The sequence below is a fragment of the Panthera tigris genome, chromosome D1, assembly GCF_018350195.1.
Source record: "Panthera tigris isolate Pti1 chromosome D1, P.tigris_Pti1_mat1.1, whole genome shotgun sequence".
Lineage (NCBI taxonomy): Eukaryota > Metazoa > Chordata > Mammalia > Carnivora > Felidae > Panthera > Panthera tigris.
The window spans coordinates 108,664,718-108,733,973 of NC_056669.1; the positions used below are offsets into that span (position 1 = coordinate 108,664,718).

A 69,256-nucleotide genomic window follows, 5' to 3' on the forward strand; every position below is an offset into this window, starting at 1 on the left:
CTGGGCTTGGGGATGCATTATGAGAACCTCACGTCAAAATAAAGTATTAATCTCAGTCCCTTGGTAGTTGGAAAACAATGTTCCTGAACCCTGCACTCCTAGATATTTTATCTTCTAAAGCACCCAAGGGGTCTGGAGGATCTGCTGGATGCTTGGGGGTGAGGGGGAGATTTGAGGGCACTTGGCCTTGTCAAAGAATAATGGGAGTATTCCCAGGAGCTATCAGAGGCTGGCTGCTGAGCTTCTGGAACAGCCCTGGCTGGTGGGAGGCTTTCTGAGCCCGGGCCAGGTGGCGGACCCGTCGCCGCTGCTGTAGCCAGTAGAGCATCTCCACCTTGTCATGCTTCATCTTGTCCAAGTACCGCCGCCCCTTAAAGGTCACTGGCTCACCAAAAACTAACTCAATCTCCTCCAGGAGGGAAGCCAGAGGGGTCTGCACTAGACTGATCTTTCTGTGTAGGTGGCTGCGGAACCGATTCTCCTCCAGGAAGCGACTCAGGTCCATGTCAGTCTTTTGGAAGAAGCGGTTGGGGTCAGAGGCTTGTCGCTCAAACCATTCCAGTTTCCCCATCAACATTTCCCGCAGCTGAATGGGTTTCAGGGCTTGCTCCCAGGCACTCACCAACGAAGGCAGCTGCCTCAGACGAGCGTTGGAGCTGTACTTGATGGCCATGTCCAGCCGATCCTTGTCCGGGACCTCAAGCATGGACCACAGCCGCTCCAGATGCTTCTGCAGATTCAGGATTTTGTAGGGTTCTCCCAGGGGGCCGCTCCTCTTAGTTCCTAGCCTGTGCCCCAGCACGGTGTTCCAGTCCCACTCTCCTGGCACAAAGTCTGGTTCTTCATCTTCCTGCAAGGGAGGTGGGCGCCGAATCTTTATGGACTCTCTGACAGGGGCCTTGACCTCCACAGGAACATCCTCTTCATACATTTGGAAGATGACGTGGAGGAAATCCGTCTCCTGGCTGGTGAGGTACTTGAAGTAGTCACTCACAGACAAGGTGGTTTTCCACCAGTTCACCCGTGAGGCTTTGTTTGACCACTTCTCCCAGCCTTTGCTTGCTTGCAGTGATGTGAGGGAGGATATCTTATCAGAGGTGGACTGTAACATGTTTGCTCTCTGGGAATAAAGTCCAGCTAACTTGGGATTGATGATGCGATACTGTTTTTCTTGATGTAGAAAGGCCGAGGACAGATACGTTGACCAGTCTTTATTGGCTGCAGGCTCAATGAGGGGTCCCTGGTCAAAAGAGAAGTGGTCAAGAGAGACACGGCTCATCAACTCCTTGTAGACCTCCCTGATGTTATTGCCAACAAAGCAACCAACATCCATTTCCTCAATAAGTTTGGGTTCTAGTTCACCAGCCAGGTGGTTGTATAGAACTCCGGCCCTGTCAATGTGGAAGGAGTCCAAAAAGTTTCTCTCAGAGACCTGCACAGCAGCTGCTTGGACCACAACCTGATTTCCTAGCTTCAAAGTAACAGTCACCGGCTGTGGTTGAAATGGAAGGGATTTGGGGCACTGGAGGCCGCACTGCCCAGTGGCTTCTTCCTCTTCGAGGCCCTTCGACATTCTCTGCAGCTCCTCCAGGCGATGCGCTGCAGCTGGGCGGCGGGTCAGGGCCCCTGCGAGTGGGGGCAGGCCTGTGTCCAGTGATGAGTAGTGAGTCCTCTCCAATTTCATGTTATTTATCATCTGCTTCAGGTCCTCAGCCACCGTGTCCCCTGCCAGCTCTGGTTTGCTCTCTGGAGCCAGGACCAACGGGGTTAAGGGGCGAGGGGGGAGTGGAGGGACGCCCAATTCATCTGCTAGCTTCCAGCCCTCCCGCAGAGAGGGCATGGACTGGCCCCTCTGGAACTGGGAGCAGAGGGGCAAGTGGGAGGTAGGGGGAGCCCCGCTGGTGGGAGTCACAGAGTACCTGGGCGGTGACACAATCTGTGCGGAACTGAAGTCGCTTTCTCTCTTCTTCTGCACGGAGGACAGCCATTGGAGAGGCTTCTTCTTCTTCAGTTGCGGGATGGACTTCAGTTCCTTCAGTGGATCCAGTTCAGGCTCACTGAGAAACTCCCGCGGGCGGCTGAGTTGGATGAGATAGTTCAGGTTGAGGGGGCAGCACGGTACTTGGGCGAAGCCGGAGCTGTGAAGCAATGGGCTAGGGAAAAGCTTGAAAGCCCCAGTAGAGCCTGCAGGGCGCAGCTTGTGCATGCCGCGGTGGGCCTGCTCTATCTTCAGCAGGGTGAGGAAGTCGGCGAGCAAGCAATGATAGACCTCAGGGCTGGTAAGAAAGATTGTGCAGTCCTTGGCGAGCCTGGCGGTCAAACGGGTGAGCGTGGCGGATTCAGTGAAGACACTTGCGGGGGTCGACAGGGTGTTCAGCAGGTGCAGGTAGTGTAGGAAAAGCTGCTCACTGCTGAGCAGCACGTAGACCTGGAGTCGCTTTCGCAGTCTCTGGTTGTTCAAGTGGTTCAGACTAGGTTCGGTGGGAGGCTCCTGCCAGCTGCACTTGAGCTCGTCCAGGATGACCTGAGTGAAACGGAGACGACCTTCGGTAGGCACGCGCACCGCCAGCCCACTATTGGCCAGCCTCTCGGCCACCTGGCGGCACAGAGACTCCGCCGTCAGCCGTGAGACCGGCAAGGGCAGCAGCATGGGCACCTCCGGCGGAAGGCGCTTCTGAGATTCTGAGCATGTCGCCTTGCGGGGGAAGAGCGACAGCGGACACAGCAACCGGTGGTAAAACCGCTGGAGCTCGGGGTCCGGCTTATAGGGCTCCATTTTAGCGCTGGCGGCACAGGTGGTCTGGCCAGAAGAGCGCCGGAGGATACTAAGGCAACCAGGGGTCACTAAGGCAACCAGGGGGTCGGATGGCCCGAGTGCGCCTGCGCAGCCGGTGAGTGCCAAAGCTAGACGTGCGGGAGGGGTGTTACGTGCGCGCGCACCAGGAGGCGGGGCAAAATGTGACTTCCGAGGCCCCGCCTCTCCGCGACGCAGTTGGAGGTTTGCATCCGAGACCTCGAGCAGTTCGGGTCTTCTGGCAGGTGACTGGGTCCGGGATGGCTTCGGACTCCGGGGACCGCGGGACCGCCTGCACGGTGAGGGTCGAGGCCTCGTGTGGGAGCCTCTCTGGGCAGAGAGCCTCGGACCCCGGGGTTAACGCAGGAAGAAGGGAAAGAGTAGGCACCTGGGGCGGGGCCTGGGACCTCCCCGGAAAACCGCTTCGAGACTTGCGGGGCTCTTGGCGTTGACGTTGGAGGGTTGGGGTGTTGGTCCCGGAACGATCATGACTGATAATGAGGGCGCTTGAGGAGGGGTCACGTGAAGACGTTTTCCTAGGCCTTCGGGGCGGCCACAGGGGAGGTAATGAAGCAGGGTCACGCAGAAGGGGTCCCCAGCTCTCATCTGCGCGTCCCTGACGCCCTTGCAGCTGGAGTTCGCGGTGCAGATGACTTGTGAGAGCTGCGTGGACGCGGTGCGCACGTCCCTACAAGGGGTGGCAGGTAAGAGCCAGAAAAACTGCGGACAGTCTTGAGGCCTCTGGAAGGAGCCGGCAAGTCTCTTGGACCAACCCTACTCCCATTTACAGGTGTAGAAATTGAGACCCAGAGACAGGAAGGAATGTTCTCAGAGTCATACGGAGATGCAGAGGCAGAGCCTAGAGTGCAGATCTCAAGCCTGCCCTGCCAGAGCCCTCTACCGGCCCTGACACACTGGTATTGTGCATCTCAGGTGCCCAGGGAATGAGGAGCTAGGCAGAGGATAGATAGCCCCACCTACAGAGGGCGTTCCCTGGATACGGCGGCGGCTCTTGCTTGCCCAACAGCATAATCTTGACAACGCAAACAGCAGCCTTGGCCGTGTTCCATCCCAGGCAGCTCCTGATTCTTATAAGCCAGTTAGCTGGTCTGGAGGTGACCTTGCACAACAGAAATATCTGAGAGGGCAAAGGCACTGGGAACTGCCTTCCTTTGATTCTGTTAAATGTTCATCCAGTCGTTCAGCAGGTATGGACCAGACACCGGGGGCTTTTCAGGGAGAAGTGTTCACAAATGTTTCAGACACAGTCTGCCCTCAGGTAATGATAAGCATGGAAGCCTTGCTCATGGAAGAGCAGTTCTGAGAGGAGATGAATGAGATGGGTTCTGAAGCTAGGGCAGTGATGGCACTTAGCCTGTATAGGGCAGCAGTAGTGGGTAAGGGTATGTGCTCTCGAGTCAGAATGTTTGTGGTCAGATCTCCTCTTTGCCACTGAACGGCACTTAGACTTCATGCATGTTACTACTTGGGCCTGTTTCTTCAGCATTTAAATGGCCATAAGCTACTCTTCAGGACTGTCATGAAGAATAAGTTAGTTAATACATGTAAAGCACTTTAGAAAAATCTTTGGCATGTAGTGAGAGCTCACTAAATCTTGGAAATTATGAGAGGAAGGGCTTACAGGTGGCAATCTGATTGGGCAGAGGCATTCGGGGACAGATATTGAAGCAGAGGGAGAGAGAGAGAGAGAGAGAGAGAGAGAGAGATTTGCCCTCTCTGGGAGGCCTGGGGCTTTGGAGAAGAGGGTTCTGCTCTTCTCGTAAATAAGTGGGAGAAGCTCCAAGCCCAAGGCTCACTTCCTTGAACCCTTGTAACACGTCCTAGAGTTCCCTGTGGTCTTATGTTTTCTTTCTTACTAGGCTTTGAGCTAAACAAGGGCTGGCCTGGCCTCACTCTGCACCAGCTGCACTGAATCTTGCTCAGCTGGGGAGCCAGCCTTCTTGGTTCAGACCAAGGTCAAGAGTTGAGGAAGTGCATAGTTACAGGGAGCTTCCCACCGGGGCCCTCCCACTTGAGAAGCAGAGAATCAGCTCTTAGGAGACCCCAGAAGAGGAACCCACTTGCATGGAAGCCAGTCCATCAGAAAGTCTTGTCTGCTGTATATCTAAAATATATTCAGAAGTTAGCCTCTCTTTTTCCATACATTGGCCTTCACACCAATCCAGGTCACCTTAGCTCTCCCTGAACCACACAAGAACCTCATCTTTGTGCTCCCTGTTGCCTCTGTAGCCCCCTCCAATAGCTTTTCCATACAAAAGCCAAGGTGATTTTTAAAATTGTGACTTAGATGATATCACTGCCCAACTTAAAATCCTCCAGAAGTAATAATGTTTGAGAGCGTCCCATGGGCCAAGCACTGCTCATTTAGGCCTTTAATATTTCTCTGAAGAAGGTAGTAGTATCTCCATTTGCAGATGAACAAACCGAATAGAAAACTCGACAGAAAGGTTGAGTAACTTGGCTAAGGCCACACATCTAGTATGTGGCAGACTCAGAATTTCAACTCCAGAGGCCACATTCTTTTTTTTTTTTTTAACGTTTGTTTATTTTTGAGACAGAGACAGAGCATGAACAGGGGAGGGGCAGAGAGAGAGGGAGACACGGAATCCGAAACAGGCTCCAGGCTCTGAGCTGTCAGCACAGAGCCCGACGTGGGGCTCGAACTCACGGACCGTGAGATCATGACCTGAGCCGAAGGCAGACGCTTAACCCACTGAGCCATCCAGGCGCCCCCAGAGTCCACATTCTTAACCACTATACACTGTGGCTTCTCCCAGTGGCCTCCCGTTGCATTAAAATTAAAATCCAGATTCTTTCCTTTTGGGCCTTGCTTGACTGGTCTCCACTTACAGCTTCATATCTAACTATTCACTTACTTACTTAATTTATTTATTAGAGACAGAGAATATGCATGAGCAGGGAAGGACCAGAGGGAGAGAGAGAATCTTAAGCAGGTTCCATGCCCAGTGCGGAGCCCAAAGCAGGACTAAATCTCATGACCCTGAGATCATGACCTGAGCCAAAATCAAGAATTGGATGCTTAACCAACTGAGCCACCCTGGCACCCTGTATCTGTTTACTCTCAGCTCTAGCCACATTGGCCTTCCTCTCTTCTTAGAACATGTCAGTGTTGTTCCTGCCTCAAGGTCTTTGCCGGCGTTGTTCCCTCTGTTGGAATACTCTTACCTGACTACATTCAGGCCTTCACTTAGAGGTTCAAGGAGACCTTCCTTGACCAGTCTAAGTGGCTTGCCCCGCATTTGTTCCCTATCACCTGTTTTCATTGATCACGCTTTTCACTATCTGAAACTCTGTTGTGTGTGTATTGGGCATTTGTGGCCCTGCACTGGAACACGTGCCATTTCATGGGTCAGAGATGTGACCTGACTTGTTCCCTGTTTATTTGCACTGCCTGGAACATGGCACGTGGCAGGTGCTTAGTGTATGCTGGTCAGTTAAGGCAAATAAAAAAGTTTCTCACCCTGTGTGCTTATCTGAGCCCCAGGAGCCTCAGAACATCAGCCTTAGGGGGCTCAACCTTACTTTCTGTGGGGCAAGGGGACCAAACATCAGCTTTGGGGCTGGACAGGCTGCCTTCCAAGCCAGTGGTGACCCCCTCCTGGCCTCGTCTCCTCACCTGCCAGATGAGGACAGTATCATCATCCTGATGTGTGTCAGACAGAGCACAGCTCTTGGCATACCCTGGAGTCAGACCACAAGAGTTCCCCCATTACCCTCCCTGTACCCCCTTTGCAGCCATTGGCATCCAAAGGCATCTCTAAGTGGACCCAGAGTGCCCAACGCTTCACAGCTACCTGGTGGCTCAGGATAAAATTTTGTTTGAAGTGAGGGCCAGTTTGGTAATTGGAGGATTTTCTTCTCACAGAGTCACCCTGTACTTGCAGGAGAGGGGATGCATATGTTACGTCTGATGTCTTACAAATTCTGCCCCTCCCCCGCTCCCCCAACAGTGTCGCTGCTGCTGCAGGGGATCCGAAGACACAAGCCTGTGAGAGAGATTCCTGTCTCTTAGGTGCTACCTCTCCCTGATGGCATTTCCCAGTTTTGCCCCCTGGGCTGTTATTCCCATCTCTGCCTGATGGTTAATCCACAGGGAGTCTGGCTTCGGAGTCTGGCTTCTCCCACAGCCTGTGAGCTCCCTGAGGACAAGGACCAGCGCTCTTCCTGACCCTGGCCTCCTCCGTGCCTAGCACACATTTGTTGAAAGAATATGGAGGAGGGAAACCAAAGATGAAGGGAAAACCAGTAGTCCGTGTAGCTTTCAGTTCACAGGGCACCAGCTCAAAAGGGTGAAATGGCTTATTTAACCTTTGTTCTCTGGATGGCCCACGGCTCCCCTGGGCTTTACCCTGCAGAGCAATGGACACATTTACTAAGTTGAAAGCAGAATGGTGGAAGTCCTGCAGGTGAAAGCTGCATTATAGTTCCCAACCCATCACCCGTGTGCTGGCTAAGGGTTTGAGAGCTCTCTGAAAAGGCTTGGGAGGGCCAAATATCTGAATGAAAGAGAAGCCCCTTCTCTTCCTTCTTTGAGTCGGCTCAGTGGCCCTCAAAGCTAGGCGTGGGTCAATCATCCCGCAGTCTGTGTGTACATAGGGTCACTTCAGGGATTTGGAGGGCACCTGAGACACACTGACTTTGGAGGCTGACCCCTGTGGACCACACAGAGCTCCTGCACTCACAGGGGACTGTAAGCAGTGCAGCGTGAGTTACTTGGGGGAAAAGGGAGCTCCTACAGGAGGACAGAGGAGGGGCTGCTTCTCAGGGTGAGCGGAGTGTCTGGGCAGGTTTCCAGAGCTAGGCTGCCTGAGATGAATTCCAGTTCCCTGATTTACTACACCGTGCATTTGAGCAAGGTTCTTAAGTCTCTGCAGTTTTCTCATCTGTAAAACAGGGATGTTAATACCCACCTCACAGGGTGACTTGAGTATCAAATGAGCTAATATGGGTAGAGTATAAAAAGCCCACAGTACATGTGTGGAAATGTTAGCTCTCATGATGATGGTGATAGCACCCCCCCCCCTTTTATTTATTTTATTTTATTTTATTTTATTTTATTTTATTTTATTTTATTTTAGGGAGGGAGCACATGTGCATGCAGTAGGGAGGGGCAGAGGGAGAGAAAGAGAGAGAATCTCAAGCAGGCTCCACTCTCAGCACAGAGCCCAATGCAGGGCTCAATCTCTTGACCCTGGGATCATGACCTGATCCAAAATCAAGAGTTGGACACTCAACCGACTGAGCCACCCAGGTGCCCCAGCCCCCCGCCCTTTTAAATTAATTTACTTTGAGAGAGAGGGAGAGAACAGGAGCAGGGGCAGAGTGAGAAGGAGAGAGAGAGAGAACCCCAAGCAGGCTCCATGCTGTCAGTGTGGAGCCTGACATGGGGCTCGATGTCACAAAATGTGAGATTTTGAGCTGAGCCCACACCAAGAGTCTGACATTTAACCACCCAGCCCCCCCTTTTAGGTGTGTGTGACAGTTTTGTTGATATGTAATTCAGATATCCTAAAATACACCCATTTTAAGTATACAATTCAGTGGTTTTTAATATGATCAGGGTTGTGCAGCCATCACCACTATCAATTGTACATTTCATCCCCTCATGAAGGAATTGTACACTTTGGCGATCACCCTCCTAATCTCCCACCCCCCAATCTGTTGTCTCTATAGGTTTTCCTATTTTGGACGTTTTGTCCATAATGGCATCATCTAATGTGTGGTCTTCTGTGACTGGTTCTCACTTAACATGATATTTTCTAGGTGCATCCCTGTGGTAACATTATCAGCTCTTTGATTCCTTTTTATCTCTTTATGGTTGAGAAATATTCCATTGTATTGATGCACATTTCCTTTTTTTTTTTTTTTTTAATGTTTGTTTAGTTTTGAGATAGTACCAGCGGAGGAGGGACGGGGTTGGGGGGGGGGGGGTGGGACAGCGGATCCGAAGCAGGCTCCACGCTGACAGAAGTGAGCCTGATGTGGGGCTCGAACCCATGAACCATGAGATCATGACCTGAGCCTAAGTTGGACGCTCAATCGGCCGAGCCACACGGGCGCCCCTGGATACACATTCATCAGTTGATGGGCATGTGGGTTGTTTTCTCCTCTGGGCTATCATAAATAATGAAATACTGATGGCCCACTTTTATGAAAACATCTTAAGTAATTACCTGTGTTTCTTAAGTTACAAATAACTCCTGGCTTATAACAGGGACACACAATAACCCTGGAGGTCGCGTGGCATTATCCCCACTTTATTTATAAAGACACAGACTCAGAGAGGTCGAGGGCCTTTAACAGCCAGCAGGCAGCTTCCCAGCTTGCCTCCAGCTGTGGGGAGGTTGGTGAAGATGAGGATGGGGTGTCAGCCCTCTGCTGCCCGTGCCCCCCCTCTCCCCACAGGTGTCCAGAGTGTGGAGGTTCAGTTGGAGAACCAGATGGTCCTGGTGCAGACCACCCTGCCCAGCCAGGAGGTGCAGGCCCTTTTAGAAGGCACAGGGCGGCAGGCGGTGCTCAAGGGCATGGGCAGCGGCCTATTGCGTGAGTAGCCGCTACAGCCCTGGCCTTGGCTTCTCTGGGAGGGAGGGGGCTGGTACACATCTAAACGGTAGGATTTGGGGGTTGGGGGTTGAGGTGGCCTTGGGGAAGGCATGAGAGTTATGCGGGGCTCTCTCCTTGCCCTTTTTGAGCTGATGAAGGTGTGGGGCTGAGGTGGCGAGCCAGCCCAGGTGTCTTGATACCTTGCAGAGAATCTGGGGGCAGCAGTTGCCATTCTGGAGGGGCCTGGCCCTGTGCAAGGGGTGGTGCGCTTCCTACAGCTGACCCCTGAGCGCTGCCTCATCGAGGGGACCATTGATGGCCTGGAGCCTGGGCCGCACGGACTCCACGTCCATCAGTTTGGGGACCTCACAGGGAACTGCAGCAGGTAAGTTATCTGTAACTTCCCCGGTGGCATCTTCATTCCCCCAGTTGTGCACCCACTCCGTGCAGAGGCTGTGTTCGGCCGTCTACACAGGCTTTCACACTTGTTCCTCACAAGTACTGTAAGGCATATACACACACACCCAGTCTACAGATGAGGAAACTGAGGCTCAGTCAAAGGCCCCAGGGCACGTACATGGTAGGGTGGGATTTGAACCTTGATATTCCTGCTCGTAGCCACCTTACTGCCTCTGAGAAGGAAGTAACTCCTACTAGACACAGAAAGGCAGGTCTTCATGTCATGGTGTTTGTCATGCTGTGATGCCATTAGTTGCTTACTCATCTGTGTCTCCCCCAAAAGTTTATTGAGGGCAGAACCCACATCTGATTCTTCTCAGTGCCCTCAACCCAGAGCCTGGTACGGAGTAAGTCTGTTTGCTGAGTGAGTGGGTGAAATAAATAGAGAGGATGTCCTGCGAGCCACTGTTTTGCTGCCCTCCTGCTTACCTTTTGTTCTTAGCTGTGGAGACCACTTTAACCCTGATGGAGCATCTCATGGGGGCCCCGAGGACTCTGACCGGGTAAGTGTCCATCTGGGTGAAGTTTAGGCTGCAGGGGGGGCCCGAGGCCTCAGGCAGGGCAGGTTGCTCCTGGGGCGTTAGCAGACAATTCCATTTTGGTGGGGTCCCCTCATTTTATTTTGTTCCAATTTAGAAACATTGACCCTCCCTGTGGTTGAGGCCTGACCCCAAGAGCTCACAGTCTGGTGAGGGAGACCCTTGAGGACCCCATGGTTGCAGAGCAGTGAGATGACCCTTGCAGGAGTCTGCGGGAGGCCCCGGGAGCCCAGGGCAAGCACCCGATCCGGCCTGAACCCAAGGACATGGGCAGTAGGAGAAAGCTTTCTGGAGAACTGAAGGTGTGGAAGTTGAAGATTTTGCCTGAACTAAAAAGGCCATTTCTGATGGTGCAACTCCCAGCTTGGAGTTTTGTTTTTCACCAGAGAATTGTTTCCCGTCGGCAGTGAGTTCTATGCTGCCTTGGTTTTTGCTTATCTGAGTATTGCTTGTTCTGTTAGTTATTCCACAGTTTCCTGTAAGTTAACTCAGGTTTTTCCTTAGGTAAATTGGGTTATTTTTTAATTTTTTATTATTTTTTAATTTTTGTTAATGTTTATTCAGTTTTGAGAGACAGAGGCAGAGCATGAGCGGGGAAGGGGCAGAGAGAGAGGGAGACACAGAATCTGAAGCAGGCTCCAGGCTCTGAACTGTCGGCACAGAGCCTGACGTGGGGCTCGAACTCACGGACCGTGAGATCATGACCTGAGCCGAAGCCGGACGCTCAACCGACTGAGCCACCCAGGCGCCCCAGATTGGGTTATTTTTAATGCTATAATCTATCATGGAAGGTTTCAAACATTCCAAAGGAGAGAAACTTGTCCTAAACTCCCGTGTCCCTATCACCCAGTTTCAACAGTGACTAATTCATGGCCAGTGTTTTTTTTTTTTTTTAATGTTTATTTTTGAGAGACAGAGACAGAGCATGAGTCGGGGAGGGGCAGAGAGCAAGGGAAACACAGAATCTGAAGCAGGCTCCAGGCTCCAGGTTGTCAGCACAGAGCCCGACATGGGGCTTGAACTCACAAACGGTGTGATCATGACCTGAGCCGAAGTCGGACGCTTAACCGACTGAGCCACCCAGGTGCCCCATGGCCAGTCATTTTTCATCTACACCTCCAGCCTTTCTCCACCATTATTTTGAAGCAAATCAAGACATCGTTTCATGTAATTAAGGTCGGTTTATTTTTAACAAGAAACCTAATACTGCCACAGAGAATGGAAAACCAGTACTTGTAGCCATAAGAGCAGGGTCATTGCAAAAATGACCATTGGAGGCCAACTAAACGTTAGTGCAGTCCTGCTGGGTTCTGGCCTGCAAGGTCTGAGAACTGAGGAAGGCCTGCTTTTTCTCCTTTATGTGGAGATTAGTGAATGTTAGAGAAGGTGTTGAAGACTGAATTAAACCTTTGTCCTGGGTGTCATCCAGGATGATTGCCCTCACTCAGGGATTTAATGTTTCCTAACACCCGGTCACATCTCCTTCACTTCTGGGGTATGTGTTCCCTCTGTACTCGGAGATTCAGTACCAGGGCAGGCTCTGGGGCCTGGTCCCTCTCCCGGGACCTGGCAGCCCCTCTTTACACCCTCCCAGGACTCACAGGCTTCCTGGATTTGTAATTTCTATCTGATGAAGGTTTGTAGCCTTCTGGCACAGGACAAATGAAGCTATGGTACATGTTTCTTAACTCATGTACCTGATTTCTTGGACTTTTGACAGCTCCCTCACATTTCCAATGGTCAAAAGTTTGACTCCTTTCCCCTCCCACCCTGGGAAGCCAGAGAAGGGTTTCTGTCGGGTCCACTGTGTGGTGCTGTGTTTGTGTCCCGTGTAGCAGTGATCTATCACTGTGAATCAAATCATTCCCAACTTGGGGGTTTAAAACAACAAGCATTCATCTCCATTTCTCCGGAGCAGGAACATGGGTGCAGCTTAGCTGGGGGCCTCTGGCTTGGGGTGACTATAATCAAGGTGTTGGCTGGGGCTGCAATCATCGCAAGGCTCATGTCACTGTTGACAGGCCTTGGGTCCTCCCTGGCTGTTGGCCAGAGACATCAGTCCTTTGCCACGTGGGCCTCTTCCTAGGGCAGCTCACAACACGGCAGCTGGGCTTCCCCCAGAGCGAGTACGCAAGAGAGGGCATCCAAGACGGAACCATTCTATCTTTGTAACCTAGCCTCGTAAGTGATGCTAGGTCTAGCACGTGCACAGTGGAAGAACACAGAGGGACGTCAGTACAGGGAAGGTGCATCTTAGAGCACCTCGAGCCTTGCAAGGTGATGCGCAAGAATTAAGCAGGTGAAGAACAGAGAGTGGGAATGTCAGGCACAGATGGGTGGGGGTGGGGGTGGGGGCGACTCCATAGACAGAGGCCCTGCGGCATGAACCAACAGGGAGCAGTTGGGAACTGGCAGCCCTATGTCTTTAGGGAGTGGAGACCGGAAGGGTGAGAGACCAGCTTGCAGCCTTGCTGTAGCCCAGGCCCCCTCAGGGCGGGGGATGAGAAGGGGCTGGGGCCAGCTGCTCTACTGTCCACAGGTCCTTGATAGAGATAAAGACTTGAGCAAGAGCTGGGCTGCCAAGGCTGCCATGGTGACTGACAAGTTCCTTTTGGATTTCTGCATCTGCTTTTGCCCAGCTGCAAGTGAATTCAGTGAGGGGGTTTACACCAGAGCCTGGCTGTCCCTTTGCACCTCTCCTAACTGGTCCCCAAGCTGCCTTCCCTTCTCTTGCCTCCCCCCAATCCTTCCTCTTCATGCGCTGTGCTAGAGGTTGCCCCAAAGCACAGAGTAACCATGCCATGCCCCTGCCCAAAGCCCTTCTTGGCTCCCCAGCTCCTAAGGGCATAGACCCTGGCCAGCTGCTTGGTGTGACATTCAAGGCCCTGCGGCCCAGTTCTACTTGCCCAAGTGCAGGGGCAGGAGTGGACCGTGCTGCTGGGTCATGCCTCTTGAGCCGTATTGCTAGGCTGCTTGCTCTCTCAGCCCAATCCTGAAGATGCTCGTCAAGGCTCAGTATCACCTCCCCTTCCTTGATCTTTCTGCCATAAAGGCCCCCACCGCAGGATAACAAAAAGTGCCAGGTGTAAGCAGCAGATGTCTCTCTGGAAAACAAGATAAAGCAGAAGTGGCACTTCTTGCTGCTTGTCACCCCCGTCCCCCAGTGACCTGCTCTGTGACCATTCTTCACAGCAAAGCCACGTGCACCAGCCCGCACAGGCACAGGCACTTGCTTCTGCCTAAAGCGTCCGATTGGGCACAATTTATCTGTACAGACGTGGGCTTCCGTGACTTACCAGTAAGGTCCAGTCACCTGCAAACCTACTCACTGCCGTACTAACTCTGTGTTTCATAATCGCTAGTCTGTTCGACGTCTGTCTCCCCACCATGCTTCGAGCTCCTTGAGGGTGAGGACTGCATGTGCACGCTACAGCATGCCAGCAAAGTGTGTCTGATGGAGGAAGTGCTTGGTATATGTGTTAGGACATTTTTTATTACCTTCAAAGGGAAAAGGTAGGCAGAGCCAACTTCTGGGGGAGGGCGGGATAGGCTCCTTGCTCCCTGTGTTTCTTCTCTGTGTTCCTGGAGGCTGGGAGTCAGGGACCAGTGCTGGCTGCTTCCTGTGGTCAGAAAGCCAAACCTGGCCAACTTAAGCCCAGGGGCATTGCATGCAGACCGCCAAGGGCTTAGAGTCAACAAGAGGCTGGAGAACGGGGCTTGTAAAGAAGAAGGAACCAGGCTGGCTTTTGAGGCTGGGTTGCAGGGAGGGTGACAACCTTGTAGGAGAAACAGTCTGGTCCAGTGGGCATGACTTCCTAGGAAGGGGGTCACTGGCCGGGATTTCAGTCCCAGGGAGGGAGCATCTAGTTGCCATCCTGTGTCCTGGGCCATTCCTTATCTTACCAGACTGCACCCAGAGGAGGGCACTGATACTTTTGGGGAAGGGGAATCAGATACTGGGAAGCCAGAAGCTGGCGGCTGTGCCCCATGTGCCCCTCTCCTCACCCCTGTATGTCACCGCAGCACCGAGGAGACCTGGGGAATGTCTGCGCTGACACTGATGGCCGAGCTGTCTTCAGGATAGAGGATAAGCAGCTGAAGGTGAGGTGGAAAAGGGGGTGGGGACCTTTCCTAACAGGTCCACTGTCTGAGGCTGTTATCTGCCCTCAAAGGTGTGGGATGTGATTGGCCGAAGCCTGGTCATCGATGAGGGAGAAGACGACCTGGGCCGGGGTGGCCATCCCTTATCCAAGGCCACAGGGAACTCAGGAGAGAGGTGAGTGATGCCACCCCCGGCAGGAGGCTGTGCTGTGCCAGCGGTGCACGGGCAGCCCTGGAGGAGCCAGACCAGTTTGCAGCACCCGCTCCTGACCACACATTCTTCCTCAGGTTGGCCTGTGGCATCATTGCACGCTCCGCTGGCCTTTTCCAGAACCCCAAGCAGATCTGCTCCTGCGACGGCCTCACCATCTGGGAGGAGCGACACCGGCCCATCGCTGGTGAGGGACGGAAGGAGCCGGCCAAGTCCCTTGCCCACCTCTGAGCACGGCCTCAGCCTCGGACGTGTGACTGTTCTCCCAGCTGAGCACCTCCACTTGCAGAGAGTGGGCAGGGAGGCCCTGCTTGCCCAGTCCCAGGAGAACTCGGGTACAGGGTGTGGGGTTGCTGTGATGGCCCCTTGGCAAATTAAAGTTTTATTTTCATACAGAACGTTGGCTTTTGTCCGTGTCCCAACAACGTCCCTTTATGGCCTTGGTGAACATAGTTCCCCTACCTGTCTCCTCCCTTTGAGGACCACCTCCTAGCTTCGGAGCCAAGCAAAACTGGATTCCGATCCACACACTTCCCGAGGGCTGCGTCCTCCTCCTCAGGGTCAGTGCTGGGCCCCAGCACTCCTATTTCTGTCAGGGCAGATCCTGCTTTAGTTCCTCCCTGTGGATGGACCTGTAACATAGGAATACGGGGGCTGCAGGCGGCCCTCTTCTCCCCGCCTTGTCAACTGAGTATCAGAAAAAGACTGTCTGCTGAGGAGAGGGATGAGGCAGACGCACAGGGAGAACCTGAGAGTTGTTGGATAATGCCAGAGGCTCCAGGGTCCCCACTCTGGGCCTTTCCTGTGGCCAGCTACTTCCTGACCGGGGGGGGGGGGGGGGGGGCGGTCAAGAGACACTCCTGGATTTTCCCCATGCAGCGCCCCCTCCCCCCTTTTGAAATTAATCTGGCTTGAGTTGATTTCTTTACTCACAAGTAAAAGACTCTTAATTAATAAAGTGCTTGGCGCAGAACGTGGCACATGGGAGGTCAAGGGAGCAGTGGCTGTGCATCTGAGGCCAAACGGGGCCCCTGGAAGCTGCCCAGCCAAGCCCCTCCTCTCACAGGGATGGCCAATATCCAAGGACTAATGTGTGGGGCCAGGGTTTCTGGGCCTCCCCACTTACCGTTTTGCCCCCCTACCCTTCCCCCCACTGGACCTTGTCATGCTTGCTCATCCATGACACAACTGGGGGTTTTTTGACACAGTGGACTGTCAGAATACAAACTTTGCCCCTTACCCTGCCTGCTTGGAACCGGGCAGGCGGTTTTACAGTTAGCTGGCCTTGGCTGAGATGTGCCTGGCTCTGCTCCCACTACCCCCGGCCTTGCCTGTTGCTCGGTCACGGCTGCTGGCTTTGCCTCCAGCCCCGGCCCTTGAACCCTGCTCTTTCTTGCCCTATGCTGCCAAACCTATGCTTGTTGCTTTCCAGCTCCCTTGATTCCTGGGAACCACCCTTTCAAGCATGGGGCCCGGGCTGTCTCCCCTATTCTCCCTCCAGAGCATTGCAAGAGCTGCTCCTGGATGCTGCCCACAGCCAGCCCCTGGCCTCCTCCCACCTCCCTTCTGGAGTGACAGCTGGAGTTAACCCTTTTATGACTAAACCTCTTAGCAAACTGAAGGGAGCAACACCCCCATTAGCTTTTCTCTCTTCTAAACCTTTTTCCCCCCATCTTCTAAACTCTTAAACATGTAGTGTTCAAACTTTGGTTTAAAACAGAACACTCTTCAAACATCTTGAAGGCCCAACGGTGACGCATATGTAGAAGAGCGGCCAAAGATGCTTAGCCCAGACTATAGGCCTTCCCAAAAGTCCTGGGGCTCCTGGGAGAACAGTGTGAAAATCTTTGCCAAATTCCATCATTTTTGTGTGAGCTCTCAATCTCTGCTATGTCCATAAACCATTTGTACTGTCATTTACCAGATACTTTTTAAAAGTTTTATTCAGGGGCCCCTGGGTGGCTCAGTCGGTTGAGCGTCTGACATCGGCTCAGGTCACAATCTCATGGTCCGTGAGTTCGAGCCTCGCGTCGGGCTCTGTGCTGATGGCTCAGAGCCTGGAGCCTGCTTCGGATTCTGTGTCTCCCTCTCTCTCTCTGCTCCTCCCCCGTTCATGCTCTGTCTGCCTTGAAAATAAATGAACATTTAAAAATAAATAAATAAATAAATAAATAAAAATAAAATAAGAGTTTTATTCACTTTTAAACTTCATTAAAAACGTAATCATATTAGGTAATACCCATATAGTCATTTATTAAGTCCTAGGCTCTTTTCTAAACATTTTACATGCAATACTTCACTTAATCCTCAAGATAATAACTGCACGGCAGCTTCTGTTATTATCCCACATTACAGATGAGGAAACTGAAGCACAGAGTGGCTATGTAACTTGTGTAAGGTCACACAGTAATGTGGCAGAGTCTAGGTTCAGACTTGTGGTCTGGCTCCAAGTCTATACTCTTAACCACTCTATTCGTGCTCTTGTAAAGTATGGAAAGTAAGATACATTTGTCATAAATAGAAGTTTGCTAGAAAAAGAGCATACATAGCAATTAAAATAAAAATTGTTCATCCACGAACTGCACCAACATTGTGTATAACTCCAGTGGCTTTGCACTGCATTTCAGGGAACCCAGACACTTTTTTTTTAAATATCTATTTATTTTGAGAGAGAGAGAACACAAGGAGGTGGAGGGGCAGAGAGAGAGGCAAAGAGAGAATCCCAAACAGGCAGTGCAGAGCCCAATGTGGGACTCAAACCCACCAACTGTGAGGTCATGTCCTGAGCTGAAATCAAGTGCTGGATGCCACCCAGGTGCTCCGAACCCAGACACTTCCTTTTGCCTCCTGTTTTGTCAGCCACCATTTTATTATTTTTTCTTCTGCCACAACTTTTTTTCAGTGGCGCCCAGCACCCAACCTCATTAGCCATGTCTTAGGGACCTCTTGTCTCTCCCTCCCTCTTCTCTCTGGGTTTTCCCCTCTGACAATTCCATTCATTCTGGGATTCCACACTGTGGGTTTGGAGAGCTGTGAACATTGAAGGAAACTTCTGTTTTCCCAAGTATGAGAACTTCTCCCCAGCTGAATCCCAGCCCAGGGTCCCCATTGGAGTCCCTCCTCGGAGCAGTGGCAGACCTCTTCTTGAGGACTCCTGGCTGCAGGTGGTGGTCCTTGGAAGAGATGGGGCTGTTTCCCAAGGCAAGTGCAACTCTGGCTTCTGAAAATCCTTTTCCCTGTTCCTCTTGTCTGTCTTCTCTGACTTTTCCACAACCGGTGGCTCTCAGGTGAGGGCTCTTGTGGTCCTTGGACCAGCAGCATGAGCATCCCCTGGAAAGGTTTGAAATGCAAATTTCAGGGCTTCACTCCAGACTTACTGAATCAGAAACTGTGGGTGAAGCCTGGAGATCTGTTATATTTTATTGTATTTTATTTGTAATTCTTTTTTTTTTAATTTTTTAAATGTTTATTTATTTTTGAGAGAAAGAGCGCGAGCAGAGGAGGGGCGGAGAGAGAGAGGGAGATGCAGAATCCAAAGCAGGCTCCAGGCTCTGAGCTGTCAGCACAGAGCCTGATGTGGGGCTGGAACTCCTGAGCCAGATCATGACCTGAGCTGAAGTTGGATGCTTAACCAGGCGCCCCCTGGAGATCTGTTTTTTTTTTTTTTTTTTTAATTTTTTTTTTAATGTTTATTTATTTTTTGAGACCGAGAGAGACAGAGCATGAGCAGGGAAGGGGCAGAGAGAGAGGGAGACACAGAATCGGAAGCAGGCTCCAGGCTCTGAGCTGTCAGCACAGAGCCTGACGTGGGGCTTGAACTCACTGACCGTGAGAACATGACCTGAGCCGAAGTCAGCCACTTAACCGGCTGAGCCACCCACGCGCCCCTCTAGTCTCCTCTTTTAAAAAATGGTTGGCTTAGGGCTCTCAGAGCAGTATGTCAGCCTGCTGTTCTCTATCATGATGTAGGAGCAGAGTCCAGGATCATCCTCCAGCCCCCACATACTTCTCAAATTTAAATACATATATGATATCTACTTCCAAGGACTCGGTGTAGCTTAGCCAGAGATAAAGAGGAGATTATACCTAAATACCTAGGTGAGGGAAGCACCATAACAGACAGTGCTCAGCTTTAAGGTGAAGAGGAAAGAACTCAGGGTTCCCAGGGCCTCATTGCCTGCTAATAGCACTAACAATTCTGGTACGAAAGAACTGTCGCTGGGTTTTTGATGCACATTAGTGGTATTGGGCACTGAAAAGACGATTAGTGGTTACTTTCTAGAAATAAATTACTGTGGGGACACTTGGGTGGCTGAGTCAGTTGAGCGTCCGACTCTTGACTTCGGTTCAGGTCATGATCTCATGGTCCTTGAGTTCAAGCCCTGCATCTACGCTGACAATGTGGAACCTGCTGGGGATTCTCTCACTCTGCCCCTCTCCCACTTGTGCTCCTTCTCTTTTTCTCTCTCTCTCTAAAGAAATAAAAACTTAAAAAAAAATCATTGTGATTGGCTGACAATGCTCCCTAATGTTACCATCCCTAGCCTAATCCCTGGAAGCCGTAAATGTGAACTTACATGAGAAAAGAGTCTTTGCAGATGTGATTAAGTTAAAGATTCTGAGGGGCACCTGGGTGGCTCAGTCGGTTGAGTGCCTGACTTTGGCTCAGGTCATGATCTCATGGTCCATGAGTTCGAACCCTGCATCAGGCTCTGTGCTGACAGCTCAGAGCCTGGAGACTGCTTCCAATTCCGTGTCCCCCTCTCTCTTTGCTCCTCCCCCACTCGTGCTCTGTCTCTCCCAAAAATGAATAAACATTAAAAAAATTTTTTTTAATAAAAAAAAAGATTCTGAGATGCTTTAACAGCCACAAGAAACTGATGCAGTTAGGATTCAATTTTATTAAAGTAACACATTTAAAACTTAGTTTTCCTTAAGGCTTTAAGTTCAAATTATAAAACTTACTATTCTATTTATAAATCGAGTAAAATAAAAACTACTCTCTTTACCTTTTTTTTTTTTTTTTTGACAAAACTCAGGTTGGATACATTGGGCTCCCTTACATAATCATATCCATTTGCAACATAAGTTCCCTCAAAGTTTTAAAATTGTATTTGTGGGGAGCAGTGCCTGGGTGTCTCAGTCGGTTAAATATCCGAGTTCGGTTTGGGTCATCATCTCATCGTTTCTGTGCTGACAGCACAGAGCCTGCTTGGGATTCTCTCCCTCCCTTTCCCTGTGACCATTTTCCCACTTTATCTCTCCCCACCCCACCCCCATTTCCCACACTCTATCTAAAAAAAAAAATTAAAAATAAATAAAATTGTATTTGCACATCTAATTCTCTTAAATATCCAAGGATGCCTGGACTGAAGGTAAACTACCCAACGTGCTTCTCTCTTAAATTGATAAATACAGTGAAACCAGGCTGCTACAATTTACAAACTTAAAAAAATATTATGTATTTTAGCTAAAAATCCCAACCCCCAAATCAGTTTTTAAAAACATTTTCTTCTGAAATTGTTTTAGATTAACAAAAAAGTTGCAGTGGGATGAATCTGGAAAATATTTTATGCTAAGAAGCTGGCACAAGAGCCATATGTTTGTGTGGTTCTATTTGAAATGTCTGAAAGAGGCAAATCCAAAGTCAGAGGGGTCTGTGGTCACCAGGGTCTAGGGAGCAGGGGACAGACAGAGAGCTAACGAGCACAGAGTTGCGTTTTGGGGGTGATTAAAATGTCCTGGAATTAGATGATGGTGATGGTTACCCAACCTTGTGAATATACTAAGAACCACTGAATTGTACACTAAAAGGGTGAATTTTATGGCATATGAATTATATCTCAATGTTTAACAATCATTTACTTAAGAAAGAACAGTAGAGAGTTCATGTTGCCTTCTCCCAGCTCCCTCTCATGTTAGTTTGTGCACATATAGTACAGTTTCAAACCCAGTTAATTAACGCTGAGACAAGACTAGCAACTGAACCGTAGGTAGGTCTTGATTCGGGTTTTGCCAGTTTTACTGCTAATGATCACTTTCTGTCTTGGGATCAAATCCTGGATGGCACATTGCTGGTAGCTGTCCTGTCTCCCTGGTCTCCGATCTGTAACAGTTTCTCAGACTCTCCTGGTGTTTGCTTTCTTGGCTTGATACTCCTGATGGGTACTGGTCAGGTATTTTGTAGCTTATCCTTTGGTTGGGTTTGTGTGCATTTTCTTGTGATTAGGTTGAGGGTACGTCTTTTTGGTTCCAATACCACAGAAGTGAAGTTGTGCCTTTCTCAGTATATCATGTTGACATATCTTATTACTGCTGCGGTTTAATGGGATCACTTGGTTAGGGTGGGGTCTCTTGCATTTCTCCAACAGAACCTTAAAATTTTCTCCTTTGCAATTAGTAAATCTTTTGTGGGGAGCTACTTGGAGACTATATAAATATCCCATTTCTCATCAGACTTTTGCCTACTGGTTTTAGCATCTAAAATCCTTTTTTTTTTTTAATTGTGGCAAAACATACATAACCTAAAATTTACCGTTTTAACCATTTTTAAGTGTACATTTTTGTGACTTACAAACATTCGCATTGTCATGTAACCAACGTCACTATTCAACTCCAGAGCTTTTTTGTCTCCCTAAACCGAATCTCTCACCATTAAACACCAACGTCCTCCTCCCCCAACACCTGGCAGCCACCTTCTGTCTCTATGGATTTGACTACTCCAGGGACCTCATGTAAGTGGAATCATACAATATTTGTGCTTCTGTGATTGGATCATGAAGTCAATTCCTTTTTTTTAATTAAAAATTTTTTTAATGTTTATTTTTGAGAGAGAGCAAGAAAGAGCGCATGGGTGAGCAGGGGAGGGGCAGAGAGAAAGGGAGACACAGAATCCAAAGCTCCAGGGTCTGAGCTGTCAGCACAGAGCCTGATGCGGGGCTCGAACCCATGTACATTGAGATCATGACCTGAGCCGAAGTTGGACATATCCGAAGATATGACACTGAGCCACTCAGGTGCCCCTAATTTTTTTTTAATGTTTATTTATTTTTAAGAGAGAGAGAGACAGAGTGGGAGCAGGGGGGAGGGGCAAAGAGAGAGGGGGACACAATCTGAAGCAGGCTCCAGGCTCTGAGCTGTCAGGACAAAGCCTGATGTGGGGCTGGAACTTACGGACTGTGAGATCATGACCTGAGCTGAAGCCAGACGCTTAACCGACTGAGCCACCCAGGCGCCCCTCAATTTCTTAATTACACCTTTTAAATTAGAAAACCAAGACTGACCTGTCAGATTCTCTAGTATGGTCAACATTTCTTTACCATGACACACACTGTAAATACCAAATATATTCAGATTTCTCCAAATACGACAAAAATCTACTTGCGAGCTTAAAAGTATTACTATGTGTTTCATTTACTTCATCATGTTTATTTTTAAATCTAGATCTTCTCAGTATTGAGATAGATTATCCACTAAAGGGACACTTTGTCAGCTGAAAAGAATTTGGGGTTAGAATCCCCAGGACCAGGACTGCTTGCCTCCGGGGCCACACGTGTCAAGGGCGATTTTTCCTTTAAATTGGGTCTTTCTTAAATTGTTGCTGTGGTAGTGTGCTTGGACGGCTCAGTGGGTTAAACAGCTGACTTTGGCTAGGTCATGATTTCGAGGCTCACAAGTTCAAGCCCTGTGTTGGTTTCTGTGCTGACAGTTCAGAGCCTGGAGCCTGCTTCAGATTCTGTGTCTCCCTCGCTCTTTCTGCCTCTACCCTGCCCATGCGCGCTCTCTCTCTCTCTCTCAATCAAAAAAATAGATATTTTGGGGCGCCTGGGTGGCTCAGTCGGTTAAGCAGCCGACTTCGGCTCAGGTCATGATTTCGCGGTCCATGAGTTCAAGCCTCGCATCGGGCTCTGTGCGGACAGCTCAGAGCCTGGAGCCTGTTTCAGATTCTATGTCTCCCTCTCTCTGACCCTGCCCCGTTCATGCTCTGTCTCTCTCTGTCTCAAAAATAAATAAACGTTAAAAATAAATAAATAAATATTTTTTTAAAAAAGTTTTTTTTTTCATTGTTGCTGTGTTAACAGGGAACTCTCAGGCCAAACCCTACAAATGGCTTTACAAACTGTGGTTCCTAAATTCAGATTAGGCCTGTAAGGTATGTCTTCACAATCTCTTGAATTTATTACCTGAGTTAGGCAATGAAAATTGTGTAAACTGCCCCCCTGCCCCCGCACACTTGTAGTGTTCTTCTCCTCTTCTCTATTTAATTAAATTAAACCTGAGTAATCTATCAGAAGTTGGCCTTTCTTTCTTTCTTTTTTTGGCCATAATCAAAGACATTCTAAGGACAGATTTTTTTTTTTTTCTGGCTCTGAGAATGTACATAGAAGCATCTTTACATAATGAATGAATTCCTTGATGGGTGTCATCAACACTATGTATGGCCATGTTTACTAATCATTCTTATTCATGCATATATCCAGGAAAACATAATAGTGATGAGCTGGGCTTTGGGTCCAGATCCCAGGTCTACTACTTTCTAGCTCTGTGACTTTGGGGAATGCCTCTCAGTCTTCCCTGTGAAATGAGGATTACGACAAGCCAATCTCACAGGCCTATTGTGATAATCAAATAAGATTGCCTGTGCAAAGAATAGCATCTGGTAAATTTAGTAAATGTCCAGTGTGAACTGTTATTATCATTCACTCACTCAGTTCATTCTTTCATCAGGGAATTAAGGAAGAAACTGTGACCATCTTAGGAAGTTTCTGCTGCTGCTTAGCCACATGAGGAGGTAGAATCTGTATAAATATAATGTTAAGTAAGAACTTTCCCCCATATTTCTGACCACTTTGTTTCTGTGCTTTGTAGGTCAGCAGAATATAAATGTTGTCCAGTCTTACCTTATTTGATAACAAACTTAGTAGAGTACTTTAAAAATTAATTCAAGGGGCGCCTGGGTGGCTCAGTCGATTGAGCGTCCGACTTTGACTCAGGTCATGATCTCGTGGTCTGTGAGTTCAAGCCCCGCATCAGGCTCTGTGCTGACAGCTCAGAGCCTGGAGCCTGCATCGGATTCTGCGTCTCCCTCTCTCTCTCTGCCCCTCCCCCGCTCATGCTCTGTCTCTCTCTGTGTCAAAAATAAACATTAAAAAATTAAAAAAAAAAAAAAGGTGGGCCACAGGTGCTTCACCCCAGCTTTAAAAAAAAAAAATTAATTCAAAGTTTTTTCAAATACCCATTGTGTCCTGTAGATTTTCTTTTATTTTCACTAAAGATACTTTAAATTCTATATTTACTTTTACTTAAGTAATATGTGCACATAAAAGTCAAGCCTAGTTCTATTAGGTTTTAGCTTTCAACTCCCTTGGCCATTTCTTCTGGGATTTACCTTCATATTTTTAGGCGACGTGACTGTGTTGCTATTTCTTTTTATATTTTAAGTTTATTTATTTTTAAGGCAGAGAGAGTGTGAGTGGGGCAGGGGCAGAGAGAGAGGGGGACAGAGGATCTAAAGCAGGCTCTGAGCTGACAGCAGAGAGCCCAATGTGGGGCTTGAACTCAAGAACCCTGAGATCACGACCTGAGCAGAAGGCAGACGCTTAACTGACTGAGCCACCCAGGTGCCCCTGGATTGCTATTTCTCGTTTGCAATCTTGATATTGTCTCTTAAATTCTATATTAAGGTGAATTCTGCAAGGAAACAAGAGTTCTGACCAGTAGTGGCCAGAGCAATAAAGATGTGATATTATCTCTTAAAATAAGCAGACTAGGGGCGCCTGGGTGGCGCAGTCGGTTAAGCGTCCGACTTCAGCCAGGTCACGATCTCGCGGTCCGTGAGTTCGAGCCCCGCGTCAGGCTCTGGGCTGATGGCTCGGAGCCTGGAGCCTGTTTCCGATTCTGTGTCTCCCTCTCTCTCTGCCCCTCCCCCGTTCATGCTCTGTCTTTCTCTGTCCCAAAAATAAATAAAAAACGTTGAAAAAAAAAAAAATTTAAATAAAAAAAAAAAAAAAAATAAGCAGACTAAAGGTTTCTTGTTCATGTGAGCCCAGTGGCTCACGGTGTCAGAACACTACATCACCCTGAACTGTGGTTTCTCTTAGCACCCCTCTCCTCTTTTGGTTGCACAGTTAAGCCTCTTTTCCTCACATGCTAACACATAACAAGGTCAGGGCAGACAGCAGGAAGGAAGAAGGTTGAAAAGGGAAAAGCTCTCGCCCTTTATCAGGGAGGAACAAATACAGAACAAAATCACGTAGGTCCATGCTGCAAAAATACCTTCATCCATGTTGTTAAGAAAACATACTTTATGACTGTTAGCTTCCCGTGGCTGTTGTAACAAATGACAACAGAACTTCATTGTCTTACAGTTCTAGAGATCAGAAGTTCAAAATTAGTACCACTGACTGAAATCAGAGTGACATTTGGGCCATACTCTCTCCAGGGCTTCTAGGGGAATATTCATTCCTTGCCTCTTCCAATTTAGAGTGATGGCTGGCATTCCCTGGCTTGTGGCCACACCACTCCAATCTTCAGATCTCTCCCTGCTGTGTCTTCCCCACACTGTCTCCTCTGTTTATCTGTGCCAAATCTCCCTCGGCCTCCCTCTTATAAGGATACATGTGCTTGTATTTAGGATTTACTCGAATAATCCAGTATAATCTCTTCATCTCAAGATCCTTAACTTGACCTGCAAAGACCCCTTTTCCAAATAAGGTAACATTTCCAGATGCCAGGGATTAGGACCTGATACCTTTGGCCTATTACAATGACCTATTAAACCAAAGAACTTGGGCTGTTCTAATTAAGGCAAAGGTCATAAGTAAATTTGACTAGGCTCTCTTCTCTAGTTCACAGGACAGAATTTCTAACATTTCCTTCCATTCATGGTAAAGAGATAAGGACTTTTCCTATCATATTGCTTTATTACAGAAATGAATCTTTACCCAAACTTAGTTCTTTTGAGACTTTTGAGAGTTTGTGAGGGAGGGTTTTCAGGTTGTGACAATGCTGAATGAGGGCAGGAGGACTCCTGGCATTTTTGGGGGGAAGGCTAGGGATCCTTGCCAACCTACAGTGTGCAGGATAGTCTGGCAAAATGAAGAGCTAACTGTCCTATAACCTGCACAACTTTCAAAAGTCCTACCAGATGTCCTTGTAGGTGAAAACATGTTTATAATTAGAACATAATTTATTTAACTTATTTATTAATTATGGCACTTATAAACAAAGTATTTTTGGTGCAGTTTTAATCCACACTGAGTGCAGAGCCCGATGCAGGGCTCGATCCCATGACCATGAGATCACAATTTGAGCCCATATCAGGAGTTGGATTCTTAACTGACCGAGCCACCAGGTGCTGTGGTGCAGTTTTTTAAAAAAATTTTTTCTCATTTATTCATTTTTGAGAGACAGAGAAAGACAGAGTGTGAGTGGGGGCAGGGCAGAGAGAGAGAGAGAGGGAAACACAGAATCCAAAGCAGGCTCCAGGATCTGAGCGGTCAGCACAGAGCCTGATGCGGGGCTTGAATTCACAAACCGCGAGATCATGACTTGAGCTGAAGTCAGACGCTTAACCGACGGAGCCACCCAGGGGCCCCGAATATTAATAATTTTTATATATTGATTACATGAGATTTTAGATCTATTAGGTTAAAATATATTGGGTTTTTTGGTGTTTTTTTATGATTTTCTTTGTTTTAAGTTTATTTATTTATTTTGATAGAGAGAGTACAATGGGGAAGGGGCAGAGAGCGGGAGAGACAGAATCCCAAGCAGGCTCCATGCTGTCAGCTCAGAGCCCGATGAGGGGCTTGAACCCACAAATCATGAGATCAAGACCTGAGACGAGATCAAGAGTCGGATGCTTAACCAACTGAGTCACCCAGGTGCCCCTAAAATATATTGTTAAAATTAATTTTGTTTCTTATTACTTTTTAAGGTGGCTAGCAGAAAAATGAAAAGCTTGTATGGGTTTTACATTATATTTTTGTTTCACACTGTTTTGACCGTAAACCCTACCAGCATTATAGGAGAAAACATGGGACTGCCCCCCCCATGATACCGTTAAAAAGGCTGTGCTGGTTGGGTGGCCATGGGTCTGCTGATACCCAGTCTGGGAATATTGCCAGCAGTTAGGATTTGCAAGGATACCAGAGAGGTATCAAAATGGTGTCCCACTTTCCTTCCTTAAGATGTACTTTTTAAAAAAATTGTAAAAGAATTAGATGCTCACTGTTGAAAGTCTAATGACGTAGAAAAGTATAAAAAAATTAACTCCCATCTCATCCTCTTCAGGTAACCGATGCTATTTCTCTGTGCTGAAAAAAACATATGCACCTATATATGGAGGATTTTTTTCCCCTATAGCGTAGAAAGATGTAACATTGTACACTTGTATTTGTCCCTCTTATGGTCCTCCTTCCATATCAATAAATTCTGAACTACTTATAGTAGCAATATAATATTGCATTTTATGGCAATAACCAATTCCCTTATTTACAAACATTCAGGTTGCTTCCATTGCTTGCTACAAACAATGGTACAATAGATAAATTTATACCAATATTCTTATTGATAAGTTTGTTGTAGGGTAGATTTCCAAAGTGGGATACTCTGTTAAAGAATCACCACATTGACAGTTTTGACACTGCCAGAATAGTTCCCAAGAAGAACATAGAGGTTACACTATCATCAGCAATATGTGTGTGCTTTCCTCACACCCTTACCAGCAACAGATCTAAACCCTCTTTTTTTCTTTAAGTTTTTCAAATCTGAGGATGAAAAATGTTCTCATTTTCCTTTTCTTTTTTTTTGAAGTTTATTTTTATTTATTTTGAGACAGAGATAGAGAGCAAGCCTGGAAGGGTAGAGAGAAAGGGAGACAGAATCCCAAGCAGGCTCTGCACTATCAGTGCAGAGCCCAAAGTGGGGCTTGAACTCACGAACCATGAGATCATGACTTGAGCTGAAATCAAGAGTCAAATGTGGGGTGCCTGGGTGGCTCAGCTGGTTAAGCATCTGACTTTGGATCAGGTCATGATTTCACAGTTTGTGAGTTCAAGCCCTGTTGATGGGGTCTGTGCTGACAGCCCAGAGCCTGCTTTGGATTCTGCATGCCCCTCTCCCGCTTGCACTCTGTCCCTTTCTCCCTTTAAAAAGGGGTGGGGGGAAGAGTCAGATGCTCAATTGACTTGAGCCATCCAGGTGCCCCCAAAACATTCTCATTTCCTTGGCTACCAATGAAGGTTTTTTTTTTTTAAGTTTATTTATCTTGGGGGTGCAGAGGGGCAGAGAGAGAGAGAGAGAGAGAGAGAGAGAGAGAGAGAGAGAGAGAATCCTAAGCAGGCTCCATGTTGCGTGGAGCCTGACATGGGGCTTAAACTCATGAACTGTGAGATCATGACCTGAGCAGAAATCAAGAGTCAGATGCTGGGGTGCCTGGGTGGCTCAGTCGGTTGGGTGGCTGACTACAGCTCAGGTCATGATCTCGTGGTCTGTGAGTTCAAGCCCTGCATCGGGCTCTGTGCTGACAGCTCAGAGCCTGGAGCCTGCTTCCGATTCTGTGTCTCCCTCTCTCTCTGCTCCTTCCCTGCTTGCTCTCTCTCTCTCTCAAAAATAACAAACATTACAAAAAAAAAAAAAAAAAAGAGTTGGATGCTTAACCAGTTAGCTGAATGAGCCACCCAGGTGCCCTTAAAGTTTCTTGTTTATTAGCTATTTGCACTTCCTTTCCTACAAAATTGCCAGTTCACCTCTTTGGCCCATTTATTATTCTCTCTCTCTTTTTTAAAAACTAATTTATAGTTCTTTGTACAGTATAGATATTAACTGTTTAAACTCCCAAATCTATATCTTGGGCTCAGACCTCTACCTTGAACTTCACAAACCTATCTAATTGCCCATTGGCATCTCCACTTGGGTGACTTAGAGGCATCTCAAAGTTATCATGTCCCGAACTGAATTTCTGGTCTTTCCAGAAAATGTTTCTTCCACAATGTCCCCATCTCAGTAAATGGCAATTCCATGCTTCCAAGCTGCTCAGCGTCATCTGTGAGTCCTCTTTTTCTCACAACTCATATCCATTTGTGTATCGTGTTAGTTCTACTGTCCATGTACATCTAAATCTGTCCACTTCCTCTGAATTCTGCTGGGGCCACCCTGATCCATGTCACAACCATCTTTCTCCTGGATTCTAGCAATAGTGTTCTGAACAAACAGCTGTTTTCCATTGGTTTTTGCTCATTTCAATAGCAGCCTGAATGATACTTTAAAAACTATGGAAGATAAGCCATATCGGATGAACCCCTCTGCCCTCTGCCCTCCATAGACGTCCTTCCCTGCCCCCCAGCACAAAAAGGTGGTTTTGTTAAAGCACAGAAACAGAGCCCATGGGCAGAAAGAGCTGCACCAGGGTTGCAACTGGTGATATCTACTTTCACATTGGGAAGGGGTTAGGGGGTAGCATAAATCTCTAAGGAATTTTGGAAGCAAGGTTTCCAGGACCTTGAGGGGGCTAGCTACTGTTAGGAAAATGTCATTTATTACTGTTTAGAAAAAACTCAGTAATGAACCCCTTCAGATGTTTATCAGTGGGCCATAAGCTTGGACTGTGATGACTAACATATATCTCGGTCGGGGGGGGGGGTGGGGGGAGCGGGGAGAGATAAAGAAGATTCCAAAGGAATTTCTGTATGTTAAAGTAGACTTACAGGATCATGTGTCCTCCACAGACTTTCAGCCTCAGGAGTAAAATCTAGGTTTGTTTTTATTTATTTTTATTTATTTATTTTTAATCATGAATGGATGTTATACTTTGTCAAATGCTTTTTCTGCATCTATTGAAATGATCATACAGTTCTTACCCTTTCTTTTATTGCTGTAATATATCACATTGATTGATTTGCAAATATTGAACCACTCTTGCAACCCAGGAGTAGAAAACCCAGAAATAAATCCATAATTAATCTTTGACAAAGCAGGAAAGAATACCCAATGGGAAAAACTCTCTTCAGCAAACGGTACTGAGAAAATTGGACAGCAACATGCACAAGAATGAAACTGGACCATTTCCTTATACCACACACAAAAAATAAATTCAAAATGGATTAAAGACCTTAATGTGAGACTTGAAATCATAAAAATCTCAGAAGAGAGCACAGGCAATAACTTCTCTGACATCAGCCAGAGCAACTTTTTATATATAGGAACCCTGAAGCAGGGGATACAAAAGAAGAAATAAACTATCAGGACTACATCGAAATAAAAAGCTTCTGCACAGCAAAGGAAACTATCAAAACTAAAAGGCAATCTATGGAATGGGAGAAGATATTTGCAAATGACATATCCAATAAAGAGTTAGTATCCAAAATATATAAAGAACATATACAACTCAACACCCAAAGAACAACCCAATTAAAAAATGGGCAGGAGATATGAACAGACATTTCTCCATAAAAGACCTACAGATGGCTAACAGATACATGAAAAGATGCTCATCATCATTTATCATCAGAGAAATGCAAATCGAAACCACCATGAAACACCACTCCACACTTGTCAAAATGGCTAAAATCAACAACACAAGAAACAACAGGTGTTGGCGAGGATGCAGAGAAAGGGGAACCCTTTTGCACCGTTGGTCGTGCTGCAAAATGGTGCAGCCACTGTGGAAAACAGTGTGGAGGTTCGTCAAAAAGTTTAAAATAGAACTACCCTAATGATCTAGCAATCACACTACTGGGTATTTGCCCCCAAAATACAAAGCACTAGTTCAAAGGGATACATGCACCCTTACGTTTGTAGCAGCATTATTTACAACAGCCAAGATATGGAAGCAGCCCAAGTGTCCGTTGATTGATGAATGGTTAAAGAAGCTGTGGTATACATATACAAAAGAATATTATTCAGCTATAAAAAGTAATGAAATCTTGTCACTTGCAACAACATAGATAGGATCTAGAGAGTATAATGCTAAGCAGAATAAGCCAGTCAGAAGAAGAGGAATACTGTATGATTTCACTCATGTGTGGAATTGAAGGAATAAAACAAAAGAGCAAAGGGAAAAAAGAGGGCGAGACAAACCAAGAAACAGACTCTTAACTATAGAGAACAAACTGATAGTTGCCAGAGGGGTGGCGGGTGGAGGGATGGGTTAAATATGTGATGGGGATTGAGGAGGGCACTTGTCCTGATGGGCACCTGGTGAGGTATGGAATTGTTGAATACTTAAAAAATAAAAATCAAAAAGAGTGAAAGCCAGTCATTTCACTGGCCCACAGGGTGCCGCTACCTCCCCCTACATCCTTATGCTGTTATAGCCTCCGGCCATAATGTTAGTCCTTGAACAAGCAGACAAACTCTTGCCCCAGGACTTTTTGACCTGTACTTTCTGGCTGGAATGGTTCCCCTATGGGAGAGCTTACTTGCTTTGTTGCTTCAAATCTTTAGCACTATCAGGCTATAAGTCTGACTTGTTTATTATATTTCTTCCCACCATAGTATAAGCTCCAAGGTTAGAATTTTTGTCACTTTTTGTTCACTGCTATATCCTTGGTGCTGCCCATTTGGTAGGTGCTCAAAAAATTTGTAGCATGAACATGTAGGTAAATATTTTCCTGAGTTTGGCACACGGATTTGTTTTTCTCTTCTGCTATGCAAAATACTTTTTTTTGCATACATCTGTTGGTTTTGAATTTTCTGTTTTCTATAAAGGTTCAACTTTTGTCCCCTCAGGGACCATTCTTTTGACCCAATATCGTTTCCCTAAACTTTTTATTGTGGATAATTTCAAGCGCACACCAAGGGAGTTACAACTCATTATTCCTCTTTTGAAAATTCCACAAAGGCCTCTGCCAAACTCTGATTTGTCACTCTCCATCTACTTCTAGGACCTCAGCAACATCAGGGAATGTGTTTCCAAAGAATGAATTAATAGCACGAGGGTCCTCCGGGGCAAATGCCTCTCAGGCCCCCTCAGACAGCCCAGCAGTCTCGGAGGGGACAGTTAGCTGACTGAAGGCGGCTGTCCTGGTTTCTTCCGCCAGGCCCGACCCTCTCGTGGACAAGCTCGTTGCCACCTCCAGGCGCGGGTTTGGCCTAGGCAGTCAGAATGGGAGGAGCTCTGACTTCCGGCTGAACAAAGTTTTTCCTTGGGTCCGCCGATCCCTGCCCCACCCGGGCCAGAGGCCGTCTCACCGAGTAGGCCTCTAGGCCGCCGACGTTCCCCGCGCGCGTTCCCCCTTCTCCAACCCTTCTTTTCCCCCCTCCCCCCGGCAGTGGCGGTTGGTCGCGCGCCGCCGTCCCTTTCCCGCCCCCTCGGCTAACAAGCGGGCTCCAGACCCTCTGGGATTGGCTGCGCCTGAGCGCATCTTCTTTCAGCTTCTCTGATTGGCTGCGGGTCGCGCGGGATGCGGGCCCCGATTGGCTTGGTCAGAGCGCCTGCGCGGCGGGGTTCTCGGTCGCCAGCCATTCCTGGGGAGGACTGCCGGCCGGTCGGACGTCTTGCCTGTCGCTGGAGGAGAGGTCCCGGCTCCCCGGGAAGGCGGCTGCGGCGGCAAAATGAAGATATTCGTGGGAAACGTCGATGGGGCAGATACAACGCCAGAGGAGCTAGCAGCCCTCTTCGCGCCCTACGGCACGGTCATGAGCTGCGCCGTCATGAAACAGTTCGCCTTCGTGCACATGCGCGAGAATGCAGGCGCGCTGCGCGCCATCGAGGCCCTGCACGGCCACGAGCTGCGGCCTGGGCGCGCGCTCGTGGTGGAGATGTCGCGCCCACGGCCTCTTAACACTTGGAAGATTTTCGTGGGCAATGTGTCGGCTGCGTGCACGAGCCAGGAATTGCGCAGCCTCTTCGAGCGCCGCGGACGCGTCATCGAGTGTGACGTGGTGAAAGGTAACGCGGAGGCGCGCGGGGGCGGGGGCGCGGGCGCGCTCTGGGCACTCTGCTTGTTAGCCACGCCCCTTTCCCGGGGGTCGGTCACCGCGCGGTTGGGGAGGGTGGGGAAGTCGCGGGAGCGAGGCCGGAGGTGTTGGGGGCGCGATGGGTAGAGCCACCCTCCTTCCCTGCGGTCCAGGCACCATTCTCCAGATAGGAGGAAGTGGCTCTGGGTGGGTTCGGCGGCCACTGTGAGCCGAGCTACGGGGCCGGGGACGCGCCTGAGAGACTTGCGAGTATACCGGGGGCGCGCCTTCCACTGGTCTCCTGGGCCTGGCACCGAGCGGAAATTGGGAAGTGACGGGCACAAGCCGGATCATGGAGCGGGGAAGATTTCGCCACTTCCCCACTTCCTCTCCAGACGTCGGTCAGAGCAAGGGAAGAGGGAAAAGGTGGGGGCTGACGCCCCAAGGCCACCCTCGTGTTCCCTGCCGATGAATGCTCCCGAGCGGAAGGTAACGGGGCCCTTGGACGTTTCTCGGGCTGGGATTTTTTAGCATTGTGTGGCATGGGTCTACTCATGGGTATATAGTTACTCGTGGGTACAGGAGGGACCCCTTCCGAACCACTTTGGCCTTTCAACATTGTTAGGTGGGTTAGGCGTGGCAACGCTGTATTCCAAGTCCCTCAAACTTGGGTTTGTTTTTTTTTTTTTCCTTGGGATCGATTTTGTATGTATATATCTATATCTATATATGTATGTCTATATATTTATATTCTACTATAGATATAGATATATATAAACTGAAAACCCCGATCTTTTGAATGGGGAAGGAGGCTTGTTTTATGAAGGCCTCTTCTCTTTAGCCTTTACTTGCCAAGCCCATGCCCTCAGGGCAGTGTTCTTTTATAACTTGGTGATTTTGCAAAGGGGCATATACTCTGTGGCTGAGGGGGACGTGGAGAGGGGTGTGTGAGAGGTCTTCGTTAAACATTGGCTAAACAAATTTACTTGTTCATCGGCTTTGCTGGAGTAGTCTAATTCTTAGGGCAGATCCCCAGTTTGCCTTTTCTTTGAGGAAAATGTATCACTGTAATCTAGGTCTGGCTTCCTTTTTGGGACCCAGTTGACTTTTTTTGTAGTCTAGGTTCCTATCCTGTAAGTTCTTTTTCTTTTATGTTGGCAAGGTTTGGTGGGATCGTCCTTGTGTATGTGGCCAGTCTCTGTTCCTCTTGTGAACAGATCAGAATTAACTTTGCCCTGCCATCTTCAAGGATGCAACCTGGGGGAGTATCTGATGCCCTACTCCTGGTGTTGAATTCATACCTACCCATACTCTGAAAAGTTTTGGGGATAGGAACTAAATGGGTGCAGGTGCCTTTTTCCACCAAGACACTTCATTTGCTGTCCTAATAAGGCATATTTTGGGGGCCATTCCTTGTCCTTTCTGCAGCTGGGGAAGCGTAAAGGGTTGTAGTCTCCACTACTAAGAGCAGTTCTTGTTCTGCATTAATATTGCATTCTATTTTCCTCAACTCAGGTTATGCCAGTCCACGACTCTCCGGAATCGGGCTTTCCTGCTGGGTGCTCTTAAGGCAGGCTGTATGGTGCATTGATTTTTGCTTTGTTTAAAGAGTAGGAAGGACTCCAGATTGGGCATCTGGCCAGGAAACCAGTGGGGGTACATGATCCTGATGACAGTTCTGTGTTAATTGACCTACCACATGTCTTTTGCGGTTCTTAGGCAAGATGGCTACTAGATTGGGAGTCTAGAAACTAACATCTGAGGGGGACAGTCTCCATGGAACTCATTGGTCAAGAAACTTGCTTTCAGGTGGTAGAGGAAACTAAAAATTTGCCCGGATTCGCTCTGGACTGATACCAAGTGACAGTGGCGGGGAGGGTGAAGTGTATAACTGCATGTGGTTTGTAGAACTCTTGGCTGACTCCGAGAGAGTGAAAGTTTTGTCTATTTTGTCCTTTTGTAAACACCCAGAAATGTGTTAAACTTCCTCAGTAGTGGTTAGTTGTTATTTGTGGTTATCCTGGTAAGTAACAGAGCTTCTGCTATACTTTGATGTGAGAGACTTTGGGAAAGATTTGACTGTCTTGTCCTCCACTGATGCTTTTCTATTTCTCTGGGGTGAAAGAAAGTGTGGCTTTTAAGTTGGGAATGTAGCAGAAGAGACTGGCTCTGGCTCTATAAAAACGCATTTCTTGGGTTGGGAATGGGCATTCGATGATCGAGTCCTCTGGTGTTGGCTGTCAGGTCTTTGAAAAGCACAGAAGCTTAAGGTTGCATAAGACAACCAGTTCTATTTCATTTCATAGGGGAAAAACATAGTTGCTTGGTTACCCCTGAAGCTTCTATGTGATTTGATTTATGAAGCAAAAATCTCCGTGGCAACAGTGGATTGTAACCACTCTCCACAGCTATTGGGTGTTCAAAGATGAAGTATGAGAGTTGCTGACAGCTTTAGGAACCATTTAGGCTTCAGGGGAGGTGTGAAAGGCAGAAGAGGAAACTGTTTCCTTTTTTTTTTTTTCTTGGTGGGTGGCCATTTTTTCCTCCTATACACAAATCTGGAGTGTAAAGTTAGAGGTTTTTAATTCTTCTCAGGATAGGAAAACTCCTTTTTCTGCCCAAATCAAGAGATGGATGCTTAACTGACTGAGACACTGAGGCGCCACTCTGGATTCTCTTAACTTTGGTTCTAGAGGAATTGTGATGCCACCAGACCAATAGGTGATCTCTGTAAAACATTGCTTGCTCTAGTGCCTTTAAATGCAGTGGATTTCCCTCACAGGTTACTGTTTCTTAAACTAGCTTTCCAAGCAGAGTTCTCTAGGTTTCTGGTTTTTCATCGTCCTAGGAGTAATTGGATTCCTGGGCATCTTTGATAGGGTTAGGTGTTGATTTTGGCTTCTGGCTGTAACAGGGTTAACCCTGATACAATTGAGTCAGCTGGATCACTAAGTCACACTTCTCTTTAATGTCAGGATTAGGAACATTTTGATGTAAATTGGTTATAATTGTATCTGAGGGCTTTTAAAAAAATCAGTTTCTAGAACTCCTCTGGGTGGTAAATTGAAATTGTACATGTGAAATCTCAGTTCTCAAATTTCAACTTGGTTGGTTTCTTAATAAAACCTGGCTAAGGTAGGGAGTAGACAGTGGGATGTCCTGTTGCTCTTGTAAACCTTTTGAAGTTGTTGTTGTTTTTGTTGGGTGTTTTTTTTCCCCTAGTTTGTTCTGGTCTCAGGAATTTGTGGATAGTTTAGCCAGGACTATAATATCATTCATTAATAGTCTCTCACACTGCCTGGAGGTTTTTTTTCCATTTCCCTTAATCTGCCTATAAGCTCCCACTTTTTGTTTGTCCTTGCATTCTCTGGAGGGTCAGCTCAGTCTCTGCTTTTAAAGACATCACTGACCACCAGTATCTATTTTTCATTCCCTCTACCCAAAGTGGAGATGAGAGATCATAAGACAGTTCTAGTACTCGGTGGCTAGGCTGAAAGGAACACTTTTGCCTTAATTGGCAGGTAAGGAATCAGGTTCTAACCATGGGGGTGTGAGGACTGAGAGTTGTGATAGTTGATTTTGTTTTTTTAATCCTCTCTGGCAGGTTCCAAGTTTGCATGTATAAATGGTATGGTAGCTTTTGTTTTTTATTATTAGAGATAAAAGATAATATTCTGTAGGGAGTGAAGCCTGTGGTTATTCCTAGGCCTGAATAATCGTCATAATTCTTTGTTATCATATAGCTATTTATATTTTACAAGGCGCTTTTATCTTCTTATTTGAATCTCCTAACTTGGAGGTGGGTAGGGCAGATATCTGGATCTGTAATTGAGGCTTTTAAGTGCCTAACCAAGGATTCCTTGTGCATACCATACTTCTGATTTATGCCTTGTTGATTATTTTTTCATTTCTATGAGAAGCAGGTTGGTGGCATTGCCTCACAAGAAGAAAAATGACTTGCTTTCTGGGAGCAGCCAGAGAGGGCATCCCAGTATGAATCTAGAAATTAGGATGCTTGTTTAGAGGTCGTTTAAGAGGATTTGTTATCTGCAGGAATGGAACCTGGTGATTTCATCTAGGTAGTTTTTCATTTCCTAAATTTGATGTGAGATGGTATCTTGGTACTTGGTACTTAAGTAGCCATGGATCCAGATGGGTTTAAGTGCATGGCCTTATTTGCCATGAGCATGGTCTTATCATTGTTTTTCAGATCTTGCTTGCACCATTGTGATATGTGATTTTGGACATGAATAAGAATTTCTTCCCACTCCCCTTTCTAAAATTTTCTCCTGTGTGGTAGATGAGTAGGACTTTGAGATCAACATCCTATCTTAAGCTTATATCCCACCACAGTTCATTCAAATCCTGAATGAGGACTTCAGGGGTAACCTATTTAGCAGAGCCTGCAAGCTGCACTTACTGCAATTTCTCACCTTGAAGCTTAAGAAACAAGATCTTTCCTGTAAACTGTTCTGTGAACAGGAGCCCAAGGGGGTAAGGTATACGTCTGTACTTTGAAGAGGAACCAGTAGAGGATATAATGTAGCCTGGGGGATAGAGGCTTGGGCCTGATCTCAGCCAAGAGGCTCGGTTTCCATTCCCACGCCTCATTGGCTTACATGAGTTCCAGCTTCTCCTTTTGTAAGTTTGAATTTCTTGTTGTGTTAATATGGTCTTGCTTTATATATTGACTTCTCAGGGATAGACTGGTGTAGTGAAAGGGCAAGGAAGAGCTAGGATTCTGTTCCTGGGTTCAAGACATTTTGATTTAGAGCAAGCCGTACAAAATTCTCTGAGCACATTTGTCCACCTGTAAGATGGAGATAATGATGCTTTGCTCTGCGTACCTCACAGGATTGTTGTGAGGCCCAAATGAAGGCCAATGCATGGAAGTACTTTGAGAACAGAAGTACTCTGAAAAAAAAAAATTGGAGAACGTTCATGAACTGTGCACTGCACTTTAATTTTCTTGATTTAGTTGGACCCTGGGCTGAGATACGGGTCATGCCAAGACATAAGTGGTCATTTCCAGTATTTCAGAGTTAAGCTTCAAAGGTGAGCAGTAGTGTTTGGTGACCTTGGGTTAGAGAATGCTAAATAATTGAGTGATCCAGGAACCCTTTCTGTGTTTTGTCTGGTGGTTTATTTACACTCATGAGAGCTGTGAAGATTTTTATCCTGTGTTGCAGTTCATCTTTGCTCTTCTCTCACCAGAGAGTTGAGTTGAGTTGAGTTGAGTTGAGTGATGTGGCGGGGGAAAGGGGAGAATAGGGAGAACACGTAGGGAAAGGTGACCGCTTGAGACAGAAGCTTTGTTATGTGGGAACCATGTTTTATGACCTACTCCTGGAGAGGAGGGTTTGGAGGCCTGGAGGTAGCTGGCAACAGCTGGGTGCTGTTGTGTGTCCAGTTTGGGACCCATCAGGTAGCATGCCCTGCCCCCCTAATCGCTAACCCTCTGTCTGCTGCTTTATCAGACTACGCGTTTGTTCACATGGAGAAGGAAGCAGATGCCAAAGCCGCCATCGCGCAGCTCAACGGCAAAGAAGTGAAGGGCAAGCGCATCAACGTGGAACTCTCAACCAAGGGTCAGAAGAAGGGGCCCGGCCTGGCTATCCAGTCTGGGGACAAGACCAAGAAACCAGGGGCTGGGGATACGGCATTCCCTGGAACTGGTGGCTTCTCTGCCACCTTCGACTACCAGCAGGCTTTTGGCAACAGCACTGGTGGCTTTGATGGGCAAGCCCGTCAGCCCACACCACCCTTCTTTGGTCGCGACCGCAGCCCCCTGCGCCGTTCACCTCCCCGAGCCTCCTATGTGGCTCCTCTGACGGCCCAGCCAGCCACCTACCGGGCCCAGCCCTCAGTGTCGTTGGGAGCTGCCTACAGGGCCCAGCCTTCTGCCTCTTTGGGTGTCGGCTATCGGACTCAGCCCATGACAGCCCAGGCAGCCTCTTACCGCGCTCAGCCCTCTGTCTCCCTTGGGGCCCCATACAGGGGCCAGCTGGCTAGTCCTAGCTCCCAGTCTGCTGCAGCTTCCTCGCTTGGCCCATATGGTGGAGCTCAGCCCTCGGCCTCAGCCCTCTCCTCCTATGGGGGTCAGCCAGCTGCGGCTTCCTCGCTCAACTCCTATGGGGCTCAGGGTTCCTCCCTTGCCTCCTATGGTAACCAGCCATCCTCTTATGGCGCGCAGGCTGCCTCCTCCTATGGGGTTCGTGCGGCTGCCTCCTCTTACAACACCCAGGGAGCAGCTTCCTCCCTAGGCTCCTATGGGGCCCAGGCAGCCTCCTATGGAGCCCAGTCTGCAGCCTCCTCACTTGCTTATGGGGCCCAGGCAGCTTCTTACAATGCCCAGCCCTCGGCCTCTTACAATGCCCAGTCTGCCCCGTATGCTGCACAGCAGGCTGCTTCCTACTCTTCCCAGCCGGCTGCCTATGTGGCACAGCCAGCTACAGCTGCTGCCTATGCCAGCCAACCAGCTGCCTATGCTGCACAAGCCACTACCCCAATGGCTGGCTCCTATGGGGCCCAGCCGGTTGTTCAGACCCAGCTGAATAGTTATGGGGCTCAAGCATCGATGGGCCTGTCAGGCTCCTATGGGGCTCAGTCAGCTGCTGCGGCCACTGGCTCCTATGGTGCTGCAGCTGCCTATGGGGCCCAGCCTTCTGCCACCCTGGCAGCTCCGTACCGCGCTCAGTCGTCAGCCTCATTGGCTGCTTCCTATGCTGCCCAGCAGCATCCCCAGGCTGCTGCCTCCTACCGTGGCCAGCCGGGCAATGCCTACGATGGGGCAGGTCAGCCGTCTGCAGCCTACCTGTCCATGTCCCAGGGGGCCGTTGCCAACGCCAACAGCACCCCGCCGCCCTATGAGCGTACCCGTCTCTCCCCACCCCGGGCCAGCTACGACGATCCCTACAAAAAGGCTGTCGCCATGTCGAAAAGGTACTGTATGCCCCCCCGCCTCTGCCCCCAGCTGGGGCTTAGGGCAAGGGGCTGAGGTTGGCATGGGAGGGAAACTGGAGCCATTGGCCCCTCCTTTGGTCTTCTCTCATCTACTCCCATGGGATGTCCAAAGGCCGAGGGGGGTGATGTCTGTAAACTTTTTTGATCACCAGGGTTCAGGTGGAGCATTAGTGCTCAGCCTGGGGTGGTACCAGCTAGTCAGGCTGGGAAAAGTGTCACCTGTCTAGGCTACCCCAAGTGCCATTGGAGCTACTGCCTGCAAGATTGTGGCCCATAGCCTTTCCCACCGTCTCAAGGATCCTTAAGCCTGTTATGTGGTTGTCCTGGCTTTGGTAGGGTGGGTTTGAAAGAGTAGTCCCTTTGGCACTCACTGGCTGAAGGCAAGGTGTATGAGGTGCGTCCACTCTTTGGGAAGTTGGGGACCTTGCTTTCGTCCGCCGTTCTGTTGATAAACAACCAAGGTCTTTCTGTGTAGGGCCCAGGGTGGGGATAATTTGTTTGTGGTTTGGGAATGTAGACTAAAATCTACCTTGGCCAGTTGAGAAGGGAGGGCTTCAGTGGTGGGCTTGGTTTCCCACTGGTTGAACCAGGCTTGATTTCTTGCCCTGGATAGGGTGATGAGCCTTCGGACAAAATCTTGTTTGTTGGAGACCAATCTGATCACACCCTCCCTATCCCTATTGGCATCTCCCCCATGCCCACCTGGAGCCCTCCCCTCAATTGTCTCATTCACCAACTGTCTTCTTCTCTCGACTAGGTATGGTTCCGACCGGCGTTTAGCCGAGCTCTCTGATTACCGCCGTTTATCAGAGTCGCAGCTTTCGTTCCGCCGCTCGCCGACAAAGTCCTCGCTGGATTACCGTCGCCTGCCCGATGCCCATTCCGATTACGCACGCTATTCGGGCTCCTATAATGATTACCTGCGGGCAGCTCAGATGCACTCTGGCTACCAGCGCCGCATGTAGGGCCATCCTGGCATGGGGCACCACAGGGAGGGAAGGAGAGGAGAGGTCGGGTAGGGTGCAGGCCCAGGTTATAACCACTGGCCCATACCTCTCCCGTTTGCGGTTTTTCATCCCCTCTACCCTGTGGGCCTTCCCCAGGAGATGATCCTTTTGAGTGTTCGGCAGTAACCTACTTTGTTCCTTCGCCTCAGCAGCAAATCTTGCTACTGGCTCTAGATCTGCGGTTTCCCCTCTCCCCTGCCTCCCATCTCCCCAGGATGGGAATTTCTTTTATGTTTTTATTTTTTCCTGGCTCCCTTTTATTTTTGTGCGCGATATTTAAGGTCGTCTGGATGGGGAAGCAACCTGCAACTGAGGTCGGCGGCGCCTTTTTCTTTTTAGATGTGAGGGAGGCCAGGAAAAGGTTAGCTTAACCATTTCCTGTGCGCCAGTGTGCCAGCAGTCCAGGGGGCCCTGACTTTGTCCCGCTATAGACTGTGTTGAGACTGAGTTCCTGTCGGGACGGTCGGTATATGTCCAAATCCCTACTGACCCCCTGATGTTCTAGCTGATGCTGAGTGGCACAGTCCCACATCCCCATTTCCCCAAGTAGGTGGTGTTAGAAAACCTTAATTTTTTTTCCCTTTTGTATGGACTACAAATAAAACTTGGGGCAATTTGCAGTTTGGAAACCTGGTTGTCATTGTCTTGATTGCACTCAGTTTCAGAGAAGCCAGTTTGACATCCAGGAAGACATGACAGCTAAAGGAAAGGCAGCTGGAGAATCCAGGGCAGATGAGGAAAGGGGTTTGTATGTGGGAACTAGTGATTTCCCTGCTGCCCAGAGGGATTTAGGTCATCGTCGTCCCGTTAGTCTGCCATCTTTAGGACTGGAGAGTCCAGACCAAGTTGCTCGGACTTCCTCAGCCCTTAAGTTGAATTAATCACACCAAGTGCAGTAAGTTTATTTGCCCATTTCCCCCTGATTTATCTCCAGTTCGGAAACAACCTGTGCTCCAAGCAGGATGGTTCTGGGGTATGGCTTCTCAAGTGAGAAGTGGGGAAATGGACTGCTTTGGTGCTTATAAGGCTAGTGGATCCTTCAGGCAGTGGGCTTGAGTGAGTGCTGGAGCTGGGACCCGGAAAGGAGCCAGTAGTGGGGTAAGGGTGGTGTCTGTCTGGTTCTTCCCTGTGGTTGGAGAGAGGAGGAGCAGGGACGATTGGAAGCAGGTATGGGGGATATGGCCATAAACCTGGTATTTCGCCTGTTGAACATCACCATGGAGTGTCCTTCCTGCGTCCTGCCATCTTCTGCCATCAGTTCCCTGAGACTTACCCCGTCTCCATTTGTTAGGGTTTCCAGATGTTTTCTTCCTGGATTTATATTTGAAGGTGTCCTCACAGACTGGAAAGGGGGGTGAGGTACAAGCATAACCCAAGTAGGGATGCTGGGATAGAGTGAGAAATTGAAGATTCTTTCTGTACTTTTATTCTGGGACTGGGGTTGAGAGGACCTGGGCAAAAAAAAAAAAAAAGTTCCAGCCAGGGACAAAATGGAGGCTTGGGTTCACCAATAAATGAGTGAACAGAAGACTGGTTGGGTAGGAACCTACTGCTGTTCCTTTGGGAAAGGGGGCTTTAGAGATTTGATTTGGGAGCCTTTTGGGGCAAGGTGGTTTTGGGGAATTGTGTGTGTCAATCAAGTGGAGTTCAGGTGGGTTCTTTTCTGCCTTTCACTGGTTCCTTGGGAACTTGCCTTGTGACAGAGGAGTTTGCCCCAAGTGTTCCCTTCCCTCTGCCCAGTGGGCAAAAAAGCATATGATCTTTATAAGAATGAGCTCTTGTGGATGGTAACTGGGGTAATCTTGGGGGGTGGGGTACTGGGGCCATAGCTCTTTCCTTGCTCTTTCTGCTCACTGCTTTACCTCCAGGTGCTTTGCTGCTCCTTTTCATTTCTTTGAAGGACTGGGAGGGGGGAGTCTGATAGGTTTCTTGTCACTTCTGCAGGGAGGGTGGGGTGATCTGAGGACCAAGCTAACAAACTTAGCTCTGGTTATTACTCTGGAAAATAGAGGGGGGTTGGTTGATTACAGGGCTGTGATTGTGGCCTGTGCATTTGTAATATTTCTTTGTCATATGGCTTTCTGTTTTCCTTTCTCCAGTGTGAGGGTTCTGCCACTATTCCAATCCTATGGTTCCTGTGAAAAACAGCTTAATGTGCTCTTGGGGCCAGTGTTGATGTTCTTTATTGCAGCCCAAGTTCTTCAGAGTGATGTGGCCTAGATGATCACTCTTAACTGCCTAACATCTTTAGGTCCTGATGCCTTTGCTGCCTCAGCCCTCAAGGTTTTCGTTGTTCAAGCAGAAGAGGTTACAAAGCTAAATCATTTGTCATTCTCTTCTTTCTTGCAGATTGTTTTAAAATTTCCTTCTTTCTCTTTTATTTAAATTACGCCACCTGTGTTAATCCTGTAGCCCACTCTTCATACTTTGCTTTTTGTGGATTTCTGAGTTCTTGGTTCCTATAACTTGGAGATGGTTGGGTTGAGTGAATGGGAGGACATACATTTAATGGGTGTTTTGGGATAAGAGGGTGGGGAATGTGGACTCCCAGGTTTTGCACTCCTGCATCTATCACCTCTACAACTTGACCTTCATTGGAGAAGTTAAAGATGATTTATTCCTGGAATGAGACCACATAGAGGCTTCTAGCCTTGTCAGCCTATTCTCTTCTGAGGTTTGGACCTTGTTTCACATTCTGTCTGGGGTAGGCCTGGGACCCCATCCCTTCTAGTGGAGGTAATGGAAGTATCATTCAGTGGTCACCCTCTGGGTAGGCTGCTTTTCTAGTCCTGCCCATCAGTTAAGCTTGGCCAAAGTCTATGTATAGACTGGTGGTTCTCCAGTCATTTTGTCCTATCAAGCCAAGTAAGCTGACCCTAATAGGGGATGATTTGGGTTATAGTGAAAATAATTTCCTAGATTTATGGACTAGTATATGTAATCAAAGTTTGGGTAATAGAGAAGATAAGATGTAAAGCAAGTGAAAAATTTATATTCACCTAAATTGTAGTTACCTTTAGATCATAAAGGGTAGAATCAAGTTTTCTGGGGGCGGGGGGTAGTTCTTAAAAGTTACTTCAAACGTAGTGTAAATCATTTGAAATATTGTGTCTGTAGTGCCAGAAATACAGTATTAAGTAGCTGAGCCCTTGGGCTGACCCTGAATTTATAATGTGGGGAGGCAGGACCTACCTCACTGAACTAGTTACGGTTAATAAGCAATGCTAGTGTAGTGGAAGATAAGGGGCAATTCCACTAGTTAAAATGTTCCGGAGATGGGATTTGTTTGAATGGAAAATTGACTTGGCACAGAATGACTAGGGGGGGTTGGCTGTAAAATCAGGTTTCCTGAGTCTGAATTGTGTTTCTGTCACTTAGTTGTGTAATCTTGGGCCTGTCAGGAACTCTGTCTTAGGTTTTTCATCTATAAAATGGAGATTTTATAGATGAAAACATTTATGGAACACTTGCTAAGCACTGATAAAGTGCTTTTCATACAGTAACTTCATTTAATCTTCATTGCAACCCAAATGCCATTATTTCTAAACCTGTTTTTTAAATGGAGAAATTAAGGCTGTAGATCAAGTAATGTTTCTTTAAATATTCTTTTTTGGGAGAGCACAAGTTGGGGAGGGACAGAGAGAGGGGGAAAGAGGATGGGAAGCGGGCTCTGTGCCAACGGGCTGACAGCAGTGTGCCCAATGTGGGACTCAAACTCATGAACTGGGAGATAGTGACCTGAGCTGAAGTTGGACGCTCAACCACTGAACCACCCAGGTGCCCCTTAAGAAACTTTTCGTAAGATCATATGGTTAGAAAGCAGTAGATCAAGGAATTGAGTCATTTTGAACTGAACTGTCTAGGACTTTGCTTGTAATTGTTATAATGCCATGGAAGGATCAAATGAGAACATGTGACAAGTGTGGGGCCTCATGTATAGTCACTGCTTATTAAATGCTAGCCGTCTCATAGACCCGAATTAGGACGTTCTGGGGAGATTGGGATGGCCTGGTGGAGCTGTCACACAGCTGAGCAAAGGACTGTGGATGTAGGTGTGAGTGCAGTACAGTGCACTCAGTGCACTCAGAACAACAGTGAAGCAGTGGATTTTTTTAACTGAGTGCTACCTAGGAGTGAAGTAGGCCATGGATCACACCGGTTTTTGTCACGTCCAGTCTCAGGCAACACTGTTCAGTGTCCTGGGATCATATTCTCCTTGGGTATGGAAAAGAAAGGTTAGGGGTAGGGAACCTGCAAAGACATTAAGGGGAGGCTAAGAGTGTAGCTGCCAGTGGGATTGGAGGCTTAGGAAGTTTGCTTGACTGGCTTAGTCAAGGAAGGCCAGTCCGAATATTCCTGGAGAATACCGGTTTTTAATTGGAACTTTTATTAAACCAGTACTCATTTCTGGACAGGAGCCGGTAATTAACATGTATAAATTACACATATTCACCCCAAAAGGTATGAAAGTAATAGCTTGTTTGTTCACATTTGAATGTTTTTCACAGATATCTGTGTTTCCCCCTGAGTTTGGATTTGTCCCTCATTTCCTTTTCAAGAGCCCAGGCTCCGAGCACTTTTGTCTTTTCAAAATCTGCAGTCAGAATGTATATTTATGCTTGGTTATGACAGATACCTGCTTTCTAGATGACTTTTTGAAGAAGTCAGTTTACCTTTGAGGTGCTTGGTAACCTGATCAGCAAATTAAGAATCACCAAGATGGTATTTACAGTGTCCTGGACAAAGTGCTTTAAAAAAAAATTTTTTTTTAAGTACATTTATTTTTGAGAGAGAATGAGAGTGTGGAAGGGGCAGAGAGGGGGAGAGAGAAAATCCGAAGAACCCCACCAACCATGAGATCATGACCTGAGCCAAAGCCAAGAGTCAGATGCTTAACCTTAGACTGAGCCACCCAGGTGCCCCTGGACAAGGTGCTTTTAAAATACTGCATTCAATCCTATTTTGCATACTTGAGGTGGTAGAAGATTTGGACCAGATGTCTTTAATTTATAAACCTTAAGGGGTGAGTATTAAGCTCCTTTAGTACTCAGTAAAATAGAGTTGGATAGGTGAACATCAGTGTGGAGACAGCCGAACCACAAATGTCTTCCTGCCTAAAGCTTCATTTTGCAGCATTTGTCAAACTGGTAATCCTGGTGATGAAAAGCTGTAGCATAGGTTACCCCCTGGCTTTTGGGCACCTGCTTTTTCTGTTTGAGGGAGACTGGAAAGTATACTAGGTGATATGAATCAAGTGCTTGTTTTTAGAACTAAGTGTCCATGATCTTAAGCTGATATTGACTGAAAATCTCGTCATTTCTCCTTTTGGTTTCCAAGAAGTTAACTCCTGCATTCACCTATGTGTTAACTTAGTCAACAAATAATTGGGTGCCTACCATGTTTCAGGTGCATTTCTAACACTGAGGATAGAGTAAGGAAGAAGAAAAGCTCCCTGCCCTCGAACAAATTATTTGATGGGAGGTAGGAGGTAGGAGAAAGAAATGGAATGAACAAATAGGATTTCAAGTGATGGTAAGTATTTGGAAAAATAACATGAAGTCATGGGATGGAGTTCCAAGGTAGGCTTTTGGAGTAGGAGGATGTCTAGATGGGGTGGCCACTGAAGCACCTGGAGAAAGAACATTCCAGTCTGAATGAACTTGGAACAAAAAGGCCAGTGGGGTGGAGCATAGTATGTATGGGTGGGGTGGGAGTGGGGTGAGGCGAGTGGGGGTTGTTAAAGAGATTAGGAGATTCTGGCAAGAACCAGATCAGGTAGGGTAAGTGAAATTTTTCCAGTGCAGTGTATTTTAAGAAGAGGGGGATGATTTAATGTGCTTTATACAGTTGGATGAGCTTGCAAAATGAAACAAATATAAGTCCACCTTAAAGGCTTTTCAGAAGGTAAATCAAGTAATGAGATTGGGCTGGGGGGGGGTGTGGGGGGGGGGCGGCGGTACTGTGATCTGCAAACTGGCATGGATTGTGATCCTGAGATTTATATTCCCAGTCCTCTCTGCGTTGGACCTGGACAGATTCCTAGTTTTATAGAGCGAGTTGATCTCCTCTGCTTTGGTATTTTGGAAGAAAGTTTATCTCCAGGGCTGTTGGGACACACAGAATTTGGAAGATCAAACTGAAAGGACCTAAGAGGATTTCTATACCAGATGAGTTTCCCTGCAGATTGAATGGTGAACCCCACATGATGCCGGCCCCCTCAAAAGGGCACACACATGCAGCTGACTAACATAGAATTGATTTTCTTCGTCACTGATTATATTGCCTTTACTCAGATTCCGTATATAAGAATCCACAATGAAAATGGACCAAGATTAGTGTCGACCACATCTGTAAATGTATTATTTTGATGTTTTTAGGTCCTCCTTTGCTCTTCCCACTCTAGAGTAAGTTCTTGACCGGTTTTCCAGCATTTGGTTCCTGAGTCATGTCAGGTTTTTAAGCCCATTTCCATAACTTCAACTCCTTTCTCTTTCTGCCCTCCCTCCCCCTTTGGGGCTGCTGTGGACGGTCGTGTGTTATGTCATCTCCACTCATGATCCCCTTCCTCATAGAGAATTCATTGCTTTTATCATGTTCTTTTCATCCAGCACCTTCCCCACTTCCGTCCTCAAAAGCTGCCTTGCAAAGGGTCATTGCTTGCTCAGTGAGGATGGAATTCTGTGAAGAAGCCAAAGGATGAGAAAGAAAATGTGATGAGGGAGGCCAGACGCTCTGGAGAATGCTGTTTTGATTGTATTTTGTTTATAGCTTCATGTGATTAGGCTCTTCCCTCTAAGGTCGGTTCTAGGAGTTTAAACCTACAGCTCTGGCCCATGGCACCCAATAAAATAAAACAAAAAACTTCGCTGCTCCAGTTTTTTCTCAGGGTGGGGTGGGGGTGTTTTCAGTCTACGTGGTCACACAGAAACCGTTTCTTCATCTTGGACCCACTCCGGGAGGCTGGTTCCTCGAGGGAACTTGTCTCCTCAGTGCCTCCAAGTAACGCAGCCTCCAACCGGGCTCACTTGGGACCGTTATAACCTAATTGAAGCCGCGCCCATTAACCGTTTCCAGAGTTCCTTTCACCACCCGTGACAGTAGTTTTGATCTGGGGGGAGCTCCGGGACTCCGAGGGCTACGGTGTGGATTCTTGGGCAAAGGAGGAGGTTGGTTCTTCCGGTGGGGACGCTTCGTTATTTTTCTTACCTGGCATTTGGGTCTGCGTAAGCTATGGTTCGTAGCATCCTGGCTGCGAAGGCGTGGTGGCTGGGAGTTTAGAGGGAGAAATTTGGAGAAGGCAAAATGGAGCGGGGGATATTGTCAAGATGTGCACGTGTTGATGGCGAAACATTTCAGAAGCTTCACAAAATTGGCGCCACGAAGCTAAAGACCGCCACACCGGAGCCTTAGCTCGCTCCGCCTAATGGCGGGTCGCACCCGGGCGAAGCCCACGTTTGTAGTTCCTCCCTCACGCCGACCTCTTACCCAATCAGTGGCTTCGGCTTCGCGAGATAGGCGCTCATTGGCATTCGCGTAAAAGCTCGGGGGTTACTGACGTTTCCACCTCTTCCCGGCCTCTCAGGTAATTGGCGTTGGTAGTAACCAATCAGGAAGAGGAACCACGGGAACGCCTGCCTTTAACTTTACCGAGCAGCCAATCCGGTGGTAGGCTCACCTCCCCTTCTACCCAGAGTCACTGCTGCGGCCGTCGCCATTTTAGCGTTTTGTCAGAAGCGTCTGCGCCGCGAGGAAGAGCCCCTGCTGGTTTCCGTGCGGGTGAGAGACTCCGAGCCCCTCCGTTGCCTCTCTTTTCTCTCTTAAATTTCTTATCTCACTCCTTTGGGCTTCAGGGGTATCCTAGTGGGGTCACGGCCTCCGCACCCGTCTCTGAGAGCCGACCTCGGTGCTGGGCATTGCGCGGTAAGCCTGAAGCAGCCCTTCCCCCACGACCTCCCCCGAGAATACCTTCCTTTATCCCCACATTGCCCTCTACCCGACTTGGCTCGGTTTCCTGCTCTGAGGTTTCCATAGAGATTACCGCGCTCCTTTAGACTTAGAAAAATTGAAACCTGTTTCGAGAATTTCTTAGGCTGTGAGACATTGTTGTCTGACTGATGAGTCTGAAGCCCCTTTCTCTGGCCACGCATCTCCCCATCCCGCAGGAGCTCGTAGGACAGCACCCCGACAGAGGCGTTCCCCACTCCTGCACTTCCTGTAGTCTTCTCATGCCTTGCTCTCCGGCTCAGGTCTCCCGTTCACTGCTTCCCAAGGAAACCCTAAAATGAAGCTATTATAAGGCCCACTTTTCCGGAAATGGTGGCTACTTACTCCGTTGCGGGAGGAAGAGCTGATTCACAATTTCAGTAGTCAGTCCAGGCAGCTTGCAGTTAGACCTTTCGTTTTCTGACCTCCCAGTGGATAGAAAAGCCCAGTATCCCCAGCGCTGCATGTATGCTCTCACTTTCATTTCCATTTTCGTTAGAAGCTATCCAACTCTTATCAAACCCTTTGTCTACTAAGGAGCTTTCTGTTACAGACATTTTCTCATCATTCTAGGGTTCTACACCCGGTATTGTGGCAGGCCTCCTTATTTCCACTTTTCCTTTGATTGTTGTGTGGAGGTGGGAGTGTGAGAGAGGAGAACTGGAAATATTTGCTAGAGTGAAAGGAGGTGGCCGGGGGTTTTTTGTTTGTTTGTTTTTGTTTTTACTGATGTGAGCCTAAGGTCTTTTGTTAGAAATTTTGTTTCTTCTCACACAGGCTGTGTCGAGATGGTGAAGCTGTTTATCGGTAACCTGCCCCGGGAGGCCACAGAGCAGGAGATCCGCTCACTCTTCGAGCAGTATGGGAAGGTGCTGGAATGTGACATCATTAAGAACTACGGCTTTGTGCACATAGAGGACAAGACGGCGGCCGAGGATGCCATACGCAACCTGCACCACTACAAGCTGCATGGGGTGAACATCAATGTGGAAGCCAGCAAGAATAAGAGCAAAACCTCCACCAAGTTGCATGTGGGCAACATCAGTCCCACCTGTACCAACAAAGAGCTTCGGGCCAAGTTTGAGGAGTATGGTCCAGTCATCGAATGTGACATCGTGAAAGATTATGCCTTCGTGCACATGGAGCGGGCAGAGGATGCAGTGGAGGCCATCAGGGGCCTTGACAACACAGAGTTTCAAGGTGAACCACCCTCTTTGGGAAGAGGGCTGAACACAGCCTGTGTGCAGAAAATAGGTTGGATAAGTAAGGGGAGGGGTTTGGGGGTACAAATAGAGCTGTTGGCTGGCTGACGGTGAATCATTGTGGGTGATATACTTAAAATGGAGAATGCATGGGAATTAGAGGCTTTAACTTAGACCAGTCCCTTTGGGAAAACACCCGTGGCTTTAGTTTGGAACTCTTAAGGCTTTTATGTCTATTAGTGCAGAAGTCTTTTCCTTTGATTTTCCCACTTATCTTTTTTTCCTTCCCTTTTTCTTGATAGTAGAGCACATTTTAGTGGTTCACTCTGAATTTATTGCCTCAGCCCAGTATCAGCATTATGCCTTATTTTACATATGAAGAACCTGACAAACCCAAAAGCGTCTTAACACTTTTGGGGAGCAGAATCCCTGGTAAGCTCCCCCACCTCATCCCAACTCCTAACTTCCCAGCAAAGGTAATTAGTTATTAAATAACTAGTGTTGAGATAACTAGTGTTTTTTAAAGGGCTATCGCTCTTGTTCCTTTTCAGTTATGCTTGTACCCAGAGGTTCTGTTTTGAGGATGAGGTCACTCCAGAATAAAAGTCTGATTTCAGGAGTTGCTGAGGAGGGGATATTGGGGTTTGGGGGCAATAATGGCAATGTCTTTTCACTGTTTGAGGGTGGACTCAACATCCTTGGTGAATAGAGCCCTTAGATGGGTGTTACCTTAGAGCCTTGACTAGATTGTTAGTGTACCTAGAGGGCAGTATGAGTGATGGTATGGATTGTTGCTTTATTTGGAAAGTTGTATCTTTTCTTAGTTTGAGTTCTGAGCTCCTGTGGCAAGAGTGGCAATCAGGAAGGGTGAGTGTGGTAACCATGGTGAGTTGCTAATTTTTCTTCCATCCCACCATCCCCTTGTGTCCCCTGTAGCAAAAAAAGAGCTTTTTCCCTTTGATTGTAACTACTTCCAAATTACGGGGTAGTCCTATAATTCCTTGCTACGTTTTTAAACTGTATTCCAACCTTTTTAGCCCAAACAAGGTAGTTACTGCTTCCTTTTCTGAGTACTCTCTTGTTCAGTCATTGCTCCTGTTTTGTGGGTTTATTTCCCTTAGATTGGACCTTTCTTAGAGCTGGAGGTCCAGTCATTCTCCCAACTTAACAGTGCACTGTGTCGTGGGTATTGCTGTGCATTATTAAAGAAAAGTGTCACTAGTCTCTCAGGTCTAGTTTGTTTTTCTTTTTTAATTGGTAAGTTGAGAATTAACTTGCTGCCAACAACTTAATTGGGAGCAAAGGCTGCTTTTGTGGAGGGTTTGTGGTATAATACCTAATTTTTGGACCCTCTTCTCCACTTCAATCCAGTCATAGAGTGGGTGGTAGCTTCTGATTGTAGCAGGTACATGTGTAAAGGGAGACCAGTGTGTCCTGACTCAGGACAACCTGTCCTTATGCATAACTCTTGAGTATGAACTGTAGGCTCTGTGGTGCTATTTCTGCTTATTTATATTTTCATTACTTAGTCATTCTCCTTAGTATTGTCTAGTAGAGTTCTATGTGTATATGGAGCAATGGAATTTATTAAGATGGTTTTTCAGTTTCTCAGTGTTGGGTGTATTCTCTTTTGTTTGCCCATTTTAAAGATCTCTATCGTAAATATTTTTAAAGGTTTAGTTTCTTTTCCTGGTTTTGGAATTGACGCATCCTTAGATCAGGGCATTAGTTAACGACCTTAATGTCATGAATGTGCTTGGTTAGTTCCTTGGTTGCACCTGTTTTCTCTGGTTTTGTTAGGTGCCAAGGTGGCCCCGAGGGCAAATACCAGAGGGACATAGGTGAGCACTTTAAAGCATTTCAGTACTTAATTGTGTATCTAAGCTTCTAACTTGCAGTCTATCTACACATAGATGTAATGTTTACAACAGGATTTTTTTGGGGGTAGTTTGATCCTTCCACCTCCCTTTTCCTTCTCTAGCTTCCCAGGACTTTAATTTTGCATGTGAAATTGTCTATTTACCGATTCTGTAATGTTGTATGAGTAGATGATCTATCTGTTGACTCTCCTCTGCTTGTAACCATTCACTTTATCATCTGCATGTTTTGGTACACTAGCCAATTGCATTGGAAGTTTTTCCTGGAATTTTGCTTACCAATAAATTGGTAGATCATATTAGGTCAAAGCTGTTCCTGCGAAAAGATTTAAACCTTAAGTTTCTTCAGAAAAGTGTCTTTTGTTAAGTTTTCAGAAGTAATATTTTTTTATTTCTAGAATATAAATTGTAATATTCAGCAAAAAGTAGTATTTAGTGTGTGTTCTTACCATCTTTCAGATCCCTAGTTTAAGGAGAAAAAGTACTTTAGTCTTGTTAATGAATTATTTGATCCTCTAATACTACTGGTTATTCTCCCCATTTTTCTCATCTCCCTCCCCTTTTTCTTCCATGTTTTTCATAATCTTTTTAAAAATTTAGGCATTTTGTGAATTGCCTGTCCTATTTCCTTAGACCCTATCAGGAAGTCCCTAAAGTTGTCAGATTGTGAAGAATCATTGTTAGAATGAATATCAGGACCAACAATTTAAAGGACTCTGTTAAAGGGGAAGGCAGTCCTTCAATGCATATGATTGTCCCTTTTCCCCCAATTCATGAGTGATTTTCCCACAAATCTTGAAACTTGCTTATCACATTCAGTCACGGATCAGGTCTGGGTTATATTCTCTATCAGTGGTAACTTTCAGGTCTTATTCTCTTTGATTTTTGGAGTGGGGAACTGGGGAACTGGCCTTTGTAGTGTCCTGCTTAATGAAATCAGTCTTGATGGTGAAGATTGGAAATGTGAGAATCTTGTGGAGCACTCATACAGTTTCTTTTGTCATTGGGCTATTGTTCAGGGTAGTTTCTGTCTAGTTACTTGGCAAAGGATGAGGTGCTTACTATTGGGCCCAAGCTTTAAACTAGTGTTAGAGCTGAAACATTTCTTCATCTTACTGATCTTTGTCTTTAAACAGGTCATTGTATTGAATTTATGTAGTGGACTTTTTTTTTTTTTTTTTTTTTTTTTTTTTTTTTTTTTGTAACTTAAAAAAAAAAATCTTTTGGCAAGGAATCCTGCATTAGTGTTGTCTAAGTAAAGCCATTGCTATGACCAGTGTCTGGGGTAGGGGCGGGGGCTATGACTAAGAGTGATAGCAACCCTTCTTGCGTCTGTTTCTTCAAGGCAAACGAATGCACGTGCAGTTGTCCACCAGCCGGCTTAGGACTGCGCCCGGGATGGGAGACCAGAGCGGCTGCTATCGGTGCGGGAAAGAGGGGCACTGGTCCAAAGAGTGTCCGATAGATCGTTCTGGCCGAGTGGCAGACTTTACCGAGCAATATAATGAGCAATATGGAGCAGTGCGTACACCTTACACCATGAGCTATGGGGATTCATTGTATTACAACAACGCGTACGGAGCGCTCGATGCCTACTACAAGCGCTGCCGTGCTGCCCGGTCCTATGAGGCAGTGGCAGCTGCAGCTGCCTCTGCCTATAATTACGCAGAGCAGACCCTGTCCCAGCTGCCACAAGTCCAGAACACAGCCATGGCCAGTCACCTCACCTCCACCTCTCTCGATCCCTACGATAGACACCTGTTGCCGACCTCAGGAGCTGCTGCTGCTACAGCTGCTGCTGCTGCAGCAGCCGCTGCTGCTGTTACTGCAGCTTCCACTTCATATTACGGGCGGGATCGGAGCCCCCTGCGTCGCGCTACAGCCCCAGTCCCCACTGTTGGAGAGGGCTACGGTTACGGGCATGAGAGTGAGTTGTCCCAAGCTTCGGCAGCCGCGCGGAATTCCTTGTACGACATGGCCCGGTATGAGCGGGAGCAGTATGCGGATCGGGCGCGGTATTCAGCTTTTTAAAGCTTGAGGTGAGAGCGGTGGGTGTCCCCTGTTCTGGTTTTGCCATCCCTCCTGCAGCCTACAGGCTCCAGTTAGGCTGCCCTGCTTGCTTGCTTTTGCGGGGTTAGGGTAAGGTTACTACTAGCATGGCAGAGACTAGGGGAAGTCCTTAATTACTTAACTTTTTGAAATATATAAACATCCTTAGCCCTCATGGCTACTTTTCCAGGGCTCCTAGTATTGGGAGTCAATCTGATGCTATTTGTGCCTGGAAAAATGAAGAATGGTGTGATGAATGTTGGATCACACCTATGTGCTGTAATTGAACTGAACCTGGGACCCATTTATTCAGAATGAGGTGTGCTGTTTCTCAGAGCCTTTGTTGAATTCCTAGGTGTGTGACATTATTAAGGTTTGTAAGTTTCCTGTTCTGCTTTGTGCTATGTGAAAGGTCTGCTATGACCTAGAGTAATATAAAATCCATAACTAGTTAACTAGTCATCACTGCTCAGGTCCCTGTTACTGTGAAGACTATCCAGGTGGCATCATCTTAATCTTGAAGCAGCGTTTTCTGACATTCCTGAACAGTTCACTCCCTATGAGCTTTATAGAAAAAACTTCTTTGATGGTAAGTTGGGCAGAGAGAAGAAAAGGTATCTTTTAGTTTATAAAGCTTTCAATAAGGAGTCTGAGGCATAGATTCAAATCCAACTTCTCCACTCAGCTCAGATTTATTCCCTGAATAGAGTGCCCACCCTATTGCTCTATCTTTGAATCTGTCCTATAAAAGAACCTGTTTTACTCTGTTCAATTTTTTTTTTAAACTGTCCCACAGAGTTCTGGTGGACATCCTTTCTGCTTCTTCAAGGGATATGGTGATATAAATATGAATGAACACCAGGGTTGGGAGCTTTGCCTTAAGCAAATTACTCCCTTCATCTTCCCACTAGTTATGGGCATTTAATACTCTTGAACCAGCTCTACCTTGAGTCCTCTGGCTTTTTCCTATACTATACATTTTGAGCCTCATGATCCATTTGGCTCTACTTGAGTATATTCTTTGTGATACTTGCCAGCTTTGGGCTCTAGGTGTTTTGAGATTGCTGTTGTATTAAATGATGATTCTCAGATACCCTTTGTTTTGGGGGAACCCCCAGTTCCCAGTGTGTCCCAGACATTACCATTGATCTGTAATTTTGTAGTGTCAGGGTGAGTGATATTCTGTCATCTTTTAGTTAAGGCAGAAGGTATGTGACTTGCCAGAGATTATTGGATAGAAAATCACTGATAGGGCTGGAAAAGAAACGTGAATGACTTGATATGTAGATTACATATGCCCTCTACTACATTCTTTAGTTTCTTCCCTAGGCAGAGTTGGATGCCCTCAGGTCTTAAAGATTGTTCAGTTGATGCTACTTTGACTAGACCTTGAATGATTTTTAACTTGGACCTTGGTACTAAACCCAGATTCAAACATACTTTTGACTTTTACCCCAGAGAGCTAATTGGAACCTTTTTTTTTTTTTTTTTTTCCTGCCCTCCAGTGACAATTTGGGACATGGAATTACCTTTTCTGAGGAATGCTGATGTTAACATCAAGAGAAATGAATTATGTTTGCCTACACTCATCAAAGAATATTTGCTGTTTAATTTAGAGAAGGACCTCAGTCTGGGATTGCTTGACCTTCCCAGTTTCTCTCTGGCCTTTAAGCTTATTTACTTTTAGAGATTATTGTGATACTGGGGATGGGTACAAGTAAACTTAAAAGGAGTGTCAAGTTACCAGACTTTGTAAAGATGTTCTTTGAAGTTTTAAGTAGGAAGCCCTTTTGAGCTTTGCTGTAAAGCCCCTGTATTGTGCTCTCTTGCAGGTGGGATGTGTGTGGGCTGAAATTCCGAGCTGCGGTTGTGCATGAGAATACACCCTTCGTGGTACCCCATCTCCGGGACGTTCTCGGCTCTGTACGTTCAGTCCCTCAGGAACCGTGGACCTTAATTTACCTTGCTAAATTCAGACCACCTCTTCCTTTCCTCTTCCCTGCCCATTTTCCTGTTCTTCCTGTTCTTCAATACTTCTGTAGTTTCCCATTTATGTTCTGTTCTCCCAGCAGGCCTCATTGCGTGCAGAAACTGTGGTGGGGGGTGTGCTGTCTCCCTGCCTCCTGCTTCCGGTGGGTGTTGGACTTGGGAATGACCTTGGTGAGAGTGTCACTGCTCCTGAGTCTTTTTGGCCCAAAGGCTTGTGGCGGGTAGACACATAGAGTTGGATCACTTTTTTTTTCCAGTGAAATAAATGGTTTTTCAACTTAGGGCATGTGTGCTTTGAGAGCGTTCTTGCTTGGGCTTGTGTCTGGGTTCTTTATTTGTCCCTGGAAGAGAAGGGGTGGGTATAAAGTTTGACATTTCAGCCCTGGGTGAACATCACTGCAGTTACTTTTTTTTATTGTAGGTAGGTCTTAAAGGTGCCAAAGGAAGAACCCAGGCAGGTAGCTTCATTCCAGTAAAGACTTCCTTCCACTAGTCCACCTTTGTCATGAAACCAACCACTTGTTCATGGTTTCAAGATAGCAGTCTTTCCTTGCTTGAGAAATAAATCCTCACCCACCTTTTAATAACCATTTCAACCACTTAGTCAATACATCTAGTTTGATTTATTTCCAAGATAGAATTCTAGGAAAAGGAAGTATTTGAGGGAATAGGAGATGAGCTTTCAGTTTTCGTGCCATATGGAGAAACAAAGTTGTGGCTCTGTCAGCATTCTGCTGCTACCCTAGGCCAGTAAGTAACACTTCTGATGCCTCTCACCATCTATTTTTATAGTTGTGCTAAAATCCAAAGAGTGCCCTGAATGGTCCCACTAGCACCTTGTTACTTGTACTTAACAGCCTTTCAAATGATTGGCACAGAAACAGAACCCAGCAGCGAGCTTTAGATTGTTTAATAATGAGCATGGGGGTGAGTGCAAAGAAGAACCACTGCCTCTTAGTTCCACGGTTCAACAGATGGTCTTCCAGACTGTGTTGTTTTTTTTTGTCTGTACCTTGGTTCCAGTTTTAACATACATAGTAGGCCTGGATGTAGGATATTTTCTAGAATCATTCACTCAACAAATAGTACCTACCATATGCCTTTTGGAAAGGTGGGTTGTGATGGGAGATCAGAAAAAGGATCTGGTCTTTAGTTGGGTGATTTCTCAGATTTTTCTGCTTAAGCTTGTACCATGCTGGTTCTAATTGGTAGTTGGCCAAAATGGAAATAATTGTAGGGATAAAACTTGTAACTACTAAATGTTTGCTCTGTGTGAAACCCCGTGATTGGTCTTTTATGTGTTACTCCATTTAATCCAGTAACCATTTTTCTGTCAATTAAAATATTTTATTTCTCTTATCCTCAAAACATAATTGCTAGTGATTAAGGTAGCAGTTCCAAGAAAACTATTGGTCGAGTTAAGGGGATTAGGGATGGGAAGAGTTACTATAGGAGAAGTGGTCAATAACAAGATTATGAGTAAAGTCTAAGTACTTTTGTCTTGCATTTGTCTTTGTTAATCTTTGGGTAGGTTGGTTTTCTTCCAGTGCCACTTTTTAGAGGGTGGTGCCCACTTTGATCCCTTTTACTCTGAAAAGATGGACCCATCACTCTTTGGTACAGCTATAGATAACACCCTTTGGTCTGATAAGTGGAGTTGGAAAGTTTAAAAAGATGGAGACTAACAGTATTCATTGAAGGAGTAATTTGATTCTCTGCAAGATACTGTTCTAGGTGCTGGGAATAGTTACGGAGCTTAAAGCCTAAGAGGGGGACAAAACACATATTGTCAAATAGAGCATTTTATTTATATGGGAATGGTGGGAGGCTTTTCTGAGGTGATGGCACATCGCAGTAGTCATGTATGGGAGTAATACATTTTTGTTTTATAAAACATGATGTCTGGTTACGAATTTGAAGGGAGTCATTCCTACTTTCTGCTTTGAGAGTATGATCTCCCTGTAACAGACCACCTAAGAGTACTTTTTCATGACTGCCAAAATCTGGGCTAGGCTGCTATATCGCTACTATGCTTTGTAGTTATTTACTTGTTGAAAGGCAAAACACTATTAAGAACAGTGGGAAAATTGTGAATTCTAAAACTATTTAAATTGGACTTAGTGATATTTCAACATAAAGTTTTTTTAAATTAGCGGTGTTTTAAGCTTCCAATCAAGTGTACTTCTGAGTTGAGGCCACATAATCTGGTATGTGTAATGGATAACATACTGCTGTCAGCTCAGGAGTTCTATGGTAGTTTCTCAAGAGTAATGCTTTCATATGTTGATTTTGTATAGGCTTCCATCGTTCGTTGTGTTCAGTAAAGTGTGTTTAACATCCACCTGAGAGATGGATTTGTAGTTCTTACAGTTCTTAAGTTGCCTACTGTGTGTCAGTACACATCTGGAGAATACAAAGATGAATAGGGAGGGCATGGTGCCTGTCCTTACCTTGCCTCTGTCTAGGCCTTGGGTGTGCAGATAATTGGTGTGTCACTGGAAGTCAGGTGGGGATGGAAATGGTCACACTACCTATAGTGTTGACATCTGTGCCCAAATCTGGCCAAGCTGATTCTGGATGGGTCACAGGACTTAAAACAGTTTCCAGGGTGATATTTGGGGTTTGATTGGTGTTAGACCTTAACTTTGACTTAAAAGAGTCTTCTAGGCATCAAAATTGGGGTTGACTTGGGTGAATGCCCAATTAAAGCAGGCTCCTTAGCCCAGAGCTACATCAGCACTAAACTACACTCTAGGGGTAGAATAGTGAGAGGTAGAGCATTGCGAGTTGTTTTGTTGTTTTGTTTTTATTTTTATTTTTTTAATGTTTTATTTTCGAGAGAGAGAATGCAAGCAGAGGAAGGGCAGAGAGAGGGAGACACAGAATCCAAAGCAGGCTCCAGGCTCTGAGTTGTCAGCGTGGAGCCCCATGCGGGGCTCAAACCCATGAACCATGAGATGACCTGAGCCAAAGTCAGACGCTTATCTGACCGAGCCATCCAGGTGCCTCATGTTTTGTTTTTTATTTTTTAAATATTTTAAGAGCAGGAGAGGGGCAGAGAGAATCCCAAGCAGGCTCCACACCATCAGCACAGAACCTGACACAGGGCTCAATCCCACGAACCTACAAGATCAAGACCTGAGCCAAAACGACAAGTTGAATGCTAATTGGCTGAGACACCCAGGCACCCCTAGCTTTGTGGTATTAAGTGCTGTTGCATACTACTGAAGTAAAGTTGGCTCAGTTCTGGTGTTTTCCATGTGGTTTCATGCTGAGGCAAAAAAAAAAAAGTCCCAGAATAATGAGAACGGAAGGTCTCAGGAGTACTTTTCTGCTCTGGGCTCAGAACTGTAGTCTAGGTTGAAGCAGGAGAAAGTAGAATTACATAAGGGAATGTCTCCAAGACATTTTAAGAGTTACTGTTTTAATATTTTAAGGACATTTTTGGTTCATTTGAAGAGTTCAGAGCTGAATTACTAAGTACATGGGAAATAAATGAAAAAAAGTGTTTTACAAAAGTTCGTAAGATATAATGGGGCTCAACCTAGTTCTGATCATGGTGGTGTATTTAGTGGAGTATTTAGTAAAATAATTGTCCTCTAAATTGGGAGAATGGGTAAGTGTAGATGGGTGAGTAGTGCGATGTGTAAGAGCAAAACTCATTCCATAATAGAAATTAACAATTTTTTTAAGTTTGTTTATTTTTGAAAGAAAGCACAAGGTGGGGAGGGGCAGAGAGAGAGGGAGACCCAGAATCTGTAGTATGCCCCAGGTTCTGAGCTGTCAGCACGGAGCCGAACATGGGACTTGAACTCAAAAACTGAGATCATGATCTGAGCTGGTAAGCTGCTTAATTGACTGAGCCACCCAGGTCCCCCTAAAATTTATTTTGAGAGAGAAAACGAGAGTGGAGGAAGGACGTAGAGCTAGAGGGAGAGAGAATCTCAAGTATGCTCTGCATTGTCAGCACAGAGCCTGATGTGGGGCTCTAACTCATGAACCGTGAGATGACCTGAGCCAAAGTTGGGCGCTTAGCCAACTGAGCCACCCAGGTGCTCCAACAGATAATTTTAAAAGTGGCAAATGGAGAATAATGACCATCTTATTGAGTCACATAAAGGTAAGAACAGCTAAAAAGTTGTTGCACCTGGGGAAGATGAAGTAAGATAAAAATAAAAGTTGTCATGCTAACAGCTCCTGAGATGATGGCTTAATGCTCCGTGAACCTTTCCAACTGACAGGAGCAGGGGCTTGTATTGTATTACTTTACTGACCGGTAAATAGCACCTCAGATACAAGGTAGGACTCCAATGAAGGACATGCTTAGCTAGTGGGAAGTAAACCTTAAAAGCTAAATTGAGCGTTTTATTACGGCTCCTGTTTTGTCTAACTTGTCAAGACCAGCGAGGGAAACCGTATTCTTTGTCCAGTATTCTTTGTCCACGAGGGCTGGTTCTTTCTCTAAGGGTTGAACCTGCTGGTTTCATTGAGTACCTTTATGCAACATATTGAATTATTCCTACATCATTATGCAACAAGGTACAGCCTCTCAATTTCACTGTGTAAGAAATGTTAAAATTCAATGTGAGGGTCGGGAGCTTCCTTAGTATAAAACTTCCAGTCTTGTCTATTTCATCCAGGCTATTGCAAGAGGAATGAAGATAGTTTTTACCCACTGGCTTGAACAGGAGTAGGACCTTTTGGTTTATTTATAGATTTCAAACGGATTGAAGAGCAGAGTTTGTAGTGAACAAAGGAGATTTTCCTGGAAAGCCAGAGATGCAGCCTGGGAGCTAAGATGCCAAAAAAAGTTTCCTGATGAGTTTCACCATGGTACCATCTATAAAATGTAGAAGGCCTGGCAAAGATAGGGAACCAACTTTTGAATATATACTTCAATTTAAAAAGAAGTGTGGGGCGCCTGGGTGGCTCGGTTGAGCGTGTGGCTCTTGATTTTGGCTGAGTTCATGATATCATGGCTGTGGGATCGAGCCCTGAGGTAGGCCTCCATACTGAGCATGGAGCCTGCTTGGGATTCTCTCTCCCTCTGACCGTCTCTCCTCCTTGCTCGTGTGTGCGTTCGCTGGCTCTTTCCATAATAAAAGTTATATGGAATGAAATTAATGTGAGGTTATAGGATTTTATATATATATATAGATAGATAGATACATCTATCTATACACATATTTTTAAGTTTACTTACTTTTGAGAGAGAGGGAAGGTCAGAGAGAGGGAGAGAGAGAATCTCAAAGCTCCATGCTGTCAGCATGGAGCCTGATGTGGGGCTTGAACTCCCAAACCGTGAGATCATGACCTGAGCTGAAACCAGCAGTCAGATGCTTAACTGACTGAGCCACCCAGGCGCCCCTGTAGGATTATATATTTAATCAATTCTTACGTTTTCCCCAATTTTTTAATATCTCTGAATGTATTTTGATACCACAGTTTTAATTAGGTGCCTTGGTTTTAGTCGTATGTAAAGTAATGATGCACCATAAAATCAGTGGCATTTTGTAGTCCATGAAATACGGCATATTGCAGGAATGTAAGTATATATATTTTTTATTAAAAAGTATTTTAACATTTATTCGTTTTTGAGAGGGAGCATGAGCAGTGTAGGGGCAGAGAGAGAGGGAGACACAGAATCCAAAGCAGGCTCCAGGCTCTGAGCTGTCAGCACAGAGCCCGACTTGGGGCTCAAACTCATGAACCAAGAGATCATGACCTGATCCGAAGTTGGATACTTAACTGACTGAGCCACACAGGTGCCCCTGTATGTTTTTTTAATGTTTATTTTTGAGAGAGGGCATGCATGAGCAAGGGAGGGGCAGGCAGGGAGACAGGGAGAAAGAGTCCTGAGCAAGTTCCATGCTCAGCACAGCCCATCATGGGGCTCAATCCCACAACCACATGACCTGAGCAGATTTCAAGAGTCAGATGCTTGACCAACTGAATCACCTAGGCACTCATGTAAGCTATATTCTTAAGGTGGAATAGCATTTTACATTTTGGTACATGTTGTCAGGTTCTCAAAAGTTATTGCAGTTCATATATTCCCACCAGCAAGGTATGAAAATGTTTCCTTAAACCATGATCCAGTGTGTTTGTTGGTTTTTTTCCAAACTGATGGTTTAAAATAATATTATAGTTAAATTTAGCATCCATTTTTATGAGGTAGATCATCTTTACATTTTTAACAGCCATTTGTATTTCCTTTTTGTCCTCATATTGTTAGCCCTTACCCTTTTACAGTTGAGTGTTGATTTTATTAATTTGTGGAAGTAATACATATATTAAGGAAATAAATTTTGTGATACGAGTTGCTAGTGTTTTTTCCACTTTGTTGTTTTATGATGTTTTGCCATGCAGGAAAATTAAATATATGGTAGTTGAATTTCCAGTTTTTTCTTCTTGAGACTTGAGGTTTTGCATTATACTTGGTATTTCTGCACTTGAAGAAGTTGGTTTTTTTTTTTTTTTGGTACTTTTATGGTTTCATTATTTTTAAGTTAAAAATTTTTATCTAGGGGCGCCTGGGTGGCTCAGTCGGTTAAGCGTCCGACTTTGTCTCAGGTTGTGATCTCATGGTCCGTGAGTTCCAGTCCCGCGTCGGGCTCTGTGCTGACAGCTCGGAGCCTGGAGCCTGTTTCAGATTCTGTGTCTCCCCCTCTCTGACCCTCCCCCATTCATGCTCTGTCTCTCTCTGTCTCAAAAATAACCGTTAAAAAAAAAAAATTAAAAAAAAATTTTTTTATCTATTTGGGATTTATTTGTTATAAATGTGATGTAGATCTCTAACCTCTTTTTTCTAGGTGGCCACTCAATTTGGGAACAAATTGAAACCTCAGCTGCAGTGGCACTAAAGGGATGAAAGTAACGCTGTTAGAAATCATATCTCCTTTTCTGATTATAAGAAGAAATTTTAGTACCCTTTTTTTTGATTTTTAAACAAATGTAAGTAGGAAGTTTTATTTTAGAGCTCACGAGTTGGGGAGAGGGACAGAGGGGTTGAGAGAGAGAATCTTAAGCAGACTCCATGCTCAGTGCAGAGCCCAACTTGGGACTTGATCCCATGACCCTGGGATCATGACCTGAGCCAAAATCAAGAGTTGGACACTAAACCAACTGAGCCACCTAGGTGCCCATTTAGTACGCTTTTTGATGAAAGGCTGGAATGAACAGGACATGGATGCCTCCTACCTACTCTAACAAATCCTGTTTATCCAGGGAGGAACCACTGCCATAGATCAATTAAATCACAGTCTCTAGGGGTTGGCTTTGGGGGCAGAAATCAACCCTTGTAAATTTGTGCCTAGAGTGCTTAGAATAAAGTACTTAGGCTTTACTTTATGATGTGTTAATCAGATTTGTTGGGGTTGGCCTGCCTGTCCTCCAGGATTCGTTCTGTATTATTCAACATACAGAGCTTGCTGAAAAACTAACTGTTGGTACTCCCCAAGTCATTCGTGACAATGCCTGGGACTTCTCTATCAGGATTGGGCCTACAGGAACCATCTTGCTTTACTGGTCCAGATGGATGAGAATGACCTTTCTCTGCTCACCTGTGCCTCTTAGTTACAGCACTGTTTCTAGCTCTGGTCGAAAGCATGCAGACCAACTTGGGGCAGACACATAAGTATTAACCCCTTAACTTTTTAACTTTCCTTTGGCAAATCATACTACTTGGCAATCTAAGATAAAATGTTTTTGCAAATTTTTGGAATGTCCTCATATTTGGTGAAAGAGGCTCATTTTATTTGGCTGCTCCAGTTGCATCTGGTGCATTGGCATATTTGGCCTATTCTTACGTTTTACTCTGTTAGGAGTTCTTGTTTACTCAGGTCTTAGGGCCTTTTCCTTGAGTTAGGCTTCAAGACCATTAGTTGCCTTTTACAATATGTAAGTTATCTGACTACAAAACATATCTTAGACTTGGTCCAAGTTATGGATCATTATGTGGACCTAAGTGAAGCTCTTACAACCCCCAGGTTTTCTACTGAGTGGGAAACTTGCTGAACTTTTACCCAACCTGTTTTCTGTAGTGATTGTAGGTCAAGTTATAGATTATAGTTACATATTAGCAGGTGTCTTAATTTCTTGGTGTCCAGAGCCATGGTTTCCCCCCACCCCATCTTGGCATCCAGTTCTCTAACATTCTCATGCTGCAACAGGAACAGCCTCCCCCTGATTTCACTAAACTGTTTGACAGACTTTACATGGCATGATGTATTATAGAGACCAACATTCCTACTGGTTGATTGTTTTTCATCAGAAACTAATTTCTTACGTAGCTCATATAACTTTAAATTTAGAAAATTAATATTGGAACCTACTCATACATTTGTATCAGAGTGAATAATGGAAACAGTAGCTGGAATCATCAAAAATAAATTAGTCATAAAACAGTTTTTTTAAACAAATTTCCTTTAGGTTTTAATGTTGGGCATCTTTTAAGGTAACAGTTGGGTAAGAAATCTTCCTGGCAGTATTTTCCCCCTTCCCCAAGGGGGGATGTGTAAATCACATCAGTGGTGCACCGACTGATGTAGAAGGGTGTCTTGTTTTTTTTTTTTTTTTTTTTTTTTTTTTGGTTTGAAGACAACCCTTCCAAAATGCCATCTTTTTAATTTCTTAGAATTTACTTCCTTTTCTTTTTTTTTTTTTTAATTTTTTTTAAATATTTATTTGTTTTTGAGACAGAGAGAGAGCATGAACAGGGGAGGGTCAGAGAAAGAGGGAGACACAGAATCTGAAACAGGCTCCAGGCTCTGAACTGTCCGCACAGAGCCCAATGCGGGGCCCAAACCCACGGACCGCGAGATCATGACCTGAGCCGAAGTCGGACGCTCAACCAACTGAGCCACCCAGGCGCCCCTTTACTTCCTTTTCTTAACATTAGCCATCTTCTGTCTCTCCAGGTTACTGTCTTCAGTATTCCAACCCTTTGATCCCACTAGCACTTTTAATTCATTGATCCAACTTTTCATTGTCCCTCACCCTCTTAATAGTCTTCCTTACCCAACTTGAAATACATAGCCAGTCATTATCATTTGTTTGCCTACATCATTTTCCTTGCAAGCCCTGGGGCTACCTAGTACCGTAGCTTCATCATACACCTTGACAGAATCACATCCAGATTAAATCCAGTTCGTTTGTTCATTTACCTGACTGACGAGGCTGAAGGTGATGGAGAAAAACCAATTTCAGTGACTGGTCTCACTTTAATGAATGATCACAAAACTTGTATTTCATGTAGACCCATTGTTCTGCCAAGCAATCAAGAGTATAGGTCCCTGGTCCATTCATTTCCTCTCATATACTTACTCAGCTACTGATAGGCTTCAGACTTCAAGCAATCAGAGGGAATTTTAGCCTTCTCACACCTGCTCCTCTCCAGCATCTGCACCCACATCACATTCCCTCTTGTGAGCTGCTGTTACCTAAGGTCAACGCTCTCCTTAGACCCTCTGGCCCAACTTGCTGCTGTGTTTTTTTCCGTCTTGTCATCCAGTTTTCTTCTTTACTGGGTCTTGCTAGCGTTACAAATTATCTGTTATTCCCACTAAAAAACGTTTTTGACTATTTTCCTTGCTTGTTACCACTTCATTTCTTCACTCCTTTTTGTAGCAAAACTCCTCAAAAGTGTTTTCTATGGGGTTTCTGTCTCCAGTTATTGCCTTCTGTTTTCTCTTAAATCCACTTTAATCAGACTTAAAAAAAATTTTTTTTTAATGTTTATTTTTAAGAGACAGAGTGTGAGCGGGGGAGAGGCAGAGAAAGAGGGAGACACAGAATCCAAAACAGGTTCCAGACTCTGAGCTGTCAGCACAGAGCCCAACGCGGGTCTCAAACCCACAAACCATGAGATCATGACCTGAGCCAAAGTCAGATACTTGACCGATTGAACCACCCAGGCACCCCTCTTTAGTCAGACTTTTACCCCTAGCATTCTACCAGAACATTGCTTGTGATTTCATGTTGCTGAATCATGTGGTCACTTTCTTTTTTCTTTTTTTTCTTTCTTTTTTTTTTTTTTTTAAACTGAGAAGACCAAGGTTTATTTCTTGCTCATGTCACATGTCTGTTGTGGTGGTGTGGTGGTTTCTCCTCTGTGTTAATCCTCATGAAGTTCCACCTCTGAAACTTGCACTCCTACCCAAGTCAGTGAACATACTGAATAAATACATTGTTAGGAAACAGCTTTGTTTCCTAACAGCAAGGGAAGAGTTGAGTATGGAGTATTAGGAGAGCTAGAGTGAGGTATGTGTGGGCAGATTACTGTGATGAATGGGAGACCAAGCCTCCTGGAGAGACTGAGGTTTGACCAGACTTGAATGAAGTAAGAGCCAAACAGACTTCTAGTATTCCAAGTGGAGAAAACAACTTGAGCAGGGCCCCCAAGATAGGATAGTAGCTGGCCTGTTTTAACAGTAAGGCTGGTAGGGGCGAGAGTGGAGTGATGGGGAGAGAGTAGTAGGAGAGGAGGTCAGATCGTTCAGTGATGGGACAGATAGATCATCTAGGACCTGTTTGGCCTTTACTCTGAGTGAAATAGTCTTGCAGGGGAGTGTGGTGTGACTCACCTTTTATAAAGAAAATAGGTTTTATTGAAGTTATTTCCGTGGAAACAATAATACTGATTTTAAGAGTACAGTTTGACACATTGATAAATTACAAGATGAACATTTTTGTCACCCCAAAGGCCCTTGTGTTGTTTTGCAGTTAATTCCCTCAACCCCTGGTCGATTCTTAGTCCTCATCTACCTACTTATGTCTTTGGTATTAGTTTTTTGACATAGTTGATTACTTTCTGTTCCTTCACACTTAGTTCATTTGACTTCAGGACACAACACTCTTGGTTTTTCTGCCTTCTCAATTTCCTCTGCTGGTTCCCTTCTCTCTTCGACCTCTTGATGTTAGAGGCGCCATAGTTCAGCTGTGGGTTTTGGTGATGCTGTGGATTCAAAAACCATCTATATGTCAACATTCCCAAGTTAAATCTCTGCTCTAGATCTTTCTTGCAAACTTCAGATTCATATCTTACTGCCCATTTGACATTTTTGCTTAGGTGTGTGATATTTTAAAACTTGTATAATTTTGATCTTCTGATATCCCCCTCCACCACCACTTCTCTTATACCCATCCCTCATCTCAGTTGATGGAAACTCCATCCTTCAGTTATTCTGGCCCAGAACTTCGTTACCCCCACATTCAATACATTGGGAATCTTACTGGTTTTACTTTTCAGAATCTCCCTGACTGTTGGCTGCCTAGGCAGAGCCATTATTCTCTCTCACCTAGATTTCCGAAGTTCTTTCCCAGTTGATCTTCCTGCTTCTACATTATCTACCAACTATTCACAATATGGCAACCAGAGTGATCCTTTTTTAAAATTTTATTATATTTAAGCTCTATGCCCAACATGGGGCTTGAACTCATGACCCTGAAATCAAGAGTTGCATGCTCTTAAAAGTTGCATGCTCTTCGTACTGAACCAGCTAGGTGCCCCTCAGAGTGATCCTTTTAAAATGGAAATCAGATAATGTCAAACACCCCACACCTGTGTCCACCCACCCCAGCTAGGGGCTCTTTCTTTCATTCAGTCAAAGTCAGAATCCAGCGAAAGGCTTGTAAAGCCCTGCATGATCTGTCCCCTCCTCATCTTAGTTCTCTTTGTCCTACTCCTTCAGTCACATTGTATGCTGGGCTTTTTATAGCAAGGCCTCTTCTCCCTTAGTATTTACACTAGCTATTTTCTGGATGTTCCTTTAAGTCCCTTTTCTGTTTGTTTTAAACAGATTTGGGTTTTCAAGGTGAAAAGGAAGCTGATAACTTTTCAGGGTAGTGAAAATGAGGCTAGGGCTCTATTCTCTCTTTTCTCCATGCTTCTCGTTTTGTTGGTATCACAAATTCCCTTGGCTTTACCAACCGTCTGTATTCTGAAGATTCTCACATGTGCATTTCCAGCCCCAGATTTCTTCTCTGCTCAAGCAGGCTGTCTGTTTAAGAGGCAATGATAGTTTGAGATTTGAATCTGTACCTATGATTTCCTCTAATTTGGATAACTCCTAATCTCTCCAAAATGGTATATGGAATTTTTCTTTGAGGACAGTGGTCCTTTGTATATGCTTTTGAAATTTCATGGGTATTCCTTGGTCTAGAGGAATGGTTCAGAAAAGAGAAAAACTTGACGGTGGGGGAAGACTTCTTGATGTTGCTGTTAGTGACATTGGTTAGGTTTTTTTTCATGTGCTAGAAATGGACCTCTGAGGTCTTCACAGGAAATCACCATACCCCTTCTTTTCTTTTTGTTCCTTTTAATTGCTTGTGTATACTACCTAAGGCAGATGCTAAATCTGCAGTTCCCCATAGTTTTCCTGGACCCTCTTCTCTCTACGCTCTCCCTCTGGGTCACTAGTTGTCAATCGTTGGTGATTTCCACTCTTTGGTCCCCACCCTCTGCTGGCACATTTGGCAGTGTAAAGTTTCTAATTGTCAAAACTTGGGGTGGAGGGGTGCTTCTGGCGTCTAGTGGGTAGAGACAAGGGATGCTGCTAAGTATCCTCCAGTGCACAGGAAAGAATCTCTCTCTCCCTCCAAAGAATCACCTAGCCCCAGATGTCAATAGTGTTAAGGTTGAAACCCTGTTCTAGGCAATTTCATAAATTCCTTTGGTTTTGTATACCAACTGGACAGTTGTGCTGTCCAGTAGGATAGCCATAGCCATATAGGGTGCTATGAGTGTAAAATACCCATGGGTATTTAAAGCTTAGTATGAAAAATAATGTAAGATATTCATATTTAAAAGACCATAATATTAGATCATATATTGGATATATTGGGTTAAATAAAATTACTTGTTTCACCTTTGTTTTTTCACTTTTTAATATTTTTTAGTGTTTCTTTATTCTTAGAGCATGTGTGGGGGGAGGGGTAGAGTGAGAGAGGGACACAGAATTCAAGGCAGGCCCCAGGCTCTGAGCTGTCAGAGCCTGAAGTGGGGCTTGAACTCAGGAGCCATGAGATCATGACCTGAGCCAAAGTCGGATGCTTAACTGACTGAGCCATCCAGGTGCCCCTCTTTTTTACTTTTCTAAATGTGGCTAGTAGAAGTTCTCAAATTACAGTCGAAGACCCTTGAACAATATAGGTTTGAACTGTGTGGATTGACTCATGTGGGTTTTTTTTTTTTTTCCCACTGAATACAGTATAGTACTATAAATGTATTTTCTCATCCTTATGAATTTCTTCACATTTTCTTTTCCTAGTTTACTTTATTGTAAGGATACAATATATAATACATACATCATACAGAATATGTGTAAGTAAGGTTTATGTTATCAGGTTTCAAGTCAATAGGCTATTAAGTTTTGGGGGAGTCAAAAGTTATATGTGGATTTTTGCCTATACAGGTCGATGTCCCAACCCCCATCTTGTTCCAGGATCAACTGCTTATGTAGCTTGCATTTGTGGCTCACATTATATTTCCGTTGATAACCACTTTAGGGCTAATTTCATACCCTTAAGATCTTAGAGCTTCAGGATCAAGTATCAGAGGATCCTCCCTGTCAACCTCTAAGTAGATGCCTCCTCCCA

The 69,256-nt window shown here is 46.1% G+C and overlaps 4 protein-coding genes across 12 annotated transcripts in view; 3 read left to right on the forward strand and 1 right to left on the reverse strand.

Moving 5' to 3' along the window:
- The window catches only part of CCDC87 (coiled-coil domain containing 87), a 3,050-nt gene extending 193 nt beyond the window's left edge, over positions 1 to 2,857 (reverse strand). The window contains 2 exon segments of the mRNA XM_007099271.3: positions 1 to 246; positions 248 to 2,857. The exon segment at positions 1 to 246 is cut by the window's left edge and continues 193 nt beyond it. Coding sequence (XP_007099333.3) covers positions 223 to 246; positions 248 to 2,776 — 2,553 coding nt within the window. The 5' untranslated portion in view covers positions 2,777 to 2,857 and the 3' untranslated portion in view covers positions 1 to 222.
- Positions 2,858 to 2,956: 99 nt separating this feature from the next.
- Positions 2,957 to 15,087, forward strand: CCS (copper chaperone for superoxide dismutase). 3 transcript variants are annotated; one of them, XM_042958181.1, is made up of 9 exons: positions 2,961 to 3,093; positions 3,426 to 3,498; positions 9,242 to 9,379; positions 9,587 to 9,764; positions 10,281 to 10,341; positions 13,740 to 13,784; positions 14,401 to 14,478; positions 14,550 to 14,653; positions 14,767 to 15,087. In XM_042958181.1, the coding sequence occupies exons 1-9, from the start codon at positions 3,055 to 3,057 to the stop codon at positions 14,918 to 14,920; spliced, it is 870 nt and encodes a 289-aa protein (XP_042814115.1). In that variant the 5' UTR covers positions 2,961 to 3,054; the 3' UTR covers positions 14,921 to 15,087. The 3 variants fall into 3 exon arrangements, with proteins under 3 accessions (XP_042814116.1, XP_042814115.1, XP_007091899.1); XM_042958182.1 differs by lacking the exon at positions 14,550 to 14,653 and having other exon boundaries at positions 2,957 to 3,093; positions 14,810 to 15,087; XM_007091837.3 differs by lacking the exon at positions 13,740 to 13,784 and having other exon boundaries at positions 2,963 to 3,093.
- A 17,029-nt stretch (positions 15,088 to 32,116) lies between these two features.
- On the forward strand, positions 32,117 to 48,230 carry RBM14 (RNA binding motif protein 14). 6 transcript variants are annotated; one of them, XM_042957353.1, is made up of 3 exons: positions 32,117 to 32,582; positions 38,068 to 38,178; positions 48,143 to 48,211. In XM_042957353.1, exons 1-3 carry the CDS (start codon positions 32,246 to 32,248, stop codon positions 48,157 to 48,159), a joined length of 465 nt encoding a protein of 154 aa, XP_042813287.1. In that variant the 5' UTR covers positions 32,117 to 32,245; the 3' UTR covers positions 48,160 to 48,211. The 6 variants fall into 6 exon arrangements, with proteins under 6 accessions (XP_042813287.1, XP_042813284.1, XP_042813286.1 ...); XM_042957350.1 differs by lacking the exon at positions 48,143 to 48,211 and adding an exon at positions 47,169 to 47,773 and having other exon boundaries at positions 38,068 to 39,532; XM_042957352.1 differs by lacking the exon at positions 48,143 to 48,211 and adding an exon at positions 40,311 to 40,428.
- A 24-nt stretch (positions 48,231 to 48,254) lies between these two features.
- LOC102961240 (RNA-binding protein 4) lies at positions 48,255 to 55,941 on the forward strand. Of its 2 annotated transcripts, XM_042957355.1 has the most exons (4): positions 48,255 to 48,336; positions 49,321 to 49,743; positions 52,968 to 53,661; positions 55,504 to 55,941. In XM_042957355.1, exons 2-3 carry the CDS (start codon positions 49,332 to 49,334, stop codon positions 53,651 to 53,653), a joined length of 1,098 nt encoding a protein of 365 aa, XP_042813289.1. In that variant the 5' UTR covers positions 48,255 to 48,336; positions 49,321 to 49,331; the 3' UTR covers positions 53,654 to 53,661; positions 55,504 to 55,941. The 2 variants fall into 2 exon arrangements, with proteins under 2 accessions (XP_042813289.1, XP_007091898.2); XM_007091836.3 differs by lacking the exon at positions 52,968 to 53,661.
- Positions 55,942 to 69,256: the final 13,315 nt, after the last annotated feature.

Excerpts from the sequence above, each read along its gene's own strand:
- CCS (XM_042958181.1), top strand. The coding sequence starts at position 3,055 with ATGGCTTCGGACTCCGGGGACCGCGGGACCGCCTGCACG. Across the intron at positions 3,499-9,241 it reads GTCCCTACAAGGGGTGGCAG|GTGTCCAGAGTGTGGAGGTT; the intron begins GTAAGAGCCAGA and ends CTCTCCCCACAG. Across the intron at positions 9,765-10,280 it reads CTCACAGGGAACTGCAGCAG|CTGTGGAGACCACTTTAACC; the intron begins GTAAGTTATCTG and ends TTTTGTTCTTAG.
- RBM14 (XM_007092054.3), top strand. The coding sequence starts at position 32,246 with ATGAAGATATTCGTGGGAAACGTCGATGGGGCAGATACAACGCCAGAG. Across the intron at positions 32,583-38,067 it reads CGAGTGTGACGTGGTGAAAG|ACTACGCGTTTGTTCACATG; the intron begins GTAACGCGGAGG and ends CTGCTTTATCAG. Across the intron at positions 39,533-40,310 it reads GCTGTCGCCATGTCGAAAAG|GTATGGTTCCGACCGGCGTT; the intron begins GTACTGTATGCC and ends TCTCTCGACTAG.
- LOC102961240 (XM_042957355.1), top strand. The coding sequence starts at position 49,332 with ATGGTGAAGCTGTTTATCGGTAACCTGCCCCGGGAGGCCACAGAGCAG. Across the intron at positions 49,744-52,967 it reads TGACAACACAGAGTTTCAAG|GCAAACGAATGCACGTGCAG; the intron begins GTGAACCACCCT and ends TGTTTCTTCAAG.